The sequence below is a fragment of the Lycium barbarum genome, chromosome 10 (assembly GCF_019175385.1).
Source record: "Lycium barbarum isolate Lr01 chromosome 10, ASM1917538v2, whole genome shotgun sequence".
Classification (NCBI taxonomy): domain Eukaryota; kingdom Viridiplantae; phylum Streptophyta; class Magnoliopsida; order Solanales; family Solanaceae; genus Lycium; species Lycium barbarum.
In genome coordinates, this window is record NC_083346.1 from 87,315 (window position 1) to 159,099 (window position 71,785).

The window sequence follows — 71,785 nt, forward strand, 5'->3', positions numbered from 1 at the left end:
ATCAAGGAAGTCATAAGAGGTGGGAGCCGGAGTATGAATTTTGGAAAACGAAAATTGAGTCTCATCAAATAAAACGTGACGACAAATAATGATTTTATTTGAGGATAAATCAAAACATTTGTAGCCACGATGGTTTGGTGGATATCCCAAAAAGACACATGGAGTTGACCGAGGGTGCAACTTGTGAATAGTAGTAGACGGAAAAAGGGGATAACATAAACACCCAAAGACTTGGAGATGAGAATAAGATGGTTTCCGTTCGTAAAGGACCTCTAAAGGTGATTTGTGACCCAATAGCTTACTTGGTAAAATATTAATGAGATACGTCGCCATTTGCAATGCATGATGCCAAAAATACGGAGGAATGGAGGCATGGGCAAGAAGAGTCCGGATGACATTATTTAGTCAACGAATTTTTCTTTCTGCTTTCCCATTTTGAGAGGATGTATGAGGACACGAAAGACGGAAAGACATCCCATTGGATGCACAAAATTTTCCGAATTGACTATTAGTATATTCCCTCCCATTATCACATTGGACATTCTTGATAGGACGTTCAAATTGAGTAAGAATATGGGTCTTAAAATCCATGAATTTTGAGTAAACATCAGATTTTCTAGCCAAAGGGAAAGTCCACAAATAGTTGGTAAAATCATCCAAAAACATAACATAATAACGATGGCCCATAGAACTCAAAATTGGAGAAGTCCACAAATCACTATGAATAATGTCAAATGGAAACAAAGTTTCGGAAATAGAACTAGCAAATGGCAACTTAACATGTTTACCAAGAACGCAAGAATGACAAATACTAGATGAACTAGAACTATTACATTCAATGCTTTTATTACGCCTAAGAAAATCCAAAATAGAAGCTCCCGGGTGGCCCAAACGATCATGCCAACGGGTAGAAGACAAGGCAGCAAAAGTTGACGGTGAATTGGTGGAAAATTTGAAGGTGGACAATGGATAGAGAGCACCCCTACTATTACATCTCATGAGAGCCATCCCCGTCCGGAAATCCTTCACAGAAAACCCATAAGGATCAAATTCAACACTCACATAGTTATCAGTAGTAAATTTACGAACCGATATCAAATTCTTTATGAGTTTTGGCGCATGAAGGACATTGTTTAACAATAAAGGAGGGTTCGGGGGAGGCAATTTAGCATGACCACAACCTCGAATTGGAATTGAATTACCATTACCAACAACAATGCCAGTATTACGATTGCTCAAATTAAAATAAGACGAGAGAGTACCTTTTGTGGATGTCATATGGGACGTGGCGCCGGTATCCATGTACCAATTCGAATCGGTTTGGTTCAACGTCATCGTGTGCATGGCCGATTCAATATCCGTCGGAGTCCATTGCGTCGGGGGGCCCGCAGCTGCATATGCCTGCTGCTGTGGTCGCGAGCCCAAAATGCCAGGCTGGGCCAGCGACCTCGGGCCAGACTAAGAAGATGGCGGCTGTCACTGATGCTGTGGCCGAGCCCATTGCGTGGTAGGATACGGGCAAGGGGGAGCCCACTGAGGCATCCAACCCCACTGCCACGGTGAGGAGGGTTGTTGCCACTGCTGCTGGTCACCTGAGGGGCGTCCTCCACGGCGTCGGCTGCCACTGCCGCCGCCCGAACCACGGCCACAGCCGTTATTATTCCCGCCGCTAGAGCCGCGGTTTTTGTTGTTATTTTTGCCCCGATGATGGTGAGAACGACCAGAATTTTCTAGATGAGAAGAGTCATCAAAATCACGTTTGGAATTAGCCACCATAGCCGCTGGCGAGTCATCGTGCATTTCAGCCAACGCCTTTTCCTCAAGGCACAAACTTGACCGAGCTTCGGAGAATGGTGGAAGAGGCTTACTTTGGCGGATGTAGGTACCCAAATTCTTGTATGCCTCTGGGAGTCCAGCCACCAGTTGGAGAACGAGGCGGTTGTCGGTCACTGGAGCCCCCACACTCTTAAGTTGATCGGCTAAGGTCTTGAGACGTTGGCAATACGCCGAAGCATTTGGAAAATCCCGCATCTTGACATGAGAGAAATCATGTTCCAAAGCAACGGCACGAGAGTTTTTGTTGTCTTGAAAAAGATTACGGAGGCGATCCCAGGCCTCCTTTGCCGATAGGTCTTCTTCGATGATTGTATGCAATAAGTCCGTGGAGATGGGTGCATATACCCATTGAAGTACCGTGGCATCCAAAGTGGACCACAACTCCTTTTCGTCGTCGGTGGTAGGAGCCTTCTCCTTTCCGGTTGGCAGAATGTGGGAAAGGACACGGTGAGGCCGGGCATGAAGTTTGAATAATTCGGCCCAAGCCGAATAATGATCCGTTTCCATCTCAAGAATGATTGGGATGTGATTCTTGATGTTGGAGACATCCAAAGCAGGATGGAACTTGGTGTCTGCCATTGATGGAAGGCAAGAAAAAATGGACGGAAATCGAAGAAGAAGAAGAACAACAAGAACAAGAAGAAGAAGAAGAAGAAGAAGAAGAAGAAGACGTCGGGAAAGTGGGTAGAGGACGTCGGAGAATTAGGGCAGCGGAAGAGAAGGAAAAGAAACCCTAGTATTTGATACCATGAAAGAGATTAATTACGTGATCATTCTCATTGACTGAGTTGGTAAATATACCATAGTTACAATGTCCTATTAGGATACAAACTATACTAACCTAAAATAGAAGATTTACAAAATATTCTTTTACTACATATTTACACTATTTATCAGATACTATTGTTAGGCTCATTATCATATGCTTGTCTTAAGCCTTCAAATTAAATCCTCTTAAAATTTGCCGAAATTTGGGCAGCATCTCCCGTGTTTATATCCCTAGCCCGAAATCACAATACCAACAAAACAACAACTAAAACAACACCAACATCATTATCAATACCAAAATATTCCATAAAACATCCCACGCGATGTTTGTCCAATTTCTCAACCAACAACTTTATTCTACGACCATTTAATCACTCTATCTTCGTGAATGAACCAAAAGTAATATTAATAAAGAGAGATTCATACATTATTCTTGTTGAAATAGCAATATCTTCAATATCCACTTGGAATCCACATCAAAATCTACCGCACAACAATACTAGAATCACAACCACGCGCTATCCGGACCTAAACTAATATTAATTTTAAATGCATATGTTCCTTAGATTTAGTTCTTTATCGATATAGTACAACTAGTTATGAATTTATTAAGTAATTTATTTGTCTTTTCATTTTTAATTAATGAAATATGAAAATCAATTGAGATTTTGAAATTAACAAGTATTTTGTTTTCATTTATAATATAAAAATATAGAAAAATAATTGTTTGTGTACTTTTGTTTATAACAGCTAAATGAGATTCAAATATCAAATGTCAGTATACATACGAATACAAAATAACACCTCACTATAGCAGCCATGGAAGTTTCTGACAAACGCTGCTCTTATAAAGAGATTTGACTGTATATTCAAAACTGAGAACCCTAATATTTAAAGGATTTAACTACAAATTTGAAATGATAATAATCGTCTTTAAGGATGAGGACAAACAATTGTCTTTTCCACGGTTAGAAAGAGGTATTAATGTTGAGGAAGGAGGCATGAAATTTCTTCTCCTGGAGTCAATTAACTCGTGCATACCGTCACATTGGTTCATTTTACGGAAAAAAAAAATATTTACTTGCCCCCAAAATTGAAGTGTCGGTTGGGAGTGGGTATGTGTCGTTTAAAATAAAATGAATTTACTTTCTTGACTTGTATGGTCGTCCTGATTATTAATTAAAAAAAAAAAAAAAAAAGGCAACCCCTTCTATTCATAGAAAAGACTAGCAATATTACATCAACTTCATCTTTATATTCCATGATAAAAAGAGATTAAAAAAAAAAAAAAAGGAGCGAGAGAGCTTCATGGACGGAAAGTTGAAATAAAGAAAAGTAAAAGATATGTGGGGTGTAGCATACCTTTCTTGAATCTTGACCTTTACTTGTATATTTCTTTCTGCTTGTCTAGCCATTATTATTACTCAGTAAAATAGGAGTAATAAAGCATCGTGTAGGTTGTTGCAGTATTATCCTCAATTACTTGCAGCCATGTGTGTGATTTCTGAAGAAATGATTACTCAGTTTGAAGCTTTAATGGAGCAAAGTAATTTATACTTGATCTTTCCTTTAATACGCATAATTAACTTCAAGATTTTGCTGTTTACTGACTCCATTTTGATTTTTGACCAGTTGATGAAGCACTTAAAACTACTTTTAAGGTGTGAATTATTCCCTTTTTGTTCTATAGTATGAATGAATTTATTTGTCTCTGATCTGCCCCTTAACAAGTTTAATTTTCCTTTACTTTAACTTCTTTTTGGGGGGCATTTAGCCTGTTTATTCTCCTTAATTTTTTGTCCCTCCTACATTTTTATCTGAATTGTGTGACAATGAGAAGAAAGATACTAAGAGATGGTTCTGAAACTGTATTTCTTTTGACTAAAATCTGCATTCTTTTCCATTTGAGCTTCTGTAATCCTGTAAACAATTATTTATCCGTTCTATACTGTTAACTAGAATTGTAAAATTGGTTCTGGTATTTTACCTATTAAAAAGTTTAAGCAATTGAATAAACAAATGAATGAAGCATTCCATATGTTCTCATGGATTTTAAGCCAGTTAGTGCGAATTATCCCTTTACTTTGTGGCACGTAAATGCATACTTTCGCTGCTTCTTTGTGACATGTATGCAGATTTGCTTATATTTTTCTTTCATTTTGTTCATAGGGCCTAACAAGCCCAACTGATTTCCGCGTTTCCTGCTGTAACATTTACAATTCTTTTTGGAAAAGGATTAAAAGTGAAAGAAACTACAATAGACTTATCAAAAAAGAAGAGGTTAAAGAAACTAAGAAAGCTTTCTGAATGCTCACTCATTGGATAAGAGAAACTTGTTTTCTAAAATAAAGGAAAATTACTAGTTTTATAGTATCTTATTGGTGGAAGCAATGAATTATCTTTGAGAATTGATGTTCTGAGAGAGCATTTAGTGAAGTTTCTCGCATTTGAGACTAGACGATTCTGGAATATTGCATTGCCAGATTACTAAATTAGTCTCTAGAAAATATTTAATATCCAAATAAAACACTCAAAATGAATCCAATAGATGTTGTTGTAGCTGTCATTGCGTGTGACTATTCTTAGTTCAGCTAAAACTTTGAAGCGAATGATACAATCAGTTGAAATCAGATTGGTCATTCATTACAAGTTTGGATCAATGCCACCGTCTTATAATGATGAATGGCTCTTTACATGATCTTTTCCTCTACTTTGCAGAATGTTCATCAAGGCTGTCCAAGGGAAACATATCTGCGCTTCCTAACAGCAAGAGAGGGAAATGTTGAAAAGGCCCATACAATGGTCAAAAACCTGTTCTTTTGAACTTTTGAAATTTTGCCTTCCATTTATGGGATTAAATGATCAGGTGTATCTGATGCTTCTTTTTTCCAAATCTTTCAGTTGGTTGATTCTTTGTCGTGGAGGATCCAAAATGAGATCGATGATATTTTAGCGGTGAGTATTATGGAATCTTGTTATTGTTGTTATAGCAATTGGTTTTAGCGGTTTCTCTCTATATCAGGTCTAGTCTTTATTTTATATAGGAGCTTAGAGCCTAACACTGTGCTACTAGCTTTGTGTAATAAATGTTGTTAGACAAGATTTTTTACTTTAAAAAACTAAAAAAATTAGCAAAACTGAGAAGACTTAGATGTGTTTTTTATGGTGGTATAGACCTGTAATCTTTGCAAAAGATTGCTGCCTTTCTGGAAGGAAATTGTGCTTCCTGAATCCTCCTTAGGATTGTGCAAGCACATATGCTTTTTCACCAGAACCAATTGTATTTATACTATTGTACATTCTTATACACAGGAATTAGTTGTATTTTATCCTATTATATTTTAACTGAAGTTGAAACTTGAACATATGCTGGAAATTTTTGCTACTTTGCAAATTACTATCTAATTGAGTCTAATATTGTTTTGTTTGTAATGGTTATCTCAGAAACCTATTATTCCTACTGAACTTTACAGAGCAATTCGTGATTCTCAACTAATAGGACTGCCAGGTTACACAAGAGAGGTACCCATTCATGACACATTATCGCTATCTTTTGCTATTGATGTTCCTATGGACTTCATAACTATGAGAACTCCATTTCCCCCTTTTTCAGGGCCTTCCAGTATTCGCTTTTGGTGCAGGTCTCAGCACATTTGACAAAGCATCTGTAAGTCGTTAAGATTATTATCTGCCCTCAAGGCTATAAGATTTCGTGTGCATTTAGTTATTCAAGAGCTTGTTGTCGAGTAACGGATGTTTGATTTGTGGATAATGGAGGTTTACTGATTGGATTAGTTTCAGAGTCATTGGCTGCATTTTTCTCTCTTTTTTCTTTCTTTCTTTCTGGGGGGAGGTGGGCTGGGAAGGCGGGGAGGAAATTATTTTTTAAGATAATTTGGGGTGTTTCTCCTAAAAAATAATACCTTTCTCAGCCTTTTGGCTAACATCAAGTGATATTATTGCTATACCAGTAAGTTCGAAATGTGTACGGAAAAGCCATACTATATAGATATGAAACTGCTAAGCCTGTTATTATGTCATAATTGATTACTATTTGAACATTTCTTCTTTACTCTGGTTCTACTTATCAGAAATTAGAGATAAAGCATAGACGAGGGAAAGTAAAATTGCAAATAGAAGACCATTTATATACATCAATTGGTAGGTGAATGGACATAGCTGACTTATGGTTGTCAATTACATTTGGACTCTAATGGGGATACAGTAGGGCATGGACACACCCCCAATACCTTTACTCTTTTGTATATTTTCTTATGGACAAACTATAAGCTACTAATACTACTACTATATTTTCCTCCTCTTCTTCTACACTCTTCACTCTTTGCTGATGCTACACTTTTCTTCTTCCACACTGCAAACTGTTTCTCGTCTTCGCCGCTCTGCTATGCTTTGCTCTTTCCTTGTTTCTTCTTTGATTATAGCAATAAATCACTGTTGTGTTCAATTGTATTGATTATACTAGTTGATTTGCGAAATTCCAACAAAATTCAATGTGGAGGTTCATACACAAGGTGAGGGATTACTTGATATGTTTCTTTAGAGAATTATGAATACTTCTTGCAATTATTCTGGGTAGCTGCAGGCTATGCGTTACTAAGTTGAATTAAATATCATGTCCAATCTGTATTTCGTCCCCCAATCCCTGGCACTTTTAATGCTATTAAGTTTTCAATTGGTCCATCTCGTTCAATTGCATAAGATAGACTAATCAGAAAAATGGTATTTTGTTTAAACTGTTTGCAAAAATGCATTGCTATTGGACTTCTCAAAAAAATGCATCGGTCTTGATATGGATGGAATTTTATTTTCTGTCTGTTAAATCTATACCATCTGATAATCTTTTATATTGTTTATGTTGAATTAGGATCACACTTTCATGATAGTTATGTTCCATGAGGTAATTATGATCTTACACATTGTATTAGTGACATAGTTTGCTGAAAAACTTAGTTGAATTTGACCTATCAATCATGCCCTCGGTATGTCTGTAATTTAGGTGTAACTGACTTGTTATCTCATGGACATGCACTGGGAACTTCCGCTTAATTTGCCAACTCTTTGGTTTCCCATGTTTTAATTATGGCTTTCATATTTTTACTATAGTGCTGTTGATAAAAAAAAGTAACTAGAGTTCTTCTCAGGTCCATTATTATGTGCAATCACACATTCAGATCAATGAATATCGCGATCGGGTGGTTCTGGTAAAGGGATACATAAATCACTTTCCTTTGTGTATGTGTGTGTGTGTGTGATTTAATCCCTTAAATTTTACTAAGCTGTGTTCATCTGTCACAGCCTGCTGCAACTAAGGTGTACGGGAAACACATAAACAAATCTCTGAAGGTTTTAGATATGACCGGCTTGAAACTTTCAGCTCTAAACCAAATAAAGGTATATTTCATTAAGAGTTCTAATCTCATTTAGTTGGGCTCTTTCAAAGTATGAAGAAATAGACTTAACTCAGCCCCATAAGCTAAGCTTATAAGGGAGGATTACCCAAGATCATATAAGGAGACCAAAACCCATTCCCTCAATCAGTATGGGACTTAACACTCCTCCACATGCTTAGGACTGGACAACTGGAGCGTGGATAAGATAGTGTGAGGCCCAACATTGAGAAACACAACAACAGGGATCAATGAGTCTGACTTTGATACCGTGTCAAGAAATGGTCTTTGGCCCTAAATCCCAAAAGTTAGCTTGTGAGGGGTTGTAGGATTACCCCATACCATATAAGGAGACCACAACCCATTTCGTTAACCAATATGGGACTTAACACAGTATTTTTTGATGATCCATGAAATTGGGGGAAATTTTGACCGTTGCTGGTTGTTGATGTAGAAGGTTTCACTTTTACGGAGTAGTTTTTTTTCTTTCCACTCTTGACCTAGCGCAAAGAACAAAAATATTCCTTTTTGCAGAAGAATTCGTAATTGTAAGACTTCTGTCTATGTCTAACCATATAGACTGATGCATATCTTTATCTGAGAATTACCTTGGAACCATTCCTGTACATCTTTGGAGCAAAATATACTAACTTAATGTTATTTTTATCATTCAGCTATTGACTATAATTTCCTCCATCGATGACCTAAATTACCCAGAGAAGGTAGTTGCATACTACATTGTGAATGCTCCCTATATCTTTTCAGCTTGTTGGAAGGTTTGTCTCATTTATGCAAGTCTGTTTCCTTTTTTTTTTTGTTACTCTTTTATCAATTATTTCTGCAAATTAGTACAAATTACATGCTTTAAATGACTAAATTTTCTAATTTGTTGTAACATATGTATTCATTAGGTCGTCAAGCCTCTTCTGCAGGAGAGAACCAGAAAAAAGGTTCAGGTTTTATCAGGTTGTGGAAAGGATGATCTATTGAAGGTAGCAGTTCTTTTACAATTGTTTTGTTGTCATTTTGTTTTTCTTCTAGGAGGATGTAGTAACTTTCTGATTATAAAAACGGGTGGAGAACTAATAAAGAAAACAGCTATTTGGGTTTCTATATTACTAGAAAATGTTATGCCCATCCAAACTCTGGTTAGAGAAACAAGTGATGCTAATTAGCTGTAACTTACCTGATAGTCTGTGGCGTAACCTCATGACTGTGAGTGCTTGGATAACTTCTTCTGGTCTCACCAATCTGTTGAGAAAATTATCAATATCTTCTGTTATTCATTTGCAGAGTTGAGAGATCTAACCTTGTCTGTTCTGTTAACTCGTGCAGATCATGGACCATTCGTCGCTCCCCCATTTTTGCCGGAGAGAAGGTTCTGGATCTTCCAGATACTCAGGCAGCTCGAATGAAAATTGTTATTCCTTGGATCACCCGTTCCACCAGAAACTTTATGATTACATAAAGCAGCAGGCATTGCTTCGTAGACCTGTTCGACAGGGCTCTGTCCATGTGGACTTTCCTGATGCTGTCACCGAGGGGACTGAGTTTGTTCAAACGTTGGCATCAGAATTTCAAAAATTTGGGAAGCAAAATGGGCTTGCTCAATCACTAGATGACCTTAATATTGATGATCATCGAGCATAGAAAGTTCAGGTCCAATAACATTCTAAAATAAGAGTTTGGATCCTTATGCACTTTACTATCTAACAATTCTGGATCCTCATGCAAGTATAGTATTAATAGCTCATGCAGTATATCAGAGGGTTTCCTTTTAATTAGATAGGCGATACGTGGTTGACATTTATTGTTGTTATGTTAGATGTACATAGAGGTATATGTTGCTCGAGCTCTTGTAGGAGCTCTTATTAGTTATCACATGTATTAATAAACTATTTATCCATACCTGATGCTGACCCTTCTGTGTATTCCCGTATGATATAAATAATGTCCAGCTCAATCCTGAAAGCTGGTTGATGATCCGTATCATTGAGGAGACATGTTTTTTATCCATTTGATATGCAGTTTGTGCATTATGACAGGACCGGACTAATTATAAGCAGTCTTTGGTATCATACAGGGAACGATGAAGATTACAAAGTTAGTTTAACTAAAGACATCATACTAACTAAAGCAAAAAGAATAAACACTGCTTTTAAAGACATTTTTATACATAGTATCTGCACGTTTCAGTGCAAACAAATTGGTGAAAGTAGCAGAAATGCAGCATAAACAAAACAAATTTCCCATATGGGAGAGTAGTAGGAAGTTTGCTTTTTGTGTGCGTGGATGATCACAAAACTCTTTTTCTTCCTTGCTATTAGAATATTCTCCAGCTTCGTGTTCTTGCTGCTTTTGATGCTTTTTTCCGCAGTTGTCCCTCAATGACTTTTTTGGCTGCCTCAGCCATCTCTGCCGCCTTTAAAGCTTCCTTTATTGCAACTTCCATATCCCGCTTCTCTTTCAGACCTGCCTCCACTTTCATGAGAACTTCCTTCTCATTGGCAGCAATGGTTTCCACTTGAGCCATGGCAGTGGCAACTTTTGTGTCAGCCTCATTTCTGATTTCTTCGACTTTTTTGCTGAAAGCTTCATATTTCTCAACTGCCAATTTGATCTTTCCATTAGACTCTGAGTTTGTCACATCAGAAGCGGCCATCTTGTGAATCTGATCACTTGCGAGAGTCTCTGCAGCTTTCACCTCTTCAGCCTCTCTTAGTGCAAGTTTCAGTTTTTCCTCCGCTTCCGTAGCTGCAGCTCGAGCTGTGACAGCTTCTTGTCTGAGTATTTCGACGTTCTTCTTCATCTTCTCTGCCTCCTGTAGAAACTGAACAGCCTCAGAAGTAAACTGTTGGATTCGTGAATTAGCAGAATCATCTCCGTTTGACCTTTTTGCTTCGAGCTCTTTCTTGCTGTGATCAAGATGTAACCGCAAGTTCTCAGCAAAGGCTTCTGCTTCATCTGCCTTTTTCTTAAGTTGAGAGTTATGGCCCTTCAAGCTTTCTAATTCTGCTTGAAGGGAATCCACCAGGCTTCTTAACGACCTTTCTTCTGCGACTATATCTTGAAATGTGTTTTTAGTAAGATGAAGCTCCGAACTTGCTTTGGTAAAAGAATCCAAATCCGAGGCACGTACATTGTTGAGTTGTTCTTGTAAGACTTGAATCGCCTTATTAGTTTCCTCCAGCAAATGAGAGTCTTGTTTGAGATCCCTGAATTTCTTTGCTGCTTCTTTATCTGTAATATTAAGCAGCTTTTCATGCTCACTCAAATTAGGGAGCTCTAGTTGTATGGCTCGTGCATTTGCAGCTTGGGTTTCCTCAATGGCTGCTTGCTTTGATTTGCATAATTTTTCGAGCTGGCTTGTGAGTTCCTGCAAAGTAGTCTTGGCATTTTTGAGCTCACGGAGAACATGGCCTTTTGTAGTTTCAGTGCTTCTTATCTGTTGTTTGAAGCTGTCAAGTTCTCTGAGGGCCAAGTTAAGCTGACTCTCCTTCTCCTGCACCCTCTACGTACAAATTAAACCCCAACTATATTAATCAAGTCATATATGCATGCCTGTGTTTACATTTTATATATACAAGTGAATGGCTGAAAATTAAATAAATATGCATGCATACCTCTTCAGCAGTTTTAGATTTCTTAAAGGTGATAGGCTTAGACTTGGGGGAGGAAGAACCTGTACCAGTAGCAGGACCGGTACTTTCGCCGAACAAAGTAACAGCAGCTCTGACGGATTGAAAAGGTGATCTTGTGTCAATCTCTCCCACCTCACTTCTAGGGGAACCACCTATGCAGTTTCGAGTTACTATTATTCTTGGAGAACCTGTTGGACTACTAGTTGGAGAAGATGTGTATCTTGGAGATCCTCCTGACGACCCCCCATTTTGCCTACGGTTTCTCAACATTCTTGTAATTTCTCCTGCTGAATCCTACATACATATCCAAGAGAATTACATTTAAAAAACAAAAAAAATACATCCCAGTGCATAAAGTCGCATTTATGCAAGGTCCGGGGAAGGGCCGCACCCTCTCCCTTAAACTATGTCTGGTCCTGGTTTACTTGTCTTCTTTTCTTATTGTAATTATGACCCCCTCAAGCTGGTCCTAATTACCCCCTATATACTTTTCTATAATCCAAGTGATTTCAAATGACGATTTGGCGCGTGAAAGTATCAAATAACAGGCACATCATGCTAATCTGATGTGCAAAAAAAAAAATCTAAAATATCATTTCCTTTTATATTTAGACATCCCAACAACTATTTCCTTATCTCCTTCCATATATCTTCTTTATATCTCCATTTGAAAACAGCTACCAATTTTTCCTTCGTTTACAATCTTTCTTTTGAGGGGGTAACGGTTATAAACAAGTCATATTGGGGGTAATCAATTAGGACCACATATTGTTTGAGGGGGTGATGAAATTCAAATGGAAGAAAAAAAATTATTGATAAATGAATTCCAATTTGTTGACTATTACTTAGAAAATCTTGTTCTAAAATCTGGTTTGATCTTGTAAAGCTAAGTACTGAGGGTAATTACGGTCAAGTATAGTTTTAAGGCAAATCTAAATAAAACTAGCCAAGTTCAGGGAATCTTTAGGTATTCTGCCTTGTTCTAATGATCCATGATGAAATTAAAAACTCTTCTCATCACGAGGCACAAATGATATAATCTCCTATGACCACACTTTAAATAGAAAAAAGATTAAACATCCATCTCTTTTGTTTTATTCACAAATCTCATATTTATGTATTACAGATCTGAACTAGCCACCATATATATAATCTTTTATCAGACATGCATCGCATCTTGCATGGTCTATTTCTCTCCACAATTTATTGTTTTGGTGCAAACACATGGTACTGGCCTGGTAAGTATTCACTGTCAACCATGCATGGGAGAGAGAGAGGGCGGATTCGAGATTATGGAGTCCAAAATTAATTATGTGTTTCACATTGCATGATTTTTTTATAATCAAAAGATGATAGAAAAGGTAAAAATTAATAGAGGTACCTGACAAATTAGCGAGTCACTCACCTCTTCTCCTTCTTTGTTAAAAAAGGAGAAGTCAGGATCCAACAGATAGCCTTAGGGCTAATTAATGTTTTATCATAGGTGTCTCAATGATATCAAGACGCCTTTGTGTTTGTTACTTATATATGGAAAGGTAAGTATGTGGTAAAAACTCAAAGCTGCAACTTCAGGACCCTGTCTTTTCCCCCTGGAAGAAAATGATATATATATAAAATATGGTAGGGGTAAGAAAAAGAAGAATCACAAAAGACAGAGATGGCTAGAAGGAGGGAGCTATAGGTTCATATATCTAAAAGTTTTTTACTGCATCATGCAATGGCAGAATATACATACGAGATTTGTCTTTTTTGTTTACTTTTGTGTAGTTGTTCCTTTCCAAGAATCTTTAGAGGTATTTGCGGAATAAGTGCAAAAAGAAGGGCTCACCATACAAATGGTAGTTGAGGGAGAAATGGCCGCAAAAACAACAGATGTGAGGTCCAAGGGATACTCTTTTAACGTATTCTAAATAATAGATTGGATGGATTTGGGTCGTTGAGCCGGGATTTATCAGAAACAGCCTCTCTACCCCACAAAAGTAGGAGTAAAGTTTGCATACATCTTACCCTTCCCATACCCTGCTTTGTGAGATTACACTAGGTATATTGTTGTTGTTGTTGTTGTGGAATTGGACCATTGCATCGCAAGAGATTTGGGGTAAAATGCCAATATTTCGTCACTGTTTAAGGTCAAATATTATGAAAAAAAAATTACCTATAACTATTAGTGTTGGTAAATTTTGCATTACTAATATCAGCAAAACTTATGTAGAATAGAGGGAGACATGCATTATAATCACCCGCAACTAATTGGTGAACCAGGCCACACGTAATGGTTTCAAACTTCTACTCGAGTGTAATTTACGTAGTCTATACCTTGCATGCCCTTCTCTTTAATTTCAGGTTACTAGCTCATACTAAAGAAAGAAACTTATCGTCCTTGACTTTTAGGTAATAATACTTTTCTCAGCTTTAATGCAAAGAACTTAAATTATTTTAGATTTCTTAGAGATAGCAGTCAAAATGATGATGAGCTTAACCAACAATAGAGAATAACAAACCCATAGAAATGGCATTTTATCCATCTGGCCGCTGTTAACTATTGAAAAGGACTAGGAGAAGCAATGTTCTAACAAGGATTTAGCTGGAGCAAAATACCTATTGAGTACACACCATTATGAATATACATTTGAGAATAAACTAAAGCTACAGCGCCGGCTCTCCTACTGGACACACATCACACTAAACGCATGCTAAATCTTTGAGATCCTTTTCCACAACAAGAAAGTAAACAGTCCTAATATCAACAGATCAATCTCCGAGTCTTAATTAGAGGGAAGATTGATCAATTTGATCTTCAGTTCTATATCCCCAGAATCAACATCACAAAGCCTCAACCAGACGTCTTGCACAACCTCACCATTCACCCAAACAATACTGCTGTCCGCTGATAGACAGTTATCACTGTCTGGGATAACCTTCCTCAGTGTTGTCCCTTCAGTAGCAGTAACTCCAAGAATCTTTCTCAATCTAGCAGAAGCAACTAAAGGCTGAAGGCTGAGATGAGCATTTCCCATTTTGTCATCCGCCTTGAAACGGTCTTTATCAAACACTTGCTGTCACAATTGAAATTTCATAAGTTGAAAAGAACTTTACATATAATTTTTTTAAATAGCTGCTCAGGGCATTGAAATGATCCCATTTCAGGTAGTAAATATATATAACCCTGAAGACAAGGCGTTAGAAAAGCCATGTGAAAATGTTTTTCTAGCATAAAACAGTGCTTTTCTTACATCTAAGTTTTTCTTTAACATATATGTAAATCATCAATGAAGCATATAAATGAAGCTCAGTCATCGCTAGTTTCATAGAATGCTGTAAATATATAGCAGATAACCTAAAGACCTGTTTGGCCCACTTATTTGTTCAAACATTAGAATAACAAAATAAAATTTAACTATAGATATCATCTATTTTCTTTAATAAGAATGACAAGATCCTCTTATAACTATAGCTCCCAAATCACAAACTTTACCATGAAAGTAGGTAAAAAGTTATAACCAAATGGTATCGATGAGGAATACAAGAATACCTCTTTTGACAATAAGCTAAAAGGGACCGTCTGATATTTTCTTCCCTCATACCCTGTAAACTGTAAAGCCCCCTCCCCCTCCTTGATTGTTTTTCTATTTGTTTCATCAGCTTAGTTTCATCAACATCTGCACTATCACACCACTTGGAGGTGGGATAATTACATACAAAACAGGTAAAGTAATTTTACCTATTCCAAAGTGCATAATCACTTATTTTTCACCCATGCAGGAGTTTGCCTCAGATATTATCTCACACATAGTTCAATATGCTCATGGTGTAACACAGAGGTACTCCCAAACTAACTGATGGTGGCTCCCTCTCAAGAAAGGACCAAATAAACGTCCTAAAAAAGTCCTTTGTTGCTTTTGATATTTGTGCATTCAAATGCATGACTAACTCCTATTAAATTAATTCAAAGCATCATATTTTTCTTGTTCACTTGATATTGTGGTGTAATTCTTGAGCACGGAAAATCCCAAGACAAATTCCTATGAAGAATAATATATTGCATGGCTGCTTCAACCAGATATACACCTTGATACTTCAAAATGACATATGCCTTGGTACTACACACAGAAGTTCCTTAACTAGAAAAAAGAAGTTGCCAGGTTATGAAAGTTTATTAAACTCTCAAAAGGCGGCATGTACATTGGAGAATACTACACAGCACCAGGTTATTGTATCAAAATCTTGTCCAAACTCCAAAAGATGGACCTTTCAGTAGTGCTGTTTCCCTTGTGAGACCTTTCTCTTAGTCTATCCAATCACTCACTTCAATTTAGGTTTTCCTCTTTTGTTTATTTCATTTCATGTTGCCATTTTTCCTTAAATGTCCCTTCCCATTTATTCCACTGCTAGATTCCTATATTTCCGCTAACACCAGATATACAAACATCACAAGTACGTAGAATTTACGGACACCTTTATCCAACCGTGAAAGCTGTAACATTTACACATGATGCCTTACCATAAGATAAGTCAGCTTTTTTTTTTTTTTTTTTTTTTTTTTTTTTTTTTTTGGAGAAATTATCCAAGATTAGTCAAGTGATATATGCAAAGTTTGGAAAATATAAGCATGCAGTATGTCTAATTCAAACCCTACGAATAACAATATAAAGTAAATGAATTTCAGAGTTTTAAATACTAACCAAGTTGAGAACCTCCACTGGGTCTGAAATGGAAAAATCAAATTCTTCATTCCAAACAGGATTAAGGCAGCTATTTTTGACCTTGGTTCTTGAGGTCTGGTACAACAAATAGATTTAGTATCAAATAAGCACAAGATTTTAGATAACTTCAACGTGACAAGAACAGTAATGAGCATTACGGAACAACATACAAACTATCAAATATTTCCCTGCATACATACTAGATCTGGGTTCATTATGGAAAATACAAAAGAACATCCAAGATCCATATACGAAAGATAGATACCATATTTATAGCTAACTGTTTGTTTGATAAGGCGAACGCAATTCACTACTGAGTTACTAATATTTTCCTATTTTCTCATATTCGGTTGGTCAAAATTTTTGGAGAACATTTTCTTTAGGAGAAGTAGGGTTCCGCAAGTGGCCGTTCACATTGATTATGTCCTCCCACCCCCCCCAACACACCTCATCTCACCCCACCAACCCCCATAGCCCCCCACCACTCCACCCTCCACTCACCACTCCTACCTCCCATAGTATTTGCCTAGATTACATACAGATGCTTTTAGGATAGTATTTTTTGCTTGCGTACTGAACATAAGATTTTCCTGTTTTACCGAACACACCCTTTGTTCACAATGGATAAGTGGTGGAGCCAGTTTTACACAGCTTAAAAGGTCCACAAGAAGAAAGATGCGGCATAATTAGCATAGTCGGAACAACAAGTGTAATCCCACAAGTGGGGTGTGGGGAGGGTTTTAGGAGGTAGAGAGATATAGACTCTGGGCTCAGGTGGGAAGAAACAAAAGGGAAAAACAATAGACAACCTGATTGCCCAACTTGAGAACTACATAAGGATCACTACTCTTGAAGTCTCGGATCACCAACCGTCTCCCTTGAACAACTGTCACTTTAAGCAGTCCAGATTTGTCTCCCATAATCCACTAGCTGTCCAATACATAAACAAACCATACATCAAAATTTTCTGTTACTCATTGAAGAATACATAGAGATACAGTTAGATTTCTCATACGGTCACTCAACTAATAACTATTATATCAAAAAGCCACTTTCTTTGTTAAAGAAAATTGAAACTAAAAAAAATGTGACTTTTTTGGGAGAATAAGTGATAATCAAACCCAGAACTAATAACTATATCTCAGAAAGCCGTTTATTTGTTAATTGGAATTGAAAAAGAAATATTTGTTTGTTCAGTGATCATCCGAAAAATCAACCCAAGAATCTACTGAAACCCAAGATGAAAAGAAAGGGAAAAACATACAAACAAAATAAAATGAGAGAAACACAGACCACTTACTTCAAAATAAAAAAAAAAAAAAAAAAAACCCAGATTTGTCAATTTTCAAGAGAGTTTGTTGAAATGGTTGTAGCTGATCTCTCTTTAAATTATAAGTTTGAGAGTTAATTGATGTAATCATATCTATATCTACTACTACTACTACTAGTACACAACCATCTTAATTATGGATTACATCTGCCCCTCTTTACAAGCTTAATTATTCTATTCACGCGCTTTCCTCGTGTCTCTTATTTTCTTTAAGAGAAATTCTTTACTTTATTTGACCATTTTCTTTGCGGACTCGGTCACTCCTTATGTCCCTATTCATCTTGGATATAAAACTTTTGTGCTTTTAAAATAAATTTACATATTTAAAAATTACGTAACAAATACTTTCGATATAAAACTTTTGAGTTTTTAAAATAAAATTTACATATTTGAAAATTACGTAACAAGTACTATAAGTCGCAGTAATTTAAAAAGCATACGAAAAAATTACGGGCAAAGCAAAACTCATTTGGATCTCGAAATTCACATAAATTGAAACAGAGAGGCTATTATCCCAAGTTTTTTTCACTAAACTATAGTACGGGATCATTTCAAAGATTTTGATAAATGCAATTATGATTTCATTGAGAACCGTTGGGTATAATATAAACATGTGTCTAGATTGAATGAAGTCATTAACATTGAATCATCATAAGGAAGTCGAGTAGTTTGTGACGCTTCTGTCTTTCCACTTTTCACGAGTCAAAAGTATAACAACAACTAAGAGAACTAGAGAGCTAGAGTGAAATACTTGTAAAGCCCATTCCTTGAGCTCTAAAAGGGTATGAGTAGAGAATTGCCACCGAATTATACGTCAAACGTAAATACCTCCTTAAACCCTAGATAGAACACATGATAAACAGATTCAATCTTGAATGAAATATAAAATCTCCATAATAAAAAATGATAATAGTTATAATTCAATAAGAAGATCGAGAATCCATTCATGGGGAAACTATTTTTTCGCATCATTTGTTAATTTCTAAAAATATTTTTATCGTAGAGTATCATAAATGATTCTTAGTTACCAAAACGTTGAAATTCGTTTTGCAAGTCACTTTTTCATAGAATATCATGTAACAAAAAGAAATCAAAGAGTATCGCATATGAATAATCACTTTCTTTTGTTGAGATGATTGATCCAACCATAGTCCCCTTGCCAAGGTAGTCCAAGGGGGCATTGGTAACAGTAGGAAGAGAGAAATCGTCAATTAATTTTCCTTTCTCTTCCTACTATTACTAATTAAAAGCAGTTATTTATTTTCTTAAGAAATATCAAACTTGCTCTTAATATTGTACCAGTTAAATGGTTTAAATCATTTGATGGGATCTTAATTAAAACTCAATACTAATGGCTGCTGCAAAGGTAATTCATGTTTAGCAAGAGGTTGTGGAATATGAAAATTACAAGGGAGAGATTTCTTCTATTGGAATATGCTCTAACCATATGACTGAAGCCATAGCTATTATTTTTCTGTGTGAAACCATTTTGGATCAGACTCACAAATACTAATAGATGTTATGAATAAGTTTTATGTAGGTCGTCCTGTGACAAATAACTTAATACTAATGGACCAAACTAATGACATGAAAAAAGAAGGCCTATATATCATCCCACTTTCACTACTACCATATTCAATCAAGTTTATGTCCAAGCAAAATAAGTTCGAGTTTCCTTTAGTATTAAGAAGGAAAGAAAATCATCGTCAAGTTCACAATGTTTAAAAGTCTAGTTTAGAATACTTCCTCTATTTTAATTTATGTGAACTCATTTGACTGGACACGAATTTTAAGGAAAAAGAGAAGACTTTTGAAGCTGTGGTGTAAAATGAGGCAACATATTTTGTGTGTCTATAAATCATTGCATAAAGATAATTGTTTTCAAACATGGAAAGATATCATTCTTTTTTGCAGGGATAAAAATGAAATAGGTTCAGATAAATTGAAACGGAGGGAGTATTATTTTTTAAATTACTCAAATTTTAATGTTGATTTATCAGAACCATATAAAGCAACATCGAGTGTCTCGAGAAAAATAGAATCTCTGATCGTGTACAATTTCTTTTGTAGCTGAGTACAATAATTCTACTACCATAATGAATTGAAGATCTAATTCAGGAAGTCACATTTTAATTTCTTTCCTCTTTTATTCATGATTATTGAATGCTGCTAGTCCTCACTAGAGAAAATAAGATCTCTTGGTCTCTTACAATTTGAATAGAAGAAAAAAAAACTTTTTTAGATATCTTATGTGTGTATTTTTAGACCTCTTATTTGTAAAAAATAAAAATCTCTTATAAAAGGGTCATAAAACTAAAAAAAATTGTAAAGGGCCAAATAATCATTTCTCCCTTTAACCTCGTGTTATATATCGATGTGAAAGGATATATTTGCACTATCATTGTAGTTTAACTTCGTGAATCTTTGGACCTCCTTGAGTATACAATGGGATTGTCGTTTCAGACTTTAGGAAGCTGCAAAGGATGCACGCATAAACTACAATGAGTAGACAGGGGTAATTAATTTGATGGGTAGAAAAGTAAATGGATACAGAAGGGTAATTAGTTTGGCTTTTAGGAGTTTTTTTTTAGTTAATACTAATAAGACGCTTAAGGAATGATTTGAATTAAAAGCAACAAGAACTTAGGTCGTTAGGAATCAATTTCTCTTTTCTTTTAAGCTGGAATAGTCCCAATTAGTAATTAGTTTTGGATTTGACCAGATTAATGAAATATTTTCTCCCTCTATATTAGTTTGTTAGTTATCATCTTTGCAGTTCTTGTTTTCATGAAAGCTTATTCCTTCACTTTCATTAGTGAATTGTTTTGACCATTGTTATCCGTTATTATTGTTAGTTGAATTTAAGCTTAGAGTCTTACCAGATTTTGAGAAAAAAAAAAATTAGCCATGTTTTTTCTCGCAAGGAAAGACAACTAGAAGAATCTGAACCTAGTTTGATGATGTCTGGTTATGAGTTTAGGTTTGCTAATGATCTCAAAAGTAAAGGTGTCATGTTTCAATTAAATGGATTAAAGTCATGTTGAGCTGCCAAATCTAGATCGATCCAAGCTATTACCTTTGAATCCTACTCTTTGTTCTGATATATGTATCTTCCGTAGTTCATTATCCACAAAGATAGCAAGGTTTTTCTTTGAGAAAATGGCCAAATGAGCCCCAACATTTAATCAAAATTCCAACTACACACCTTATCTTTGTGGGGTGCCTATTACTCCCCTGGACATTTTATAAGTGGAATTATTTACTGCCTGAAACGCTATCCTAAACCTGGAGTATGCGGTGACATACACGCGCCAACCAACATTTAACACGTGTATTTTCCATTTAAATATGTTTTTTTTATTACTTTTTCCTTCCTTTTTCTTCTTTCCATCACCTTCCGCCATTTTGCCACCATTAAACAACTTGAAAGGTCCAAATGGAAGAAAAATAGAAACCCGTTGTTCAAAAGCTACCAAATCAACAGAAAGACGATACAAAATATTGTTTCATTTTAAATCAAAGATTAGTATGTAATTCTTACCAATCAGAAAAAGGTATTAAATTCTTAGCCAAAAATAAGAAAACTTTGCAATAGCTTAAATTCTATATTGCGATGTGGGTGTCAAGGATTAACAGTAAAAAAAAATAAAAAATAAAAAAAGGGGAAAGAAATGAGATTTTCAAGAAATGACATAGGAAAAAGAACGCGGTAATTGTTGTCTTATTATTGTCTCGCCGAAGTTGAAGAGGAAGATGGAGGAGGTCGCCGGATTTTCAATGATATAAAAATCCTTTTATATATATATATATATATATATATATATATGTATGATATCTGTAACTGTAATTTTGAAAAATATGCAATGACCCTCCCAGACTTCACAATCGCTGCCGCTGACTCTCTCGCCATCGGCCCCGCCACCACTAACCACAACCTCTCAAAATTCCACATAGCTCTTAAGAAATCCAAAATGTGAAATGTAGAGTTTGAAAAATGTGTTAAAGGGTCGTGGTTCCAAAGGGAAGATCTAGAGAAAGATCGGTGGTGATGGTCATGGAGCAGGTTTGGAGGACTGAGGTGGTGTCGCCAGTTATAATGGTGGCGGAGAGGTGCTGGCGAGGTGATAGAGAGAGAGAGAGAATTAAAAATAAACAAAAATATATTTGGTTAATAAAAAAATATTATAAAAATAATTTCTTAACATTTTTTTGGCTTCTCACTCTCTTTGGGAGAGTGAGGTATACTCTCTCTGCCATCACTTCTTCTCACTGCCACATCAGCACTCAGGGAACAATATATTCCACTTTAATGTATTCCAGGAGAGTAATAGAACCCCCACAAAGATAAAGTGTATAGTTGGGATTTCGGTCAAACGTTTGGGGCTCGTTTGGCCATTTTCTCTTTTTTCTTTTAAACTTAATTGTTTTTTAGCAACGTGCTCATATGTGTACCAAGTATGAGGTTACTGTCATACCCCATTTTAACCGGATTAAAGTAGAAATACGACATATTGGTGATTTCTATTTTTTGTTTATTTTAAGGAGTCGCCACCTAATTATTTATGGTGAATTAGGACACCCAAAGTTTATTAAAGTTATTTTCTAAAGTTAACTCTGTTTAAGGTTTGCGAAACTTAAGATTCTAGGTAAGGGTTTAATTAGTCTAAAGGAAAGGTATTAGGCATCCTTTAAGACCCATTAATAATAGTTAACCGACCGGACTTATATTAGTAGGCTAAGTGTAAATGTAGTGATATAGGAAAAATATAGCTTTGTAAATATGGCTGAAGTTATAGATAAACCTATGAGAATGCTATTTGAAAATAAGACTTGTAGGAAATAATAATTTATATAAAAGAGTACTCCCAATGCTATTTTAAAAATATGACTTATATTTAAGGCTTTAAATGAAAGTATAATAGCGCTGTTGTTTAAAGTAATACTTGTAGAGGAGATCCAACAAACGTGAACTTTAGATAAAAGGTTATATTGTATGAATATTGCTATGTAGAAAAAGCCTAGACTTATTTTTTTTTTTTTTAAATGATGAGAGGGACATGAATTTTCTTTCTCTTTTTTATCACTTTTATTTAGCATTATTTAGCTAAAAAAATACATACAATTGGATGAAACTTAAGAGAATGTTTATAGAATATACTTAAATTTATATTTGCGTATTGGTGATGTTTTCAAATTTCAAATACAATAAGAAGAAAACGTGATCTTAATTCAAAATATGTGTTTACGACTTCACATCCTTAAAAATCAATTACTTTAATATAGATAAATATTATAGGTACTATGAATAATGAAAGAAGAAAATGAAACTATGAAATTAATTATTGGTTCTTCCTACCCATTTTACTAAAATCAACCCCCTCAATTCCGCTAAGGTTCACTTAATCCAAGCAAATAAAACAAGTAAAATGTTAGTCATGTAATTACAAATTAAATGCACAAAGAAAAATATAAAAAAAAATGATTTGAATGAGCTCAGCCCATTCTAGGACTGCTACTGTTCATTGCTGTTGGGTTTCAGTCCAGTGATGCGGACAGGACTGATATGATGGAGGAGGTCATGTTGGGCTTTTGGCCCAACGCTAAAATGCAGGAGTGGGCTGACTCGAGAGGAGGATTTTGTTGGGCCCAACACCGAATGCGGCGGGTGATGAGTCCTGAATTAGGACTCCATTTTTTCTCCGATGTGTACATGTAAAGAAAGAAGAAATAGAGATTAGCACTCATATAGGCACAAGTTGATTGAGACTGTAAATTTTAAATAAACTGTCAGCCCAACATAAACTCAAACAAGATGCATGCTCGGCTACTTTAAGAGACAAAGGTAGAGGCAAATTTCAGTTTGAAAGATTTTGAACTGAAACAATATTACATATTTATACACTCAATTTCCTTGTTAGGAACTAAAGAACAAAAGATCAGAAGATAGGCGTATGAAGTTAAATCATGCATAACTTTGGTTCTATCACATAGGAATAATCATTATTTAGTGTCCATGATCAAATGTAAACACATAACTTCAAGAGGATTATGCACAAATAGAAGTAGAGGGTAACAAGGTAAAACGGGGTACAACTGCTGAGTGTTATAGAAACCTAACATTCTATCAGCCACAGATTCAGATTTAGATCATTCTATTTCAGAAAACTAACACAATTACTACCGGAATTGAATTTAAAAATAGAGAGGGAAGAGGCAGAAATAGAAGTACTGAGCACTTCTAAAACATATTATCAAACTCGACAGCATTGGATAATCATTCTTCCAGCAAGAACATTTTGAAACCATCTTGAAACCAAACAAAATGGGACTAACGCGGTTAAACCCGACAACAATATCATGCTTGGACAGGGAGCATTTCGAAATTTAGAGCATATGATTCACAACCATTTTGTATTAGCCAACTAACATAAACTATAGCTTCACTCTGCTAGTAATTATACCAAACAGTGTACCCTCTTAAAACACATACGTTAATCTCATCACAACTTAATCATCAGCCAATCCCACATTGAATAAACAGAAACTGAACTAGATTGTGACCCCAAATTTCAAGGAAAGAATTCGACCGTACAACTCAGGATCAACTTGAAGGTAAAGAAAGGTTCAAATTTTATAACTGGGAACAACAATTGTGCTAACCTCTCTTTTAACAGGAGGGAATTATGGGATCCGACAATTAACAAATCATACTGGACTCAGTTTCGACAAGGTGTAGATACTCGACAAACAGACACAATATCATTCGGTATAGATTTGCTTTAGTGCTGTTGAACAAATGCAAACAAACAAGTAGTCTGACCATCATCAAACATTTGGACATAGTCCACCGACTCCTTATTCTACCTAAAATGGTTCAGGCCGCAGAGATCCCATCGTGATTTACAACGTCATTTGGACTGGTTTTATAGGATTTAAAACATATAAATCTAGGAGTTTATAGCATGCTCTTATACCATAGTTAGCTTATTAGAATGTTCAAGCGAAAATAACTCATATGAACATCAAACAGAGATCTTAAGCCATATTTTCAAGTGAAACACTGAATATACTAAATGAGCAGCAACCATTATCAAAAGGGAAAAAAATGTAACTTCCTATTTTACGACATCAGACATAACTTCCTATTTTTTGTGACATCGGACATACAAAACTTTATCGCAGCACCCAACTTGAAACTAAAAGCACTTTAAACATGCAAACAAGAAATCATCAACACAAATCAGAAGTAGATCGAAACTAAAGGGAAAAGAGGAGGGTGGCACCGACCTTTTTTATGTGCAGTGAACAGGGGCTCGGGTCTCGGATCTACGTTCGAAGAGGACGAACAGAGGGTGCTCCGATTAAACCCAAAATTTCGATTGTATGAAAATATAGTGATTTAGAGTAATATCCGGCTAAAGTTCATCGGAAAAGTGAAAATCATGGTCGGAAGATGGCCTAAACACTGAATCAATTCCCAAAATATGAAAATCGATCCCCTTTCAACTAAATAATTCTTGTACCTTTATAGAGTGAGGAGGGAGTGGAGCGTATGAGAGAGAGGAGCGGGGGACAGAGATGAGTGGGTGACAGAGGCGTGGGGGACAGGGGTAAGTGGAAGGGAGCGTGAAAGAGAGAGGGAGATGAGTGGAGGGGAGCGTGGTGGGTGGAGAGGTGAAGGAGGAGAGAAGGGAGAAGAGAAAGAGAGGGAGGCGGGTGAGGGTAGAGAGAGGAGTAAGGGATTTTGTTTTTAGGGATAAATATTGGGTCGGGTAGTTTAGGATGTGTAATGGGCTGAATTGTTTTTGGGTTGGGGAATAATGTGGGCTGGTCTGTTGAAGACATGGACTGGTTGGATTAAAACGTGTGGGCTGATTATTTGGGCCATTTATTTGGCTGAAATTGTTGGTCTTTCCCCTCTATTTAATTATTCTTGGACTTCTAATTTAATAACTAGTACAACATATATTATGCGAAGACAATTAATATGTAGAAAAATAATGATTTAACAAAGCGTTGTCTTGTAATTAATTTAACGAGTCCAAACCCGAAAACGAAACGATGACTAACCGTTTAAAGTTTGTGATAAAGTAATGCTCATAATGTTGAAAATAAAAGTAGTGATATTAATAGTAGTAGCAATAAAATATTGTGAAAAATAAAGTATTTAGCTCGTCAGTAAATTTAGAAACCCGAGTAAATTAAATAAAAGAGGGACAAAATTGGGTGTCAACAGTTACCTCCTATGTGAACCTTGTGAAATCACTTCTAGTTGGTGTTGAAGATGCATAAGAGTTGAGAGATAAGAATATCCTCAAAAATTATCTTGGAATAGATGAGAATACAATAGAGTTGTTCAAAGAAATTTCTACCTTTAAAGTGATTCGTGAAAAAAATCTCGGATCGAACATATCAGCATCAAGCCTAGAATGTTATTAATAGAGATATTCTAAACTAAGTTCTTTGCAGTTTAACAATTTTACTTCTAAAATTGATTTTTAATATTGCTATAACTATCCTAACTGGTAATCATATGCATTATGCTATTCATCCTAGGAGGTAAATTTTGAGATATTATCTTTTAGATTTTGTTTGCTATGTTGTTAGGCAACATATCATTGAAGCTTTAAGACCTATCTTTTGCAAGTTGTTTTGAGAACCCACTGGATGCTTATTAATGATATTATATACTTTTGGTGAGTTTTCATTGTTTTATGGTATAGTATGAAGATCTTTTTGTTGTCATTTTTGTTCAATTAAGTTGCAGCACACTCGCTGTTAGTTTTTTTTTTAACTTAGCAAAAATATAAATTCAATTAGGGATTTCTCATGTTTTAGAATAAACTATAGGTATTAAATTACTTCTAAAAAATATACATTTTACCTTTATTTGAATTTTACTAATTTTGTACATGTGTATTGCACGCCATGTTAATCAGTATAAACTATCTCATGTCAATAAGTATAATTTTGATCCATACATACTATATTAAGGGCCAGCAATTGAGGGATTGTGAAATTTCCCAACAGGCTAGATGAATGATTAGGAAGATCTTGGCCTCTAGAAGCATTATGCTGCAATTATCCTCAACGCCTTCCCAGAACAACAACATGATCAAGACATTTTACTTACGACTCCTGGGAATTTACCAAGAATGCGGTGGAAATGTCTGATGTTTGGTAACAAAGCTAGACCAAAAGCATATGTTACTATGTGGTTGAGTCTGCAACAAAAATTATTAACTGCTGATAGGCTGATCAAATGACGTGTAAAGGCTTCTCCAACTTGTGTTTTGTGTCAACAGGCTCCTGAGCCACATGAACATATATTTGTCACATGTCCTATAGCCCAAACAATGCGGTCTAAAGTCCTGAAATAATGGAACTGCAGTGCTACAACATAGGAAGGATTTATTCAATGAGGGATCATACATGCTAAAGGAAAGCTCAGCCTGCCCAGATCTTCAAAATGTTATTTGTTGGATGCTCTTATGCTCTGTGTATTGAGAGAAACCAGATATTATTCGAAAACAAGAGTAAGAATGTGGATATGTTGACTAAGGACCTAGTAATCGTTAGAGCCCCTCCTGCACTTCAAGCTCCAATTCACAGTTTCCAGTTCTGATTTAGCTATTTACCAATATCTGCAATGGTTTTATAGTGTTCTGTTTTTGAGACCTTAGCAAGCTGTGTTACCTCTGCTAAATTTGTAATGACTGCACTTGGTGATTAATAAAGTTTATTAGTTACCAAAACATTAAGTATAATTTTTTAGAACGATATAAATACTTTTAAAGATATCTATACGTTTAGATATCATTTGACTTGCAACGTTTGTTCCATCCATGCTTTCACCTCCTGCTGTTATGAAGGATTGGCTTTACTCATATAATAAATTTATTTGCAAAGGAGGGGGACATAAAATCAAGACCTGCCGAAAGAAACATAACCAAAAGTTATTACTGTGTTATATATGGGATACTACATAGCTATGCTAAAATGCAAGCACATTTAAGAAATAAAGGGAAGATTGAAATACTATTTTTAGTTAAACAGGTACGACGCGGAATAAAATTTATTTTGATGCTATTAGGTATAAAAATATGAGATCTATTTTGATGTTATCAGGTACGAATTAAAGATGTGATTTGACAAGGGAAAGGCTATAGTATATGAAAAACAAACCTATGTCCCAAGTTGTGTGCGCATGTGTGTTAAATCACTCCATATCAAAATGCATTGCATGTTTCATTGGATAATATCTTACAAGTTTGTTAGGGACTACCTTGCATGTCACATTAGAGCAAGCAATGGCGTAAAAAAAGAGCAATGCAAGATTTTTTTTTTTTTGGTGACAACTCATGCTGAAAATGAAACGATTATGAAAATTTCATAGTCGGGGAATAATAACAAGACATTTAAGTGGAAATAAGATAAAATTATTGGTTCATGCATTAAAGGATCATCTCATCTTCTCAAATTGTCTAACGTATGTTCATATTAATTAATTAATATTGAGTAAGTCTTAACTCTAGATTTGTTTGTTCAACAACTCTTCCGAATTAAAATCATAATTATTAGACAGAATAAGTCTTAACATTTGAATGTGTATTCGAACACATAGGTACCTTCCTCGTGACAGATTTCTTGTGACTTTTGTAACATATTTTGGTATGATTTTGTTTTGAATAGCTATTTTCCAAAGGAATAGAAGTTTTAAATATAAAAATATAAATCATGTTCATGTAGTTATGTTCATATTTCATGAGTAGTAGTATTCATTAGAATTATAATGTACATCTTTATACGTAAGTATTATAAGATAGTATATAATTCTAAAGCAGTTTTTTTTTTCTTTTCAGGACAAGATCAATTTGTTTAGAATGTGACAGAATTTGTTTTTCAGTTGTAAATATCTTTATTTATTTATTTCTGAAATTGTTGAATTTAACACGTTAAAGTCTTTGTTGTTTTTTCTTAGTTCACATTCAGAGTTAATAATAAATGCAGTGTTTGGAAAATGTATTGATAAGTTATTATAGTAAATAATAAGGTTAAATTAGGAACTAAGTATTAAATTCTGTCTTGATTTTCTAAATTGGACAAATAAAAGCGGACATCTATTTTTAGTATAGAGGACAAATAAAATTGGACGGAGGGAGTACATGTATTTAGCTCGTATGTTCGAAGGGGTAATATTATTTTGTCTTTTTATACTCACATGTATAGTGTTCAAAGGGATAATTACTATTGTGTCTTTTTATACTCACGTGTCTAGTGTTCAAAGAGTTAATTTTGTCTTTTTATATACTCACATGTATAGCAATTGTTGTAAGAATTAATTTGAATTTAGAGTAAAAGGGTCCTTCAATTTTTGACAGGTTATTTAATTTTGGGAAAAGGTGCAAATATACCCCTTAATTTTGCAATTTAGAGCAGATATACCCCTCGTTGAAAAAGTGGTGTATATATACCCCTGCCGTTATAAAATGATGCAAATATACCCTTTTTGCTGACGGAATTGTTTGGAAAAATCATTTAGCTTATAAATTAAATTAAAAAAAATACCACACGGCTTTTGAAACAAGTCTATCCACTTTTTTGAGTACACATATTTTTCTAAAGTCACATGGTAATATTTTTTTCCTGGTGATTCGGGTGTGGTTCATTTAAAAATGGGTAGACTTAATCTTTTAATATCACGGGAATATATTTTTAAACGAACCAGAACCGACACACCAGTAAAAAAAATTATCGTGTGGCTTTAGAAAATTATCTCTACTCAAGAAAAATGGGTAGACTTTTTTTAAAGCCACGTGGCATGTTTTTTAATTAAAAGATAAGTGTCACACCCCAACCTTGGGGGTGTGGCCGGCACCCGAAGGGCCGAGCGAACCAACTGTGATATCTAAACTCTGTAACGTGAATCATAGGCCGACGAGGCCGCTAAATAAAAACTGTAAGAAGTATATCATGATAACCTGCAAGCAGAAAAGGCCCAACAACACATATATGCATAACTAGGGCCGACAAGGCCACAGCCAAGAAAGACAACTAGTCACAAGGCCAAACACAATACTTGTACACTGACTGATAGTCTGTAAGCCTCTAAGAGCGTTAATATGCATCAACTGGTCGGGACAGTGGCCCCGACGTAGCCATAGACATACTCGTAATATATATATATACATGCATGCATCCTATTTGATGACTCTGACCAGCAACTCCGTAGAATGGAGTGCGAACATCCCTGCTGAACTCTGGTATCCTACTAAGAAAGGTACACCAATCTGTCTACCGTACCTGTGGGCATGATCACAGCGCACAAAATGCGTCAGTACGAAATATGTACCGAGTATGCAAGGCGATAAGTGTAAACATAACATAGCACAAGAGATACGGGTAATCATGGGAAGAGATCTGGAGACAACCTGAAACTCTGAACGAGACCACTGAGGGCGAACATAACCATGACATAAATGTAAATGCATGCTCAAAAAATCATTCCTCACTGTGGCGGCATATATCATATCATATAACAATAATAAATCCCTCTGTGGGGTGAGCTCATCATCATAACATCATCTCTACCCAACTGATCAGTGGCAATGCACAGCTACATGCCTACCCGGCCACCTACAACACGACTCAGTAAAGAAAGAAATACATCTAGGTGCACAGCTACGTGCCTACCCGGCCGCCTACAACACGGCTCGGTAAAGAAAGAAACATGTCTAGGTGCACATATAAGTGCCTACCCGGCCAACTATAGCGTGGCTCAGTAATGAAAATAAATACATATATATAGGTGCAATGAAAGACTAACCTCAGAAGAAATATCATGGAAAGAGTCGGGGTGACCTATCGTCGTTATCCTCCGACTATCATTATTATCGCTACGTTTATCATTATTTGATCATTAGGCCAAAAAAGTAAAAGTACAAGGAAACATCTTGTTATGAATTATTCACGAAGCCAAAGTTAGCCAAACTCTTATGAAATATGATCGACATAACTTTTATCGGAAAGAGTGTGCTAACGAGAGGTTCGTCACCTTGAAGCAATAGACAAGAAGATAAGGATTAACTCAATTAAAGAAAGTACAATCAACTCAACTTTGATGTGAAGAATACCATAACTAATATCATTCTCCATTCGATAAACAAGAGGGATACGAAATGTGAAAGGTACTTCAATACAAGTTATTCATGAGAAAAGGGTAAGCTTAACCATTTTGGGACATAATCGACACAAGTTGAACGGAAAGTCTTTTAATCGATAGCCAAAAGGAGATGTGGGCCATAATTTTGGTACAAGTCATAAATGAGTATGACTCAACTCAATTATCATGGAACGCGATTGATCCAATTTAGTGGAACAACTTTTCAACGAAAGGTCATTTGAAATCTAGTCATGCCACAAAGAGAATAGAAAGCCCTACATACCTCGTCGATGGAGTTATATATGTTTCCCGAGTCCTTGAACGCCTTACGAACGATTTTATACATAATACGGACTATTCAAGATCAAAACCAAGGTCATAGCTTATAGAAATCTTCATTTAGACATTTAATCGAGCAACTCATGGGCATGAATTTATAGGCCCTTTTTGTAGCGAAATTTTCCCGTAAAAAGCTATCAAATTTTACCTTTCTACTTCTCTTCAATATGATCCCATCCATATCACCATAACTCTAAACAACACAACAAAACCATATAAAACAGCCCAACAAATAAGCTAAGTTCATGAAAGTTTCATAAGAATATAGAAGAGCTTGTTCTATGGGGGTTTTCACCAATTTCTATGATCAATTACTTGTAGAAGTTCAAAGAGATCAAAAGAAAGTTAAAATATACCTTAGGTCATGAAAATCACTTAAAACTCCAAGTTACTTCAAAGCAAGGTTTTCCTCCGAAAGGTGAAATAGTGAAGAAATCACAATTTCGAAGTTGCCATGTTGTTCTTCATGTTAAAGTTGATATATTTGCTCTTGGTTTGGATTGAGATTGATGGAGGATTAATTGGAGAGGGTTTGAGGGTTTTCTAGATTGGGGATGGTGAGAAAATGGAAGAAAAATCGTGCAAGGGGCCTATATATACTTGGGCAATTTAAAGCAGCACACTGTTCCCGCGGCAGTTTACATCCGTGGACGGAAATGTGAATTTCTCTCTACTTCGATGTCGTATCGATGAATGGTAAAATGCACTGGAAACTAGACTCGTAGGCCTTCGATTTGATAGGTGGATCACCACATAATTCCAAGTAAATTGAGAGAAAAGCTCTGTGACATCTGACCCAAATTTCAGTGAAATTTACAAACTTAACTTGCGACGCCCTTTGTCGACTTTTGTATTACAACTCGTTTGACTTCCAAACTTAACAAACGACCATTATACGATTAAAAACTTCATATTATTATTTTCTTAGCATGTGAAGAACTCCTAATCTCACCCAAAAGTACATGTTATCATATTCTCAACTTGCCGACTTTTGACGAAACTCATGCTTCTTTGATTCATTCACCCTCCAAATCTTCCGCCACTTACTAATATTATTTATAGACTCTTGTAACCATTTATATTAATAAGCTCAATCCCTTTTAACTTCAACATAATTTCTTTTTGAACTTGCGTCGACTAACTCATGATGCGACTTTAACGTGCGAAAATCTGAGGTGTAACAATAAGGTAAATGATTTTTTTTTTTAAATCCATCAGCGAAAGGTTATATTCGCACCATTTGTGTAACGACAGAGGTATATTTACACCATTTTGTAACGACGGAGGTATATATATATACCACTTTTTTAACGAAGGGCATATCTGCTCTAAATCGCAAAGCTGAGAGGTATATTTACACCTTTACCATTTAATTTTTAATTTTGGAGATTCCTACCTTTAGAATGGTATAAAGAGGTACATAGAGAGGTTCAATTGTAGTTCCTAACACTAACCTTAAACCATTTTAAAAGCTACACATTACTCTTCGGCTACAATTTGTGGATCCATTTAAACAAAAGTTGGTTTTCGAGTTGGTACCTGCTTTAGCTTGATTTTTGAGTTTTCAGAAAGTAGCAAAAGCTTTTTACAAAATATATAGAAATTCAATAAAACGTATAATTCACATACAGCTTTTTGTTGTAGAGAATCCGAACAAAACATACAATTTGCATACAAAAAAATTCTGTATACAAATTCGGTCAAAACATACAAGTCACATGTACATTTTCCATACAACTTGCATAAAACTTGCATTGAATTATTTACGTCTTTCTCTTCGAGTTTCAATCTGAAATTTCAACCAAAACCAACTCTAATCTTCACCGACTCCCTTAAAATTAAATTCTAAATTCCAAAACCTGATTTCCTAAGTTTCGAAACTTTTAAATTGGCTGAAGCTCTTAGTGGAGTTTACAACTTTGTAATCATGTCTTTAACAGAATTGCATTTCATTCACAATCAAGCACTGTAGTGGGATAAATTGTACCACAATTCACAATTAAACAATACATCTTCACGTATTTGTCAATTAAATCAAAAACACGCTGAGCTTCTTTTATTATTATTATCAATCTAGTTGTTGAGGAAATGAGGAAGATTAGAGCATAAAACTGAGAAGGATAGAGCCTTTAGAGCATAAAACTGAGAAGGATAGAGCCTAATCTTACTTCTATACAATTGGTAACTATAACAATTATGTTAAGTAATTAAACGAGAATCTCCCTGACAGTGGTAGTAGGTTAATAATCTTGCATATATAGGTAAAAATTCCTGAGAAAACAGAAAAATTCCTGAGAAAACCGACTTTGAGTGGCGCCTCTAATTCTCAAAGCTTACCATCTTGCACTCACAAATGTTTAGATTCAGAAGCAAATAAAAGCGAAAAGCGTGCTAATGTTACTGATTCCATACACCACAAATGCTTACAAATCCAGTGTTCACACGAATCCACGGATCCTATAAAGGAGGAGGAACTACGAACAGATGCAATTCTGTTACTACTCTAAACAACATAATATACAAAATGATGACACAAAACTACAACAAAAACCGAGCTGCAACACAGGATCGGTTATTTGGGTAAGTTAATGCTAACTTACTAAATTAGAGCTGTACAATGCCTAAGACAACTGCTATCGACTCATATCAGTTACCTCTAGACCGCAGCTACACAAACTGTGGGAATGCACATTCTTGTCCCTTACTCCCTAACATTTAATAAACCTGTGACCTACCATTTTTTATGTGGTAAACTGTACTTCATAAACTTATTAATGTCACTGTTAATGGTATCATCGTCTTGCAGCAAGCTTCTTTTGGCTTGATGCCACGTGCTCTCTAGGATGCTGCATCTCTAAAAATCATCAGCCAGGATCACATGATGGCCTTTTTCTGCTGGTTTACTTCCCTCCAGCTGATTTCCCTACTCGTCGTTTCCACACGCTCTGCGTAAGACAATAATGTATTACTAAATTATCATTCATCAAGTTTTAAGTTTCAATAAATATCGAATAAGAATAGGCATTACAAGTAGCTCATCGTCTGATGATTCTTCATCAGATTTAGCAGCCGAACTACTTTCAGAGTCATCTCGATCAGTTGAATGACTGTCTGCATCATCTCCTACACTCCCATGAGAATCTGATCTTTCAGCATCATCATTCGACTTCTCTGTAGATACATCTGCCTGTGGTTTCTCATGTGAAGAAGAGATCTCCTCGTCCGATCCACGAGAATCCTGAGAGGTGCCAGGTTCATCCTCAAATTCTTTATTCTCTTCTTCTTCAGACTCTTCCATGCCACTCGACCTATCAGCTTCAGCCACTGGTTTCCCATCAGAGTATGATATATCATCCTTATCAGACAGTTCGTGTTCAGATGAACTCCCATGCATACTCTCTTTCTGTTCACTTTCTGAATTACCTAGTAGAGCCAAATGTCAGATTAGAAATCTAGGAGAGACCATGAATAACATAACAGAGGGGCTGTCGAAATTAATCGACCTCATGTGATAATGGAAATTTTGATATTACTTGAGAATATTATAATACTTGATTTAGTAATAATAGCTAACATCGCTGAAAATGGATCATTTGGCAAGAATACCATAGGGTAAGGGATCCAGTGGAACGGGACAACAAAGTTTAAGGACGTCAACTAAATGAACACAGGAGCTCTCCTAGTGACAACCTCATAAGAGCAGAAACAGATACCAGTGTAGATTTAACTGTGGTAAATGCAACACGAGGACCGTGGTTATCCTTAACCCATTCAAACTCGTTGATTACAAATTTGCAGCAATAAGACTATCTCTGGAAACTAAAAGAGAGTGATTAGAAGAACATATCTTTTCATACTCTAGTTTGAAAATAAAAGATAAAAAGTTTTTTTCCCTCCTACTTTTGAATAGTAGTGGCACGAGAACAAATTATTGCCCGACTTCTGCAAATGTCCCCCTTTTAGGCCACCATTTATTTTTTCTCCCTATTTTAAAAAGTTGTGCAAATATAGCCCTTGGAAATTTCACTTTTGGAGAAGGTTAGAGTCGTATCTAATATTTATCCACTCATATATTGCTCAACCTTACCAACAAAACATTACATTGTCGTCTAACCTTTGCAATAATTTACAAAATTTTAAACCGTCGTCTAACATTTTCTCATAAGATTTTCAGTTTAATTTGCAAGAGAAATAAAAATAAGATATTTACTGAACAGCTGTCCCAGAAAGGGAAACAAGCGAAAAGTTCTGACTTTATAGATGCTAGTAATATCTGTCCAGTACATATCTCCCATTTCCATGATTCTTTCAAATGATGGGATTTGTTCTAAAGCACTTCAAGGAGGTTTCTGGATTCCTTGATCTTCCAGTCCTGAAGGTTTCTTCTGGAACTGGAGGAGGCAAAAGGATGTTCCCCTCTTGTAATATCCAACTATGTTGGAACCTCTGTAGATGTTTGGGAATGTGGATCTGTCTCCACACCACTTGTGCCCCTCAAAACTAACCCTAGTCCCATCCCCTATCTTGAAAGATATATTGCCAGCAAAAGTATCCCACTCGTTCAAAATGTTTCTCCAAAGGCCACAACTGAAAGAAATTTTCCACTTTCTTCAGTCAATTCCCAAGAGACTAAGGAAAAGGTGGTAACTTACTTTGGGTTAAAAATTAACTTAGAGAAGTACCTCTGAATTTCGAGGAACTTTCAAATCCGACCAAATGAGGTTTTTGTTATTTCCTTAAACAAAGAGATGGCATTGCTGCAATCTAAATCATCAAACACCACTCATCTCCCATTCAACATTCCATCACTCTGATAGTTCCTCATTTTTATACTTTTCACCTCAGGATACATCCAATTATCCACTCTCCATCAGAAAATAACTTTGCAACCCGAACTATTGCCTCCTTTCCGCACCCTCATCAGCCACCTGATAGACTTCGCCCTCTTAAAAAACTAAGCATAATCTCCCCCTCCATGTGTGTAAATGGCTTCCAGACTCTCTCTCTCTCTCTCTATCCTTTCATTTGTTGACCTTTGCATTACAGAATATAACAAGCAGCAAATGACATGATTAACTAAAATGAGAACAAGAATAATAAATCAGGAAACTGAAAGCAAAGTAGAATCACAAGAGCCTTACCTGAGCTTAAATTGTCCACCTTGGATTTTGAGGTTGCCAACGGCTTGCCTAAAACCAGGCTTCTTCTGCTCAAAGAAGATTTTGATGGGCCTTTTTGTCCATACTTCAAATTCTTCCTCGGAGTTCTCTTTCCTCGTACTTGCGATAATGGAGACCTGTCAACAAAACAGAATGTTTAACGCAAATAGGAAATACACAAACAAATTATGTGTAATCAAGTTACAGAATCAAGCTCACGTCTTATCTGTCTCTTTCTTTTGCCTGGAGGCAGCAAGAGCCTTAGTTTTCCTCTCTCCAGATCTGCAGTCATTAAATGAAGACGAGCAGGTTAAAGATACTTATAATTCCTCTATTATGCAAATACACAAGGCGTCCGAAGACATAAGACAAAACTAAAAGGGACATATAAATGAAGATATCCACTTATCCCTACAGGCTACAGCTTATTTGCATAATGCATAAAACTTAAAAAGAGTCCCATTATGCAAAGTTAACAGTTCTTTCGTGAAAGGCATTAAAAGTTCAAGATTAGAAAAGAATTAAGCTAGTTGTCAACGCATAATTATAACAACAAAGGCAGAAATACTCATTATACCAACTCATCTACTTCAATGGGGAGAAGAACTATGCAACCTGAGGTATGATATCCACAGCATTCAACAAGAGAAGTACCATCAACACAATTCAAACACTCAACAGTGCAATTCCTCTTTTTCAAGTACCATATAAAACAGAATCCCCAGAACTTATCAGAAGAAGAAAAGGGATTGCGATTCACAAAAAGAATTTAAAAAAAAAAAAAAAAACCATTACTACCAAATCAAATGGATCACTTACGCTTTCTCGTAGCCTGAAACCTTTTTGGAATTTGAACCCTGTAAATGGTGTACAAATGCGATCAGAAAAGCCCTAATGCATGGCTTCACTGCAAGAATAAAAATAAAAAGTTTGCAAGGATGAAGTAACACTAAAAGGAAAAGCATACCTTCACAGGCTTCTTCACGCCACCAAGAAGCTCCCAACATTCCTTGTCCAATCGGAGGACTTCTACTTCACCATCATCATATAGCACCTTTTCGTATAATTGATAACAAATCATAGCAAAGAATCAATAGAAGTTGACATATCAAAATGAATTTCAGAAGTTCGTTAACTATAGAAATACAAATCTGATGTATTGGAAATGCAGCTTACAACGTGCTTGCTTTTTTGAGTGTCAAAAGACTTAACAACACCTTCGTAGAACCTGTCAAATACTTTGAGTCAGAACACTAAGCTAATAATCTTGAAGGCCACATTAGCCAAAATATTAGACCACAATCAGAGTAAAGAGTAAAGAAGAAATCTCAGACAACTACCCCATGACCTATGAGCGCAATAGTGTATGGAAGACAACCAACAGAAGTTGAGCAAAAGAATAAAGACGTTATGAGAAAGAAGCAACAATGAGGACCATGATGTGTTAAGACTTAAGAGTACAAATAAACATCTATACGAGTATTGCTCCAAGTCAATCAGCGAGCCTGATGAAAAATAAGCATAAAAGGAAGTTTAAACACAAGGAAAGACCAAAAAGGAACAAACTCCATGATAGCTGTGGCAGAATGTAGCATGAAAGAATTAGAAAGAACACTTACTCCTCTCGAGTTAAGAGCTACTTACTTCTTATCCATGGGCCACCAAACTTTTATTCTGCAACCAATCAAGTCCACAGTGGGAGTTGTATCACCCTTTGATGTGCACTAGAAAATCCAGGTAAAAGCATTAACAAATAATACGTTCAGAAAATCTTTGGATTAGAAAAAAGATAAAAGGGTATAAAACGGAACAAAAGTTGCAAAACTATACCTAAGCCAACTTCCTTATAGTGTTAAAAAATACAACAACAACAACATACCCAGTGAAATCCCACAATGTGAGATCTGGGGAGGGTAAAGTGTACGCAGACCATACCCCTATCTCGGAAGACAGGGAGGCTGTTTCCGAAAGACCCTCGGCTCAAGAGATAGTGTTAAAAAATCAAAACAAAAAAATTGGTTATATAGATAACCTAGAATATACACCATTGGGCAGAATCATAGATAATCCACACAATAAGCCATTTGGTGAAGTGAATCAACACGACTATAACAGATGTTAAAGGAATATTTGTATGTAGAAGGAATGCAAGCATGCAGACTCAGTCTAAACATTGTGTGCTCTCCTTCTAAGTTCTAAGGGCATTTTTAGAACCGCGCTTGAGAAAGTTAATTATTCACAAGGAATGGCGATCCTTCTACAATTATGTGCAACAACTGGCTTTACTAGTTAGTCTAAACATTTTGTGATCTACTCCTAAGGGTTTTACAATCGCGCCTGAGAAAGTTAATTACTAGGCCCAAAATAGCATTAGATAAAAATGGGAAGTTTCAAAACAGAGATGAAGGTCCAACTCTTAGTTAGTATACAAATGAAACTGAAAAAGACACTTGGCTCAAAAACTATGTCATCACCATGCTGGTTCTTTAGACTTTCTGTATTCTACAGATTCTTCACAACCAATTTGTTAATACAATATGATTATCCACAGACTGGCCATCAATAAAGCTGATTGTTAAGGAAAATCCAATTTTTTTAGACAACATTTCATATGTTTAGCTTGATAATCATCTGTGATGCTTAACTTCGAGTCTAGCTTGATTATTTGGTGATTCAGGAACCAAGGGGCCGGAACCAAAAAAGGACAGCTCACTTGGTCTTGCTCATGCTGTGTCATCTGCACACTTAGAACCTCCTAATAAAAGGAACGGACTGCATATGCCACACCAATTGATGGAATATTTCTGGTAGGGGCACCATAAAAGTTTTGTGCAGAGGAAAAACTTAAAATAGCAAGTGATATAGACGCTCCAAGTACCAATGTGCTAGAACGCAACCATGTAGAACTGGTTTAACACTCATTTTCCTTAAACCTTAATATAAAGCATTCTCATTAAAAATGGATAAATCCATAATCATATATGAGTATCCATGACATAACTAAGATTCTTCAAATTAAGGCAATTTCTTCATCAACTATCCGATGGCTATATTTATTTAGCTTTCTTCTAAGACAAAGGGACAAGCCACTGCTCATCTATGCAGTAAACCTCCTTGTTTACCAGAAGTTAGCTGTCAAATTTGCAAGAGATAAAAGAACAAAAGTCCCCAGACAGTCTACGAAAGATGCATTAAGAGCCCGTTTGGATTGGCTTATAAGTTGCTTATAAGCTGTTTTCAGCTTTTTTGAGTGTTTGGCTGGCCAGCTTAAAGTCATTTTGTGCTTAAAATAAGCTCAAAAAAATAATTGGGCCCATTTGACTTAACTTATCTAAAGCAGCTTATAAGCTGAAAACAACTTATAAGCAAAAAAAAATAAGTTAGACTACCCCAACTTATTTTTTTTTAGCTTATAAGCTGCAAACAGCTTATAGGCATAAGCCCATCCAAACAGGCTCTAACACTGTTATCTTGAGTTACAAAGGGATCAAAGGTACTAAAGAAATTGAAACCACATTCATCAAAGGGAATGTAACAGAACTGCAAACAATGTTTTGTCTAAGGTATTTGCAGATCAATCAGATTGAGTTACAAAAGATAGAATATATCCCCTTTAACAGTTGGTCATAGAAGTTGGACCATAGAGCTTAGCAAGGAACCAGCGCGCTCACCAAACGATACACCAAATTATCTATATTCCAAAAGTTAAATCTTATCACTACCATGCAAGTAAATACACACCAACAATGTTATACTTTTCATTTCAGAGGGACAAGTATCAGATACACTCAGAAACATGTCTAAGAGTGGGTGGGACAACAAAGCAGCAATTATACAGATGGGAAGACTAACCTTGGCCAGCCCAGCTACACTTTTCTTCTTCTGTTTCTTGAGAGATCCTGACTTGTTATTACTTTCAATATGTGTATTAACTGCTGCTGTGTTTCCTTTAGTTTTCTGCAGGAGCAAACAAACAAGAAAAACTCAAAGAGATGAAATTATATATCTAGTTTGTAACCAATTCTACTATTAAAATATCTTACTTTCACTTCACGGCTATCCAGAACTTCATGAGTGTAACTATAATTCTTATCAGTAGCTTTACGCTTTTGCTTAGATGGGAGGCTCGTTTTCTTCCTGATAGATGATGTTAATAGGTCTGACTCTTCAGGTTCAAAAACATTTTCTTCTGAGGACTTATCTTCTGACATGGATTGAAGATCATCCTCCTTTTCAATAGAATCCTTGAGTTTCGGAGAAAGTTTATGGACCGAAGTAGAAGATGACCTTTGTCGCTTTGCACCTTTTGGTACAGAAAAATCAGTTCCTGTTTTTCTTTTCTGACGTGTATTGCTGGCTTCAGTTTTGACCGCAGATTCATGGCCATTGCTTGCATCCAACTTATTATCATCGCCAACACTACCTGAATCTATCTCCCTCAACACTTTCAAGATGTCAACATCATTTTCAGTTCTCACCTCAGCAGGTGAAGAATCATCCTTCACCTCTTTCCGCATCTTAGATCTAGCTTTAAGCCGTTCCATTATTTTTCCCAAAGGCACCTCATTTCCTTCTGTTTCACTGTCTTTCATGGCCTCGTCTTCAGTAATTTCTGACTTCAGCTGGTGAAAAGAAAGTGGAAGAAGAATAATCAGTCAACAGGTGATCATTTATCACTAGCAAAAAGATTGTTAGTACCAAGCTTACAGTTCCGTTAGTTTCAAACTTGATTGATTCAAAGTGAACCATGACGCTCTCATCAGCCAACCATGTCTTACCTTCAACCTGTCAAATTACAGAAGGTGAACATCACATATTTTATGTTGTAAGGAAGAAAAGTATGCAATATACTTTCATCTCCACCCTGAAAAGTTACACAGAAATTTTACTATGGTGTAATTTGAAAGTTGCTCATGCTGTAAATATTTTTGTGGACCTCTTGAGCTCTCTGCAGAATTGGGAGAATCAGAGTCCATTTTTCCTGTACACATTAGCACCTTTCTTGGTGCATATCAATGAAAATTTACCTTCCTATCAAAAACTTTCATCTGTTGAAGAAAGAAACTTTTCGCTAAAAGAACATTTAAGGAGATGTTATCATCTATAATAATATTTTGAGGAATGGATGCTTAAAACATAAGTAAAACTCATTGAAACTTGATAAATATTCTTCAGAAAAGACGTGTCATGCTGAAATGAAATTAGTAAGTATAATGATCCTTATAATTCCATTTTTTCTTCCTACATAAAGTTTAACTCTATTGATAATAAGTTCTATTATCCAATCTTTCCATTTTTCCCCCCTACCTAAATGCCAATTATATGGACATTTTATCAACTCTTTTCATTTCTAACCCATTTAGGTCAAACATTTGGATATTTTCCAACGAGTAATTTGATATAATCCTTTTACGCCTTGAATAATATACTTGTTTGACCCCAAGAAGCAAAAATTGCTTTGTACAACCAGTAACCACCTGGGACAGTGCTTATCTCTTTTTTGTATATACGGTATCAAAAAGGAAGTATCATTGAAAGGTCGCTGCCAACACAATTTTCTGAAGAAGAAAGACAGTAAATTTAGAAACAGGAAAGATTACAGAAAGTCATGGTAATAGAAGGCAGCAAGGAGTCCTACCAACAGGATACAGGTTGAAATTTTATGTAGAAAGCAAGAGTCTGGAAAAGATAAGAGTAAGTAAGAGAGAATTCATTCGGGGCTAGTAAATCCAACATTTTTTCTATATCCTGTTTCATAGAAAAATATAGAAACACACACCATTGCCAAACAAAGCCTAAATACTGATGAATCCCACTTTTCCAGCCATTTACCCTGTGAAATATAGTTATATTGAAATATAGAGGTCTATGAAATCTAACATGGCATACCAGAGACTGGTCCTTCTCTTCATCCTTCTCATGTTGTTTATAAAGCGATGGAGGTAGTGATACTAATGCTTTCAACTCCTTAAGATCATCCTGGTTAGGAACTAGCCGATTTGTAATCGCCAGGCCAAGGTCTGAGACAGCATATGAGTTCTGCAAAAGTATTCAATACAATCAAACAGCAGGATAATCTCAGCAATCCACACATATCGTTGTTTCGCTTGTGCATATATTCAGCCGGCACTAAGTGATAGAAGGTTGAAAAGTAGAATGACAGGCACTGATACATTTAAACAAGTATCAGCTTTCCTTCCTTACTTTTGATTTTGTGGGATCTACTGCATCTTCTGAATGTTTTATACTGTGAAGGATAGAATTAATCGTTAAAATGCTTTCCTTCTCTCTACTAATACCACCTTCAGATTTCCCATCTTCATCTCCATGTACCAACATTGAGAGGAAAATGTGCAATTGCCTGAAACAAAACATTCAGATATATTTCAACAAAACTTAGAGCTTTGAGAACCAGGATTTTTCCAGATGCAGCTTCTGAATCTACATAGAGCCTGTTTGGATGGGCTTATGCCTATAAGCTGAAAACAGCTTATAAGCTAAAAAAAAATAAGTTGGAGTAGTCTAACTTATTTTTTTTGGCTTATAAGCTTTTTTCAGCTTATAAGCTGCTTTAGATAAGCTAAGTCAAATGGGCCCAATTATTTTTTTGAGCTTATTTTAAGCACAAAATGACTTTAAGCTGGCCAGCCAAACACTCAAAAAAGCTGAAAACAGCTTATAAGCAACTTATAAGCCAATCCAAACGGGCTCATAAAATGCTATCACAATGTACTTCCATTAGCCAAACTTGCTCACAGATGACAAACAATGCCAAACAACTTATTACAGTACAACTGACTTCATACATAAGGGTTTGGGTACATCTTTAAAAGGTCCATCATGCCACTAATGGATCCAATGTTGGAGACTCCACATGTGCCCATCCCCAAACAAAGGGTTGGCTTGAAGTCAAATAGTGAGATGACTATGCCTAGAGTTGCAAGCAAATGCTTATTTATAGGTACTATTTATAGGCACTATAAATAAGCTTATTAAAAATGTAAATATGCAATGACATGTTTTGGATTCTTTCAAAAGGTCATCTTACTTTTTCATACAATGAAATGCTTAGTTCAAATTCAAGATAAGCTTAAAATGATTTAAAACCATTCCACTTCCAACATGAAAACATCAGCAAAGACTGAATAATATACATGAAATTACGCATAACAATACATGTTTTTTTGTGAAAATATAAATGATTTGCTAGAGTACCAAGAAGGTACCAAAAAGGAGACATCAAAAACAATGCCATTAGAAAAAATGACGAACATTCTATTTATCTATGTTCAACCCCAATGCTACAGTTGCTGAATGTAATAGTCCAATCAGGGGCAACATACTATTTAGAAGGAATTGCAATGACTAGGAACTTGGAAGAGTCTTCCAACTACTCCAACAACTTGGAATCCAACAGGGAAGATAAAATGCTTTGGAGGGGAGAAGGGAAGGTAGATTTACTGTAAAATCATGCTACTCCTTGTTGAATAGACCCCTACCAGTTCCCTTATTCCCTGTTGGACCTGGAGACAAATATGGAAGAGTTGTGCACCTAACAAGATCAACTGTTTCACATGGCTCATGGCTAAGGAAGCCTGCCTAACACCACATAATCTACAAAGAAGATGCATGATATTTGCAACGGATGCCTGCTGCGTGAAGAACAACACAAAGACACAAACCGCCTTTTCTACACTGTAAAGGCGCCTCGCAGATTCGGAATATGCTACTCTGTGTACTTATCTATATATATGCTACTCTGTGTGATGGATCTCCAATGGACAATGCCGAAGACTACCTCGCAGTTTTTGCAAAGCTGGAGAAGTGCTGGGATCAGCAAAACGCCCCTCAAAATATGGAATTCCATACCAAGAGCAGGCTAGTCTGGCAGATCATTTAGAGAGAAAGGAACTCCGGAATTTTTTTAGACAACAAGGTTTCTACACTTGGTCTTTAAGTTAAAATGTACTTTTTTACTTTACTTTTTGGAACAGCGTGGCTGTTGTAAATGTTCCTGAAGCCATGTTAGATTTCATCAACTCATAATTTCACTTGTAAAGTAATACTGTTTACTTTAATGTTATCATTGTCAAAAATAAAAAATAATAATAATAATAATACTGTTTACATTGATACTTTTGGATGTAACTACACTCCCTGGTTTTTACTCAATAAAATTATCTTATCAAAAACAATGCGTCCTCATTAAGACAGAAGGAGAGAATTAAAAGGTAGAATATATTAAAGGAAGGAAAAAAAAAAACAAGTCAAACCGTAGACATAAGTTCAACAGTCAAGGAGCTTACATCCAGAGTAGATGATAAGCACCCTTCTTTACCTCCAGGAGAAGTAGTTTAGACATTCAGCCATGACGATTAACGAAATGAGAAAGTGACACCAACGTTTAGAATATAGACCATTGAGTGTTGTCAATAGTCGCAAAGGCAGATTTGATTTCCCATTATTTCATTCTCTTTTTCCTTCTTTGTTAGACAAGTACAGGCTGTACAGATTTGTTATAACAAATCAGCATAATTTCAGAATTTATTCAGAAGTAATTGGTGACATCATGCACCTTCTTTCCAATTTATAACAGTTAAGGATAGTGCTGGTTGGTCCAACCTATTCTTCAAATAAACAACTGCTACACACTCCCTCCCCACCCGCAAAAGAAAAGGCAATTCTCCAAGCACCGCCTTTTTTTGTGGGATAAGCTACAACAAGAACTACATTTGGATGAGTCCATCATGTATTATTTCAGTAAACAAAGTACCAAGAGTCCGGCTTTTTTGTGGGATAAGATACAACAAGAACTACATTTGGATGAGTCCAGAACGTATTATTTCAGTAAATGAAGTACCAAGAGTTTACTGCAAAGCATAATCCTAGTAAGACTTCTATAGACAGACTGATGAAGAGAGAACAAAATCCTATGGTAGACTATGTTATGCACGTAAACAACTTGTACGCACTCCCCTCCCTCCCAAAAAAATACAAAAATCCAATACACTAAGCACCGCCTTTTTTCTTTTTGGGCGGGGAATACTACGGTTGCCTATGTTATACAAGTAACCCTGCTTATGTAGTGAAATCATATACAACTAAGGTCCATCTAAAAATATGTAGGCTGATAACAGGTTCCATATAACCGTGAGAATAATTGGAAAAAACAATCACGGAAATGCATTTTGAGGCAGCCTCGAGCTATTTAAACTTCTATATATGCAACCATCAATAAGACTAGGAAACACTTGTACCTATAAGTAGGTTCAAATACTTTAACATCCTTGCATTCGTCAATGTTAGGAAATGAAGAATGATGAGCAAGAGCATGGACCAAGTATGGTAGAATGTTTTCTGGATAAGGAACCGGGGTAATAGCTTCAGACTGCGCAGAATGTTGACGTGCCTTCCCCTGCTGATAGATCTGGATAACATCACTTAAGTTGCTCTTGATCTGTCAATAATTGGGAGATAATAAAGTCATTAACAAATAAATATAAACATATAACCAAGAGATCCCTCCCAGTACAGAAATCGCAAGTCATACCTCTTCATAATCTGGCTGCTGAACCCGCAAGTCAAGTAAGAAGGCACAAGTATACTTTGGGTCCAAATAGCGATCCTTTAGGTATTGGTAGACTTTGTTGAGGAATAACTTCTTTACTTGAGGGAAACTGGCCTAGTAGCATTAACAGTTCAAACAAATTATTATTTGTACAATTTGTCTCTAGAAAGCTATTGCTGAAAATTGTTGTGCAGGTGGGACATCTGCGGGGGCTATGTCACCTATTTAACATATTGTAGGTGGTAGAAACTTCACCTCTGATGTGCCAAGAGTAAGGTAAAAGACATCCACAGGAATCTTGTGGTCCCAGTGCTTCGACAGACGAAGCATAGCTTTTGCTGCAGCAAGTCTTAAATGGGCCTTATCAACAGAACTGCAAAATGCCAAAGATAAGAGAAATGAAGCCAAATTTCCTATGGAAGAAAGCCTTGAAACAAACTAAGCAAAGCACATCCATCTATTGCCAAAACCACCAAAAGAGGATGATTCCTTCACGGTAGCAGTACCTTGACTTAATTTGCATTGAGGTTTCCCCAAAAGAGAGTATGTTTTTCAGGATTCCCAACAAGTCATCAATTCCCAACCGAAGGTTGGCATCCTTCACTGGTAAATAACTTTTGACCAGTGTCTTAATTCCAAATATCTGCATATCAATATTGAATGAATATAGCAATTTATCCTTTAGAATATAGTCATAATTGAGAAAATCGTAATGGAGATAATCAAACCAGTAAAATCAGACCTTCATTGAACAGATTTCACTTCGGTCCTCCCAACGTTCTTTGGCTTTACCTTCTGATGTCTGAAAAGAATAGTTTACCTTTAGATGAATGCTAAAAGAGGAGGGTAAACAATGTCGCAAAATTTGGCATTAGTTCAAGAAGGCATACATGACTAAGCTCCAATATGTTTTTCTTTATGAACTGCTCAATCTCTTTCTCCCTTGTCTCAAAGACTGGCATAGCAGTCTGTGCAATACATCCAAGGGATTGTAGTACAGCAGGTAAATGTGACTTCTCATCTAGCATATCAACAAGTCTCTGCACATTACACAAGTAATATAGTACCCAAATATTTCACCAGTATATGATGAAGATAAACTCGAGAGAGGATAAATCAATAGGCAGTGATTTATATGGGTATAGTGAGATTATGACCTACCTTATATAGAACAGAAAGTGACTTGAGTCCGTCATCCTTCATTATTGATGCAAGAGCATGTATAGCATATTTGGCCTGCCTCCGGCTTCCCTCCAAGCAAATCCTCTCAAGCATAAGGTCTAACGACCTGTAAGTTACAAGCATAACATGTCAGTATATCGCAGAAAGGAACTAGCACCCGAGTGTAAAAGCTTCAAATGTGAACCTTGAAGAATCTCCCAATTTTTCTCGGATGGCTCCACCAGCCTTTGCCAAAACATGCAAGACACCTTCTTTAATTATCTCATTATCATCTTCAAGAAGATGTATCAAATCTTCCTCAATTCCACTAAGCAGCAATGGACTGAAACGTGCAAGAATCTGCAATATTCATCAAAGGAAGACATGAATTGAACGAAGACGCAGAAAAGCAAATTATGTACTTCCTAAAACATGGATAATTGATTTAATCAGAGATGACTTTTGTTGTGACATCTGATGGGAGTAATGCATCGAGTTGCTCACAATTTATAGGGTACTATAACGTTAGGCCGACTCTTGAGGATGTGATAGTTCTGCAAGCAAGACAATTCTAGATGCCTGAGAGGCACCACTATTACCAGCTTCAATGTTACCAGAATATAGCCTATAGGCATGCCTATCAATATAACCCATTTTGAACATCCAATGCTTCAAACCATAAGGGCCTTTCCTTTCAATTCTCTCCTTTACAGGTTATATTAAAGTCTAGCAAGCAAACATGAGGTCAAGAAAATGCATTTATATAGAAGAAGCAAGTTAGTACTAAATTACCACAAGAAGATGTGTACAAGACAGAATCAAATCGGTGCTTCCAGCAGTTTTCTGCATGTTAGTCTCCTGAAGGACTTCTTTTACATGCTCCTTGTTGAAAAGTATATATGAGCACTTTAATGAAAGTGTGCCCAGAAATTCATAGAGCCGATGCTTCTCACCGAGGATCTTGAGCAATTCATCCTGACCGAGAAAAAGATCATAAGAAAAGTGTCATGTACTCATACATGCCTAGGTATTTCAGTGGCTTTAATATATCAGTAGACAAAACAAGAAGTGAGAACCCTACATTATATTCAAAACTAGGTATTCTCCTTACCCGAGAACTATAAGCTCGAATAGAATTACTGTGTGGATCAAGGAGAGCTGTTAATATCCTCCAGACATTAGCATCTTTTAACTGATCAAGAATCTGAAAGCTCTCTTCTGCCTTTCCAGGATCAGTAAAACAACGAGACATGATGCGGAAGCAAAATAAAACTTTTTTTTGGATCTCAGTGGCATCGCCCTCCTGCAATTATTTTTCATTAAACTTCTGTTAGCCTTTTATTGTTCACTTTTAGCCTTTTATTGTTCAGGAACAAAGAGTTAAAAGTGTTGAAAACCTGTTGCATCTGCCTTAAAGAAAGATACCTCCTCATCTCTTGCTGCAACCTGCAGTGCCGTCGAAAAACTCAATGAAATGTAGTTCAGGTTGTACTACAAAAGTGAGGGGGGAAAAAGACAGAAACAACATCCAGGAACACCTGACATCAAGATCAAGCATTCATGACAAACCTTTGTTTCTGCTCCAACAGCTTCTCAAGTGCTCTAACCTCAACTTTGTCAAAACTTGAGAAAACCTTAACCCAGTTTTTAACTTTATCCGTGACTGAGAATTCATTAGGGAACAAGGATGAGCAGAGAATGTGCTCAACGATGTCTGATCTGTAGGAAAAAAAGTAGTCAATAATGCATTTACTGAGTGCTTGTCAGATGGAACCTGGTTTAAAAAAAGTATAATTTCTGAATTGAACAAATTAGCTTCCTTAGAATGATACTGGTGATATTTGAAGCCACATCAGGATTGAAGGTAAATTGGAGAAAAAGCAATATTTTTCGGGTCAAGGAGGTATTGCAGATACAGGTCTTGGCAAATATTCTGGGTTATAGAGTGGAAAATTTACCTACTGTCTATCATGGTATGCCATTGGGGTCAAAACACAAAAGCTTTGGAAATATAGGATGGAATCATTGAAAAAACAGAAAAGAAGTTAGCTTTTTGGAAGTCTCAGTATCTTGATCTGGGAGGGGGACTCATTTTGATAAATTCCGTGTTGGATGCTCTACCAACATATGTAATGTCTTTGTTTCCTATACCAAGCAAGGTAAATGACATCTTAGATAGATTGAGGAGAAATTTCTTATGGAATGGTAATAAGGAAGGCAAGAGTTTTCATTTGGTGAAGTGGGAGACAGTTCAGAAGAGTAGAGACCAAGGAGGTATGGCGGTCAAGAATTTGAAGCTGCAAAACAATAGCCTACTTATGAAATGGCTATGGAGGTACAATGAGGAGCAACAAGCTCTCTGGAAGGAAGTTGTCCAGCAAAAATTTGGCCAAGAAGGACACTGGAGTGCACATCCTGTCACAAACACTTATTGAGTGGGGGTGTGGCGATCTATTAGATCTTTATGGCCTGATCTCAAGAGAAACTCTTGTTACAAGGTGGGAAATGGCAGCAGGATTTTTTTTCTGGAAAGACAATTGACTTAGCAATGGAACACTAAAGGAGTTGTTCTCTATTTGCGTTAATCCCGAGTGCTCAATTGAAGAAGCTTGGTCGCCTCAGGGCTGGGATCTAACATTCAGGAGGCTGCTAAATGATTGGGAAGTCACCAGTGTGGCTGAACTTTTGACTCAGGTGGGGAATTTTTTGGGCACAAATACTGAAGCAGATACAATCAGATGGAAGCATCATAATGATGGAGTTTATTCAGTGAGCAGGGCTTACAAAAGCGGAGTGTTGCAACTGGCAGAAGTTTCAACTGGCCCATGGAAGCTTGTGTGGAGAACATGGCACCAACCAAAGTGAAATGTTTTTCTTGGTTGGTGGCAAGGAGAGCTTGCCTCACACATGAAATTTTACAGAAAAGAAGAACTCAAATAGCATCTAGATGCTCTATGTGTCAAGAGGCAGCAGAAACAAACAACCATTTGTTCCTTCACTGTAAAGTTACAACTCAAGTTTGGGCCCTTTTTATCAGTTTATCCAAGAAAAAAGTTGGACCACGCTAGAACACACAGCAGATCTTTTAAGCTGCTGGATCAGAAAGGGGGGGTAGCAAAAGTCAGAAGATACGGTGGAGAACAATTCCAGCTTGTATATGGTGGAACATATGGAAGGAGAGAAATGACAGAATTTTTTAAGGCAGATCCAATTCCATTCAGAAGATAAATGGAATTGTATTAGTTCTTTATGTTTTTGTGTAAAGAAAATAGCATAGATGATGCATTACAAGTAGTGGATTTCATAGGGCTTCTGTAATTATTACCACCATGTAGCTCTGTTTTTGGAGGCGGCCAGCATATCCCTTAATGCTGAGGAATACAAAGTTACCAGTTCCAAAAAAAAAAAAAAATCTAAATTGCAGTTTCAGATTCCAAAAACCAATTTAAGGTGCACCCAGAGCAACAAGTTGCAAATGTGGAGTCCCAACTTCAGGAACTACAGTATAACTTGGTTTTTTTGTTTCCAGTAGAAGCTTCACTTTCCAAATGCTTAAGATTCCAAAGAAAATAACTTAAATACTTTAATTCTTAATCTCTCATCATTTAGCTAAGGAAATAATAGATCCAACTTTCACTTATCAAATTCATAATTTATCCTTCCGCAAACAACATTTTTTTTATTTGAGAATGGTAATGTTCCTTCCGCAAACAACAATTCAAGGCAGGTTACCTAAAATCTTTGTCATAAAAGCATCGTAAAATCCTCCCAGGGATCCAATCATAGTCGACACCTTTAACTGAGCCACTGGAAGAGTGTAAGCAATAGATCCTGTATATATCAGCCAGCCTCTCCAGTGTGTATCTTTTAACAAGAAGCTGAATACATAAGACCAGACAGCAATCAGAAGATGGAGTAAGAATGCATTAATTGTCGATGTCAAAGTCAACTAGACTCTTAAACTAGACATGTTACATACTGATTTATCTCGAATGCGCTCTGCGACCAGCTTAATTGTATCAACCTTCATGGACGTAAGGGCATTACATGCCGCATCACAAAGCACCGCAACAACTTGTTTGCGCACATTTTCATCATAATCCAACAGCCGGTCCCGGAGGGCAGCTGAAACATGTTTCAATTACATTACCAACTGAATACATAAATATAAAGGAAGTAAGGATTTTCAATATTCTTACAGATGATCTGAGGCGCTTCTTGTCTAAATGGATCTGACAGCAGACATCCCTTGACATGTTCAAGAACAGACATTCTGACCTCAACTATTCTATCAGTAAGTCTCTTCAAATATTCCAAGAAAATTGGTTGAAAGGCTTCAGAGATAGCAGATCCCGACAGAGCAAAAAGATCCCCAACTAAGTGCACGGCTTTTAATCGTACATCCAACTGATCTGTCTGTCACGTTCAAGCTTGTACGTTAGATCGTCAGAAGTAGAAAGGGAAGAAAAGATCTCCTATATCTTCTTCTTTTTTTAATAGGTAATGATTTTATCAACAATTGGGGGAAAAAGACCCCGTATACAAGCCGTATACCAAAAAGAGAGAACCTACATCAAATGAAGATAAATGACTCTAGGTACATATCTTGAGGTGGTCAACTACTTCAAGATTGATACCTGCAGATATTCTAAAGATCTACAACATTGCTACTCTACCAGATGCAAACCTTGGATCAGAAAGGTGCACAGGTGGAATAAAAGGTGTAAAGGTGGAATATCACTATTAGAAGATTATTACATGATAGGGAATTGGAGAGAGCGGTGGATATTTTCAAGACCTCGGAATCATTCCAAGGTTTCAGGGAATCTGAGGATACTTTGTGTTGGAAACTTGGCAGTGATGGAGTCTACACTGTCACATCTGCCTACAGCTACCCGATTAGGCAAATCTCACAATCTGACCAGTGGCCATGGAAGTTCATCGGGAAGACTAAGGCTCCTTATAAGGTTTTATGTTTTTCTTGGCTTGTAGCAAGAGTAGCATGCCTCTGGAGAACTTAAGAAGAAAGGGAATGCATCTATGCTCTAGATGTGGTCCGTGTGGTGCAGCCAGAGGAAATACTAGCCACCTGTTTCTACACTGTCCTGTAACTGGACAACCGTGGCAACTTTTTTTGAACATGGAAGGACTAAGATGGTCAATGCCAGCTACCAGCTGTGATTTATTGAAGTGTTGGAAGTATGTTGCTCGGACTCTTCATAAATATCGACGGGTGGTGCGGCAACGAAAGTGAAGAGTCCACGCAACTTAGGTTGGAACTATAATGGTGGTGCAATGAGGCAAAAGAAGCAGTGCCAACTTGTCCCAGCTTGTATATGGTGGACAATATGGAAGGAGAGGAATTATAGAGTTTTTGACGACAAATGCAATTCTGTGCAGAAAGTCGAGATGAATTGTATTCTTTTGTTTCACTTTTGGTGTAAAGAAAAATATGTAGAGGAGATTGACTACTAGTTGATATGATAGGTTCCATGAAGCAGTAGTCCTAAACATGGTTGGGTTTTGTAATTATAGGTAGCATTGTTATGGTGCAGATTTAATATATGTATGTGTATGTGTGTGTGTATATATAATGTTACCAGTTTCAGGGGAAAAAAAAAAATTAACGGCTAAATTCCATTAAACTACAGCAGCTACCTTAAAAGGCCAACCAGGCAAGAAGAGAGCACACAAGGCTAGTAAATTTCGACAATCAATAATAAGTTGTCAAGACATGTTTGAAAACTAAAGCACGGATTAACATAATTTCCATTACTTCATTCCTTATCAAAAAAAAAAAAAAAATCATTACTTCACAGAAAATAGGATATCCAAATAACAGAGATGGGAAGAAGAAATTAATGCACCAGTAGCTCTCCTGTGATGTAGGGAACAACTCCTGATAAGATTTGAGGAGCACAACGGTAAATATCATAAATGACTTCATGGTAGTCAATATCAAGTGCTGTTGGTCTGCTGTCTCCGGACATTGAAGATACAAGAAATTGCTTTATGCTGGGCTCCAATTTTCCTGAACACTGCTCTATCACCTTCATAGCAAGCCCCCTTCCGGCTATTGTAACATCCTGACAGAAAGTGTTAAAACCCAGTTCTTCAGGATAAATCATCCAAAGAAAAGAAAAACTTATGCTGACATTTCATCATACAGCATGAACACTTACTTTCTTATGGCGACCTAGAACCGACAAAATGACATGTAAAAGATCCTCCCGAACATCTTCACTCTCTTCTATGAGAACCACCATAATAGTTTGCATTGATGTCAGAATACTATCTTGATGCTCGTCCCTGCATATACAAGACAGGAAATTATTGAATTAGGGAGGAAGGCGAAGCAACACTAATCCAGATACAACAGTAGCTATAATATTTAAATTTTGACATAGATTTTCATCTCACTACATATATTTTCATACCTTCATCACGATGTGTGTTTTTATCATATTCCTAAATTAAGTAGCCACATTTAGATATACAGTGAAACTTTACCCTGTTTTACCTTCAGTTTTTTCACATTATTCACAGTCAAACTAGATTATTTTTGTTGATGTAACAGCCTGAGACACGCTTAGGGAATGGGGATAAAGAAAAAAAGAAAGCTTTACCTATTGCTCATTACCCAAAAAAAACTGATAAATATGGCTTTCACAAAGCAAAGTGACTGGAAGAAGTTGATCAAACCATTGTGACATAACAGGAATGCGAAAATGGCTACGCTGACCAAAAATAAATATTGGACCTTACTAGATTTATGATACGTGGTTGACAAAACTCCTTGCAGTGCAGCTAATTTTGGGAAATAAATTCATCTTCAAAGTGTAATACTTTCTCCTACCTATTTTGACTCCGCTCCCCACCTTTTTTCTCACTTACCATCATGTTTCCTTATCTACTCTTGAAAAGCAGGGTTTGATCTTTCTCCTTCTCTTAAATTTCACTGGTCGGTACGTTCAAAAGCAAAAGGAGGCAAATAATATTTGGCCCTACTAAGACCTTTCAGCACAAGTGAGTATAAGAACTCAAATGTAACCTAAAACGAAAATGGGACCCCTAGGAGGGGCAACTTCCACTCTTTTTGTCACTTTTTCCATTCTCGTTTACTTTACAAAGCGAGGGAAATCAAAAGGTATGTCAATTTTCTCGAGGAGACGAATTACTAGCTCGCAGGCTTCAAAATGATAACCTCCTTCCTTCCCCTCGAACCTACTATCCAACGACATGGAAGACTTAGCATTGGCCGATGCCTATTACTAGAAAATCCATTTTCTAGCACGCCAACAGGAGGGGGCTTCAAACAAAAGCACTCCAAGAACTCGCGAGTTTCCATGTCAAAAATACACAAAGACGACTGCTAGAATTCAAGCCATCCAATTGAATGGAAATGTAAACGAAATTTTGGCCAAGTATGCATAAGGTAGTGCCAATGGAAGAGAAAAAGGAACACATGAGAGGATACTCTGATGTCAAGTTGATATGCTTAGGAAGAAAACCGACGAATCATTACTAAAATGTCCCATTTCCCAAACATTATTCACCTGATCAAAAAGTTATTAGATGTCATCTGCACTGTAAGGTGGCGTCAGGCCTGTGGAGGGTGGTTTTGAACTGTTATAGATCACAGTTGGTGATGCCTGGTACAACAAGAGAGGAGTTGCATTGATGGGCATTTAAAGCAGGAAAAGAAGACCAAGGGCATGGGAGGTTGCCCCCAATGTGGGTAGTATGAGAGGAGATAAGGGAACATTTAAATGGATTGAAAATGACTTTGAACATCTAAAGAATGGCTTCTTGTGTTTTTTTTCTTTTTGATGGACCAATGAGATCCCTATTTGTATAGAAGAATAGGTGTCTTTCGTAGAGACACATTTTAATGTATGTTCCCTGCTTATTAGAATACTGCTTGAATATAGGAGCTTTTCCTAGGATTAATAAAATTACTAATCTTTCTAGGAAAGATATAAATGTCATTGAAGACTAGAAATTACTAACATTTTGCTTTAAACAGAATAAAGCATTAAAACTTCTTAGCAGCTGAGCCAAATTCTTCAGACAGGCAAGAGAATGCAACAGCACTACTAGTGACATGTCTGCCAAACAAGACTTTAAATACAAGATAAAGCTCACCTGACAACATTGAGAAAAGTCCGGAACATTTCATTGATAAGATCATCACACTCGAGATCCAGCATTACAACACATGATCTATACCTTGCTAGAGTTTCTACGATGACAACTCTTCTTCCAAAGGATGGACTATTTATATCACCCAATCCGCTGAAAGTGCTGACAATCAAATGGAAGATGTCCTGACTCGAATCAAAGCACAAATCAGGTTTTTAGTAGCTCCATGGGAAAATCAAGGCACATAAATGTGACACCGAGTCTCTTTACCATTATATTGTTATTACCTTTAGAACATCATCACTGTAAGGAGCTTCAGGTGCAGTAATTCTTGTTATCTCACAGATACAGGTGGCAACAAGAAGCTTAACCTCCCTATCCTGATGCTTTAGGAGTTCTGGTTTAACTATAGCAGCTTGTAAGGGCTGCATGGCCTCCAACATAGCTTTCGGCGGTGACTGCTCCAACTCAGAAAGAAATGCTGAACCTTGCTGCTTGTGAAAAATCCGATCATACAATAAAAGTTTGTAATAGATTAAAATCAGACATAGTTTCAAGAAAAATAGATTCAATCAAACATTACTGCAACGGAAAGGTCAAGCACATTTCAAGTGTGCAAAACACAAACCTCAAAGCGACAAGGACTCAGGAGGTTACAAAAGCAGTTTGAGAATAGAAAACTACCTCTTTAAAACCCATATGCAGTAGACAATCATGCAATATCTCCTTTTAGAAGTACAAGTAAAACACTCATAGCCAATCGTACAAAAAGCAAACAAGTTAACCAAGTAACATCATATTAAAAACTGTACTGGATAGTGGATACGTCCCTTCGGGGACATCCCAAAAAACTGAAGAAGAAATGTGCTGGATACATAGAGCTCAGGACTTTTAAAATTGGATAGGAATATGTATAGTTTTACGAGGAATAGCACTAGAGAGAAGTGCCCAACACAAGATTCCAGAAAAAAATACAGAGACTCAAAAGACAACAAATCCATTACAAGCACACACCAATTTGCAAACTGACCCGAAGAAGCAAACGCCAAAAAGACCCAAAAGCAGACGAAACCTCAAAAAGTTTATCTGCTCATTGACTCTTTCTCAAGAGATTGAATATCAAACAAGAACAGTCAAACTACAGTTAGCTCAAAATTGGGACAAGATCATCATCAGAGTACCACTTTGATGCAGTATAACCATTAGTAAGGTGTTAAAAAGACCTATAACTAGAAAAGTAGCAGCAAGCAAAGTGTGCAAACTGTTTGTTAAAACTGAGAAGGTTTCAAAGCGCATAAAAATGGTGGCTCCCAATTATCAGAAAATGACACTCATAGCAGGCAATTAACTAGTTGATCAACTGAGCAAGATCGTGGTTGAAATTTAACCTCAATGTGTCATTACAACTGGCTGTGCTTCCTGGCACTATGTTTGAGTGCCAAATACCAGCTTCATATCTCCTAGATTTTTTATAACTATTTTAAAGACATAACCTAAAAATTCAATTAATGATGAATGTAAAAAGGTTTAAGAAATCCATCAGAAAAGGTTTTAAAGAAGTCTCAATCTTTTACGCAAGCAGGGGATGTTCATATTTTCTAACTTAATTAATCACTCAAGGCATAGAATATCTGAAATGCGAGGAAATGAATGATCCATATAATGGGATTAGAAATGAAGCATGAGATTTCTTTGCTTTTTCAGGTTTTCCATTTGCAAGAATCAGAGTGTCACCTTATTTAAGGATCACGAAAGAGTGACACATTATCGTGCTTGTTGTACTTGGTCAAGTCAGTCATGCATCAATAAGCATGCATTAATCAAGAAACATAACTTTACCAGTCAACTTCTATAAATGTGAAAATAAAGACATCCCAAACAGAATTACTATCTCCAATGTAGCCCCTCCATCCTTAGAGGTCTCGGTTCTAGCGCTAAAAATGGAGCCACCTTTGGTAGGGAGTGCTTTACTCCCAAAGTGGAACTTCCCGGTACGAATCGGGATTAATCGCACTCCAAAAGTGGATAACGGACGCCGGGTGGAAAATTAAAAAAAAGGTCCATACCAAGCAGAAAACTAAAGGGCCCGATCTACAGTAAAAGCAATCCAAGCAAACATATTGACCAAATTGGCCGTAAACATGCCCAATGTACAACTTTCCTTTGCTATTTTGCTTTAGAAGATCCCAAATAGTACAAAGAAGACACTGAAACTTGCAGGACAGATACAGAACCAGCTTTGATAATTATCAGCTTTATATACCATTAACTAAACGAGCACACACCCCTGCACTGATAGGTAGATATACACCACTACAACCCACTCTCAATCAAGTAAATTTTAAAATTATTGCTTATAGATAACTGCATGGTTAATCACTCCCAATTTTTATTTTAAAAACAGATTAATTGACAACTATAGCAGAAGGTGCTCTGGATTCTGTTCAAAATGCCAAACGCAAAGTTTCCCTCCAAAACTAGTCATAGGTTCTGCCCTTGTAGAGGATCTGACCATTTTCTCATCAGCAAGCTAGTCAAATGATGCAGTGCTTAACATGAAGGAAGATGCCTAACTCAAACTACGTCGGAATATGTCTATCCAAGTGGCACTATAGCAGGATGACAATATAATTCCAGCATTCCGGAATACAAGTTTCCTAGAGCCATATGAAACATGCAGTTTCTCAAAAGAGATACATTGTTTACTAATTGTATTGAACAAACTGAGACATAATATATAGCTATCCATACAGCACAGTGTATACACATGCTTGTACATTCCTAAGAAAGGGAGAGAAGCCAAAGGAACCAATTAAAGCATTAATTCTGCGAAGGAAGCTCAGCTGCAACCTAAAGTCTAAAGTTTAGAGTTGGATTCTTCACACTCTGCACTTTCTTAATTCACTTAAGAGCCTGGATGGCCTTATAACTTATGGCTTATAAGCATCTTAACATATGGCTTTTGGCCTTTCTTTTTGGCTTAAAAGCACTTTTTTGTATTATCCAAAACTCTAGAAAAGTGCTTAAAAGCTATTTTGGGGTTTTGACTTAAAAGCAGCTAAAATAAGTCAATCCTCAAAACAGAATTAAAAAAAGAGTAACAAGTTAATGAAATTTTTCCCTAAATTGAGAAAGTGGAAAAGACACCCTAAAGTCGAACCCTAATTCAACTGCATGAACTTCAACTAAGTAAATATCATGTCAAGAAAGAAACTGAAATCACTGCATTCAATGTAAATAATTGAGAAATAAAAGAAAACAAGTCCCTTTCACAAAATTAAGAAGAGAACTATTAAGAACCTTTAAGAGCTTGATAATAGAGTCTTTAGTAGTTGGAGGGTTATTATCAAGCTTGGATCCAACCTCCTTCAGCTGGAGTTGAAGCTTTGAAGACATTGTTTGTTGTCTTCAAAGAGAGTTTTAGGACATTTATTTAGGCTCCAAAGGTATCGGGAAAGGAAACAGTACTAAGTTGTAAGAAAAAGAAAGTTCGACACATCCACGAAGTTCTTCACTTCACTACATATTTATCTTTGCCCCAACTGCTGTTCAGGTTTTCTTTTGCTTTTCATGTCCCTCTATTTTCTCATATTTCTATATCTTACACTAAAGTCTCAACTTAATACCGTAAAGATCAATCGCCTGAACCTGCCTTTCTTTCTTTGCCAGGAGGGGCATTCTTGAAGGAAGTCTATCCGAACCGAATTAGCACTTCTCAGATCAGGCTAGGCCTCTCCAGTTGAGATCCACTTTTACTCAAATTCTTGTCTTTTGTACTAATATTAATTTGATCACTATACTCACTTTCTTATTATTTCTAAAAGTTATCTAACTTTGTATAATTAATCTTCATGGTTATTTTAGTTGACAATATAATTTTAATAACGTGGCAGTTGTTAAGTTTTTAGAAAAAAATATTAAAAATTTAAAATCAATCCCACCCCACCCACTAAAAAAGTTTAGGTTCCCATTTAGAGTTTGTGCAAGTCAAATAAGTAGTATGGATTTTATAATTCAAATCAACCCTTCGAATCTAAAGCATAAAGGTCCAAATATATTCAACAATTTCCATTTGACGCCTCAATGGATTGCAAGCAAGTATTTTACTCCCTCTGCTCACTTTTACTTATTTACTATAAAAAAAAACAGTTTTATCCTTAGCATTAGATACTTATTCCCCAAATACTAGTGTTATTTGGCCGTGCTAAGCCCGGCCCCAAAACTAATATTAAAATTAAATTTACAATTACTTTTTTTTCTCTCTCTTTGTGATATTAAGTTACAGAAAGATTAGTTCGATCTTTTCTGCAAATTTCAAAAATACTAAAGGCTCTCCAAAAATTAAAATTGCACCCAAAGTATTTAAAAATTGAATAAAGACTTTTTTGTCCTTATTTTAGACTTCTTTCTAGCATTATTTATTTATTGAATTTTATTTAGATTTAGACTTTGGAAATTTCTTGAAATCCAACTTAGTTGTAACATCTGTGTGAATAAAATTATCCATTATGAACTATAACACTTTCTTTCAAAAAGAAGAAAAATAATTTGGTTCAAAAGACATCAATTATATATGATGTATTTATTCTTTCGATTAGATGTTAGTAGATGCTATTTTCATTTAAGATATACAAAATACCATGAAAATATGAAAAGAATTAATGACTTCTCTTAATATAATTAAATCCTTTTGCTTTCCAAAAACTTATGTGATGAGGAAATGACATTTCTTCCTTTTGTTAGTTTATAAGTGGCACATTACTTTATAAAATGTACATTCTGATCATTTTTTAAACAAAAGTAAAGCTTCAAAACTTCATGCTTAATTTAATCATGTGTTTCTATGCTAAACAGACAGCCTCATCCTTTTTACCCCTAACCCCAAAGGAAAAAAGGGTACTCAAAAACCTTAAATATGATTGCTGTTATAAAATAATAACTATAAAGTAAATATACGGAAGAAATATGTAGAGAGAATATGTAGAGAGATATCAGTTTATATTACTTCTGCTCTTTCAACATTGCATCTGTGCATCCTATTTATAGAGAAACAGGACATGAGATATTTTGAGATATTTTGGGATATTTTGGGATATTTTGGATATCCACTATTTGGGATATTTTTGACACTCCCCTTTGGATATCCATTAATAGATGATGTGTCTCGTTAAAACCTTATTAGGAAAAACCCTGTGGGAAAAAGTCCTAATGAAGGAAAAAGAGTGTGCATATCTAATAATACGCTTTGAGAGTTGCCTCATTAAAAACCTTACCAAGAAAACCCAATGGGACAAAACTTGGTTAAGGGAAAAAGAGTACAACACGTATTTCACTCCCCCTGACGAAGACCAAGATTCAGATGTCGGAGTCTTCGCATTCCAATCTTGAATATCATCTTCTCAAGAGTTGAAGTTGGCAAATATTTAGTGAACAAATCTGCAGGATTGTCACTTGAACGGATTTGTTGCACATCAATATCACCATTCTTCTGGAGATCATGTGTGAAAAATAACTTTGGTGAAATGTGCTTTGTTCTATCTCCTTTTATGAAACCTCCTTTTAATTGAGCTATGCATGCAGCATTATCTTCATATAATACTGTTGGTATTTTTGTATCACACTTCAAGCCACATCTTTCTCTGATGAAATGTATCACTGATCTCAACCACACACATTCTCTACTTGCTTCATGAATAGCGATTATCTCAGCATGATTTGAAGAAGTAGCAACAATGGACTGCTTGGTCGATCGCCATGATATAGCAGTACCTCCGCATGTAAACAGATAGTCCGTTTGAGATCGAGCTTCATGTGGATCAGATAAATAACCTGCATCTGCATAACCAACAAGATCTGTACTACCTTTGTTAGTATAAAACAGACCCATATCGCTAGTTCCCTTCAGATATCGCAATATATGCTTAATCCCGTTCCAATGCCTCCGTGTAGGAGAAGAGCTATATCTTGCTAGCAAATTAACAGAAAATGCTATGTCAGGTCTTGTAGCATTAGCAAGATACATAAGTGCACCTATTGCGCTAAGATATGGTACTTCAGGACCAAGTAGCTCTTCGTTTTCTTCCTGAGGTCGGAACGGATCTTTGCTCACTTCAAGTGAGCAAACAATCATAGGAGTATTTAAAGGATGCGAATTGTCCATGTAAAACCGATTTAAAACTTTCTCAGTATAGGCAGATTGATGGATAAAGATCCCTTTTGCGAAATGTTCAATTTGCAGACTAAGACAGAGTTTTGTCTTTCCGAGATCTTTCATCTCAAATTCTTTCTTCAAATATTCAATCGCCTTTTGGAGCTCTTCTGGAGTTCCAATGAGGTTTATGTCATCAACATAAACAGCAAGTATTATGAACCCTGATTTTGTTTTCTTAATAAAAACACATGGACAAATGGCATCATTTATATATCCTTCATTTATCAAGTACTCACTTAAGCGATTATACCACATACGCCCTGATTGTTTTAAACCATATAATGATCTTTGTAATCTGATTGAATACATTTCCCGAGACTTTAAACCAAATGCTTCAGGCATTTTATATCCTTCAGGAATTTTCATATAAATTTCATCAAGTAAGCCACATAGGCCGTGACAGCATCCATCAGTATAAATAATGTGACATCTTCTGTTGTTTGGACTGCTGGCCCAATAAACATTACGTCTACCAAGATGCATCATTTTACTTGGTAATTATTCTACGTCAACATGCTTTAAGAGACGTAGAAATCAAATCCTCACAACCTTATACAATATTGCGCGCTATATTGTATATTGTCGAGAAGATATCATGTTGTATCGGTTCGCAATTCGACATAACTTACTGAGATCTCATCACTTCATTATTTTCAGGTACCTGAACCTCCCATAAGGTTTATGAAGTGTTATGTCGTAGCTCTTCAAGAGCACATTGCCTCCTTATTATGATCATTTGTTCCTCCCTTTTTCAAGGATTATTATATTTGGAACCGATTGGTCTACCATGCTCCATGCACGTTGTAGACTTTGTCCTTCAGGGACATTAAGAGCATATTTTGCAGATGAAATATGAAATAGTTGGGTCAGGAGGCATCCAATGCCAAACCAACTTAGATATAAACCAACATTATCAAGATGATTGTCTTGATTACATATTCTGAAAATTGTGCTTCCAACTCAATTATTTTGAGCAAGCAACTTTGTAAATGTCAAACTGCCAGTTGACAATAAACATACATGTGACCGTCTCATAGATGCATCTATTTAAGACATCACATTGCAGGTGAAGGGGCCCACACTCACCTTTTATATTTTTCAGAATTTTGGGGATTCAGTCCCAACATTAGCTGGTGTAATCAACTTATCATGAGAACAAGCAACACAAACAAATTCTTGAAGAATCTTCTAGTTCTTCAATATGTTTTTAATACTCAATTAGCACATCAGATTTAAATCAGGACGATCAAAATGGTCTTGTCAACTGATAAAATTATCTGTACCTGTAAACTTCAAGTTTACTATGACGAGTGCTATTTCTTTTAATAAACTTCTGGTTTGCTGTTGCATGAAATTTTATGTCAAAACTTCTGGTTTATTGTGACATGCGATCTCATCATGCTCGGGTAACGCTTTTACACACGCGACCCTACCCGTAATAAGTTGGAGATATTCAATCTTCCAATCATCTGTAGTCTCAATATGATGACCATTTTTCTCGCTAGTAAACTTCAGGTTTACTATAATTTATTTTCCGATCGAAATAATTATGATCTGAGATGAATGGTACTATCATATATAAGCTCTTCGAGAGACATTAATTTGTTCACCAAAATCATATATTATTTGGACACTGCTAGTGTCATGATACTTGTAAATAAATAATTAGCTCTTCTGGAGCCTTTGATCATTAATTTCTATTACCAAAAATTATATTAATATTTCACCTTTTTCTACGCAAGTAAGAAAAATATTTCTCATCTTTGAATATAGCATGCGTTGTTCCACTATCAATTACACAAATATCTTCATGATTGGTCATTGATCCAAATAATATTTGAGGATTTTCCATATATTCTTCAAAACGAAAGAATAGGCAAAGTAAACACCGAAGTAGATATTTTGATTAGACAAAGTATTACACACACTTTATTACATATATATGGAAACATAACCACAATAGCTAATACAAATGACATGTATGAAATATCTAAGTTAATACAGATCCATCACTGATCAAATGGTCTATTTTTCCTTCAGGGAATTCAAAGAAATCTGCCACATCTAGATGCATAGGCTCAACATTATCTTCAGAAATAAAATTTGCTTCGGCATCCTTTTCTGCCCTTTTGAGGGAGGCTTGATATAGCTCAACAAGGTGCTTTGGCGTACGACAGGTACGTGACCAGTGCCCTTTTCCTCCACATCGGAAGCAATTATTTTCTGAATTTTTCTTTTGCACAACTTCATGCTTTTCATCCTTCCTTTTACACTGCTGGTGGTCAAGGGTATTATATGGTGCAAAACGAGAATCATGATTAAAATCCCTTCCTCGACCACGACCATGACCACGACTGGGGCCACGACCTCTTCCACGCCTAGAATGGCGAAAATTTGCCTCATTCACTTCAGGGAATGGGGCAGTACCAGTGGGTCGGCTTTCATGATTTTTCATCAATAATTCATTATGTTGTTCAGCCACTAGAAGATGTGAGATTAAATCAGAATATATTTTGAACTTCATCTCTCGGTATTGCTGCTGCAGGAGCATACTCGAGGCAGGAAAAGTGGAGAATGTTTTCTCCAGCATATCAAGATCAGTAATATTTTCACCACATAATTTCAATTGAGAAATAATTTTAAACATAGTAGAATTGTATGCCTTAACAGATTTAAAATCTTGGAACCTTAAATGGAGCCAATCAAAACGTGCTTGTGGAAGTATGACCATCTTCAGGTGATCATATCTATCTTTCAGATCATTCCACAGCGTAAGAGGATCTTTAACCGTGAGATATTCCATTTTTAAATTCTCATCAAGATGATGGCGGAGGAATATCATTGCCTTAGCACGGTTTTGATTTGATGCCTCGTTTTTATCTTTGATGGTGTCTTCCAGACCCATCGCATTAAGGTGAATCTCGGCATCAAGAATCCAAGACATATAGCTATTGCCGGATATATCTAAGGCTACAAATTCACGTCTAGAAAGATTTGCCATTAGTAATGGAAAACAAAGAAATCAATACCTTCGAGGCTTGTAAAGTATTTGCTCGAGATGACAGAGTCTCGTGCTGATAACGTGTTATGAAATAAAACTATAAAGTAAATACACAGAAGAAATATGTAGAGAGAATATGTAGAGAGATATCAGTTTATATTACTTCTGCTCTTTCAACATTGCATCTGTGCATCCTATTTATAGAGAAACAGGACATGAGATATTTTGAGATATTTTGGGATATTTTGGGATATTTTGGATATCCACTATTTGGGATATTTTTGACAATTGCTTCCTTTTGTTACAATTGTTTGACACTCCCTCCGTCCCAATTTAAGTGTCTACTTTCTTTTTTTATTTGTCCCAAAAAAAGTGTCTCTTTCTATATTTAATAAGTTTTGGCAAGTTTTAGATCACAAGATTTAAAAGACTACGCACATCTTTAATTCAAGACCACATGATTTAAAAGTCTCCATTTATTTCTTAAACTTCATACCCAGTCAAACGAAGACACTTAAATTGGGACGGAGGGAGTATTACTATTTCTTGGAAAACTAAAAATTATGTAATATTTAGGTACATAAGCATAAAATATGTCATTTTCTTTAACTATACACATCAGTTATAGTTGGAACGATTCTAAGGATTTAAAGGTTGTTGAGGCTAATGCGTATATTAAAGGATGTGACATATTTTAAGTAATTAACTTGTCTATGTAATAGACATTTGAAAATAGACGCAAAAGTATTTTTAAAATTTAAATAGAAAATGAGAAACATATTATCATGTGTTCGGGTGCTTAATTGAAATAAACCGTAATTTATGTGTTCATTTAAAATTTACTGACAAATTTTTAAAAATTATTAAGCCACTAAAGCAATATATAGTAGGAAAAAAATGAGGCCAAAGAAGCTATATAAGCTAAAAGATTGAATTTGGAAGAGAAGCCTTTTGGTTAGTAACCACTAGTGTACTTTCCGCGGTTATTGAAATCATTAGTAAATTTACAAAATAATAGTTATCAATTTATTATTATTTGAGAAGTTAACTGGACTCCTTTACATATGTAAACCATATATCTGCTAATTATATTTACTCTCAATCCCAATTCCTTTACGGATGGAGGAAGTAATAGAAAGGAATTCTCAAAAGATGTGGTCATAAATATGGGATTTGATTTTAAATAAACCGGTATATATATTCTGCACTTTAGATAACCTTCTTCCTTAATTCTATTTCAATGTTCACGTGTGATGCAATAACGAATACGTGGAAACGAGAAATTAAGAAGATAAACAAAAGGAAAAGAAAAGATAGATAGATTGACACAAAAATATGCACAATTAGGCAACCAATGTTCTTCAATAACCAAGACCTCCTAATTACACTCTAGATAGCACCAACCTCTTAGGATGACCTCAAAGGAATTAAATTCCCAAGCAACCAATCCTCTCAACAAACAATAATCAACAAGAGCCTACCAAAGGCCTATCAAAAGTTTCTTTCTCTAGAGACAACTCTCAAAATCACTCATAAATTTATCAATTTATCAAAATCTAAGTATTGAAATGTTTAGTCTACTATTTATATTAAGAAAATAAGGAAGACAACTAGCTCTATTACAATTATACCCTTAGTGAAGCAAGGGCTTTGTTTGGATGTCTTCCATGGAAGTGAAACTTGAAAAGACTTGCATTACGTACTAGCCCCTTTTGCATGCATAGCCTCTTTCTCCAAACAGTCTCCCAAGCTATCTTCCATATCTTGAATGTCATCATCTTGAAGCCTTCCATCAAAGCTATCTCCCATATCTTGAAGGCCGTCCTATATTGACCTCCCATGATCTTCAAAGGTTCCATCTTCATGAAGCTCGATGGAGTTGGGCTTGCATCAACGTGTTTTCTTTCAGACACTATAATTTCCATGCAAATAATCTTTGAAACACAAATGAACAAAAATAATTTATAAACGTTTAAAACTTATAAGCCAACCACCTTTGAATCTCGAGTAGAGCTTTCAAATATAAGATTCTCAATAGAAACTTTATCACTCGGTTGTTCCGCATAATTGGAAGTATTACTCGAAATCGTGTGCTCCATCTCTTTTTCGCTTTTTCAGGAGCATCTCTGCAAGTATTCAAGAAAAAAATTAGATAATGTTCAAAATGTGAAGTTTTGACTGTACTGTGGACATGAACATGCAAGAAAATTAATGGATAAATAACAAAATCGAAGAATCATTATGTTGGACATCAAAAAAATTAAGAACCTCTAAAATTCCACAAATTTGAAGAAGACTGAAAATCAAATTCAAAACCAACTAAGTTTGTTTTGAAACAAAAACATCCAAAACGGTTTTCAATTAACATATATTAAAACAACATCTTTAGTTGAAAGGAAAATTTACTGTACAAAAGAAGAGAAAAGAGTAGAAAATTTGCGGTGTTTCGTTTCGTTTCTCCGACATATAATCAATAGCTAAATATCATTTTATTTTGTGTTGTTGAAAATATACATAGCACTTGCAAAATGCAAATTTAAGTAGTGCATCAACACCTTACATAATGCATGAATAGGAATTTAATTATAATTAACGTCATAAACTGCTACGTGGGTTGATTAAGGCAAAACAGTAAATTAGACATTATTGCACAGAATGAAGGTCATGTACTGCTACGTGGGTTGATTTAGCCAAAACGGCAAATTAGCCTTTATTGCAAAGGTTAAGTCATAAAGGTCAGCCTTGGTTACTGCTAGTACATAGGTTTGTTTTTTGCAATTATTTTATGAGGCTTTTATTAATTCATTTAGTTAGTATATTTTCTACAAAATGAACAAAAAAAAGGAGAAAAAGATAAATAGAAATGGTGGTCATAGAAAAGTGTCACATCACCTTATCTATACCTAGTTTTATATTATATATAGATTAGTTAGAATCTAACTAAGTAGTCAGTAACCATTAGTTAGAATCTAACTAAGTGACTATAGAATCTTTAGATTCCCTCTTATTATAAGTAGTAATTTTCCAAAACATAAAACTAAACATCATTTAATATGGATGTTGTGGTAAAATACTCATATTAATTATTATTTCTTAAAGGATGTGCATAATCTAAACTGGACAAGTAAAAATGAACGGATGTGGTAACTAATTTTAGAGTTGATCCAACGAACAAGAGCTTGACGTGGTCGGGTCTTAAATAAATATGTACCAGAAGATTTATTTTCGGCTAAAATGACCATGAAGACTAATTAGACAAAATTAAATATTTTTAAAAGGCAAAAGAAAGATAAGTGACTTTGATGGTCAATTACTATATGTTGTGTGACCATTCAAGCAACCAGGTCTCGTTATTAAGAAATCTTAACCACATATGGTTATCTATTGTAATAGATCTTGTTACCGTACTACAAATGGTTTGTTCATAACATAACATTCAACGAGAATAACAATGTTCTTAATTAATGAATGAGATATACTATAAAATAAAATTTTAATTTACATACAAAATTTAGATAAAAAACTTTGTTGTAATGTGAGAGATATAGAATAAAATATTTAATATTTTATTTTTCTATTTTTATATAAAGATATTGAGTAGGCACAAAATTTAAGAAGTTATAAAAAAATTTGACATGCTAGTCAAGATATATACTAGATAATAAAAAAAAAAAATCCTTGATAAATAATGACTACTGCGTGATTTATACGTGTCTTTTCATTTTCTCTCTCCTTATAGCAACAACTCACGTAACTTTTATATGTAGTGAGTCGAAACTAGCCATATTATTAAAATGACAATATTTGTAATAGTAAACGGGCAATTCCCACGAGTGCCCTTCGTCAGGGGTGGTCTTTAGTTTTTGGCCCTCAAATTGCCGGTCTTTAATTTTTAACTTTTGCCTAAAATATCTTGAGGTTCTGGGTTCGAACCCCAGCTTAGTCATAAAAAAAAAATCGCAAGACAAAGCTTTGCAAATAGTTCTGCCTTATGCAACAGACTTTGCTTGAAGGCATAACTACAAGTTTGCCGGAGAAGGTAGAACTTTTACTTAAGGCATAATTAAAAGTTTGTATTATAGGCAAAGTCTATGCCTAATGAAAAGTTCTGTATTACGGGGCTGACTTTTAGTTCTGCCTTAAGGCAAAGTCTGCCGCAACCTTACGATTTTTTTTTACTGAACGGGGGTTCAAACCCAGAAGCTCAACATGTTTTCGGCCACCTTTTCAAGCAAAGGACAAAACTTAAAAGACCATCAATTTGGGACACAAATTTAAAGACCACCCTAAAAGAAGGCCAATCCGCGCAAAAAAAAAGGGGCAATTCGCAGAATTTCCCTTCTTTTGGGGTGGTCTTTAAATTTTGCCCCTCATATTTGAAATCTTTAAATTTTGCCCTTCGGCTAAACCCCATGAGTTCCAGGTTCGAACCCCACACAGTCAAAATTTTAAAAAAAATTCACAAGGCAGAGTTTAAATTTCGCTATGCCCCCACCGGCATACACTTGTGAAGGAATTACCAAAGTTATGCCGAACCCGACATACTTATGCCTTATGGGCAGACTTGGCATAAGTATGCCGGGTCCGGCATAACTTTGGTAATTCATTCACAAGTTTATGCCGGATCCTGCATAAAAGTTTGCCCATTAAAAGTATGCCCCCGCCGGCATAAACTTGTTAAGGAATTACCAAACTTATGACGAACCCGACATATTTATGCCTTATGGGCAGACTTGGCATAAGTATGCCGGATCCGGCATAACTTTGGTAATTCCTTCACAAGTTTATGCCGGTGGGGGCATACTTTTAATGGGCAAACTTTTATAGTATGCCACATAAGGCGAATTTTTTCCTTAAGGCATAACTAAAAGTTTGCCTTATAAGGCAAAGTCTATACCTTAAGAAAAAGTTTTTCCTTATGGGGCATACTTTTGGTTATGCCTTAATTAAAAGTCTGCTCCATAAGGCATAATTCCTTAAAGAAAAATTTTGCTCCATAAGGCATAACTAAACTATGACTTGAGGAAAAGTTATGCCCCTTCCGACATAACTTTAGTTTTTCCTTAAGGACTTTATGCCGGATCCGACATACACTCCTCCCAGTCTTGCCTTGTGAAATTATTTTTTTGTTTTATGCTTGAGCAGGAGTTCGAACCTAAAATCTCAGGTATCCAAGCGAAGGGCAAAATTTAAAGACCACAAATACGAGGGGCAAAATTTAAAGACCACCCAAAAGAAGGGCAATCCGTGCAAAAAAATGAAAAAAAAAAAAACGTAGTGAAACTGTTGGTGGGCCGGGGCAGGAATAGGTCTGTTGGTAAAGCCCCAAATGCTAAGCCTATGGAACAAGGCAAAACAACAATGGAGGAGTCCAAGGCAGCAGAAGTGCAGCAGCCGCAGCCATGTCCACCACAACTATCAAAGAACGCACAGAAGAAACTCTTAAAGCAGCAACGCTACGAAGCCAAAAAGGCTGAGAAAAAAGCATTGTTGAAAGAAGAGAAGAAAAGACAAGGAGAGCGCAAACGTAAAGAATGGGAGGAAAAGCTTGCCGGGGCTGCCACCGAAGAGGAGAAGCAACAGTTGATAGAATCCAGGAAGTCTTTGAGGAAAGAAAGAATGGATCAACGCTCTCTCGAAAAAGGAAGGAAGATGGAGAGGCTACATAATGCTAAACAAAATGGACAAAATGTTGTTATTGATCTCGAGTTTGACCACCTCATGAACACTAGTGAGCTACATAGTCTCGTTCAACAGGTTCTTCCTTTGCAATTTTTTGCTGATATGACTGTGTTCCGTTAAGGGGTCGTTTGGTTACTGTGTTATTTTATGCAGGGTACAAGATGGAATAACTAAACTCTAACTAGCTCCCAATTACACTATGTACATTCTTGTTAGATTCTATTCCTTCCGTTTGAAAAAAGAACGACAGGTTAGAAGTAGGAAGGTTAAAATATCTAATTTCTCCGTGGATACATATATTTTGTTTGTATGTAAATTTTCATGGTTAAAAAATATCCAAAATGCTATTGGACTCGTTATTCTTTTTTTGGGATTGGATAGAATCTAGAACAGATGCGAGTTTGTAATAAATAAAAATCTAATCTTGAGATGCTTTGATTTTTCTGACTAGGAGACACCACTTATATTTGGTGAAATGGTGCTTTTTCACAGAAAATACTTCTGATGCTAGAAGCCTAAAGTCACTGTATTCATCCAACATCCTTAGCTGGTTTCATGAAATAGGGTTTCTGTGAAAGTTGCAGAATACTTGAATACTCATGGCATGAAGCTGAATCTTGAATGAATTCTTCCTGTTTCTTGTTGCTTTACAATGCACTGTTACCTTACATGATGAAGTGAACAAGCTAAAGCTGTTGGTCTTATGGCAGATCATGTACTGTTATGCGGTGAATGGAAGATGCAGTTCTCCTGCTCACCTTTGGTTGACTGGCTGTCAAGGAGAAATGCAAGATCAGTTGCAGAGACTACCAGGATTTGACAAGTGGATAATTGAGAAGGAGAACCGGCCATATATTGAGGCATTCCAAGATCAGAAGGAGCGCCTTGTATATCTCACTGCAGACGCAGAAACAACGCTAGACGTCCTTGATCCAAAGCATATATATATCATTGGTGGGTTGGTGGATAGGAATCGGTGGAAAGGGCTAACCATGAAAAAAGCAGAAGACCAAGGGATTCAAACAGCAAAACTCCCAATAGGAACTTACCTGAAGATGTCTAGTTCCCAGGTAATTTTAGTGTTGTGAATCATTGAGTTACTTCTCTCTGTTACCTTGAGACCCTGCATTGTAAACTATGTTAATATCTGAGTGCTTGCGACCTTCTATATGTTTGACAATTGTTTTTGCTGGTTAAGATGATTTGAGGTGTGCTGGTACGCTATGTGCCTCAATTAGTTCACCTGAAAAACAGCAATGTCTAATGAGCTTCTACATATGTCTTGAAGCTGAACTCTAAAGAGCCTTCTCCCTGTATCTATGCTGAAAGAAAATCTAACGACTGTTCTGTGATTTGCTATATAAACTTTTAGATTCAATTTTTTGCTGGTACTTCATAGTGGTTGAAACTTCCTAGATCGGAGAGTTCAAGATGGAATTATTCAAGAGGCATTGAGTGAGCATAGGACATGCATACTAGTCCGAGAGACTATGGCTATTGAGGTTTATCTTGAAGCTAAAAGAATCTTGTTTTTGTTTCCTTCAGTATATGTCATACCACTTTAAGCTATCCACTTCATGGTAATAATTCAATATCACCTCGATAAATATCTCAAAGATGTTGGACCACTAAATATCTTATATGTATTTAGTGGCACCATTTTCCTTTATAGTA

At 36.0% G+C, this 71,785-nt stretch overlaps 5 protein-coding genes across 8 annotated transcripts in view; 2 read left to right on the plus strand and 3 right to left on the minus strand.

Moving 5' to 3' along the window:
- The first annotated feature begins 3,848 nt into the window (after positions 1-3,848).
- Positions 3,849-10,001, plus strand: LOC132615996 (phosphatidylinositol/phosphatidylcholine transfer protein SFH9). Of its 2 annotated transcripts, XM_060330594.1 has the most exons (11): positions 3,849-4,150; positions 4,237-4,265; positions 5,323-5,406; positions 5,506-5,559; positions 6,049-6,126; positions 6,218-6,271; positions 7,767-7,826; positions 7,921-8,016; positions 8,687-8,788; positions 8,924-9,004; positions 9,348-10,001. In XM_060330594.1, the coding sequence occupies exons 1-11, from the start codon at positions 4,096-4,098 to the stop codon at positions 9,660-9,662; spliced, it is 1,008 nt and encodes a 335-aa protein (XP_060186577.1). In that variant the 5' UTR covers positions 3,849-4,095; the 3' UTR covers positions 9,663-10,001. The 2 variants fall into 2 exon arrangements, with proteins under 2 accessions (XP_060186577.1, XP_060186578.1); XM_060330595.1 differs by lacking the exon at positions 4,237-4,265.
- Positions 10,002-10,140: 139 nt separating this feature from the next.
- Positions 10,141-13,237, minus strand: LOC132615995 (WEB family protein At5g55860-like). The gene is made up of 3 exons (XM_060330593.1): positions 13,035-13,237; positions 11,636-11,947; positions 10,141-11,523 (listed from the first exon to the last, which is right to left on the minus strand). Exons 2-3 carry the CDS (start codon positions 11,921-11,923, stop codon positions 10,336-10,338), a joined length of 1,476 nt encoding a protein of 491 aa, XP_060186576.1. The 5' UTR covers positions 11,924-11,947; positions 13,035-13,237; the 3' UTR covers positions 10,141-10,335.
- A 909-nt stretch (positions 13,238-14,146) lies between these two features.
- LOC132615997 (protein C2-DOMAIN ABA-RELATED 11-like) lies at positions 14,147-17,926 on the minus strand. Of its 2 annotated transcripts, XM_060330596.1 has the most exons (4): positions 17,657-17,926; positions 17,166-17,286; positions 16,336-16,431; positions 14,147-14,709 (listed from the first exon to the last, which is right to left on the minus strand). In XM_060330596.1, exons 2-4 carry the CDS (start codon positions 17,274-17,276, stop codon positions 14,419-14,421), a joined length of 498 nt encoding a protein of 165 aa, XP_060186579.1. In that variant the 5' UTR covers positions 17,277-17,286; positions 17,657-17,926; the 3' UTR covers positions 14,147-14,418. The 2 variants fall into 2 exon arrangements, with proteins under 2 accessions (XP_060186579.1, XP_060186581.1); XM_060330598.1 differs by lacking the exon at positions 17,657-17,926 and having other exon boundaries at positions 17,166-17,633.
- Positions 17,927-33,561: 15,635 nt separating this feature from the next.
- Positions 33,562-58,877, minus strand: LOC132615092 (sister chromatid cohesion protein PDS5 homolog A). 2 transcript variants are annotated; one of them, XM_060329648.1, is made up of 33 exons: positions 58,518-58,877; positions 55,505-55,708; positions 55,221-55,402; positions 53,258-53,384; positions 52,943-53,161; positions 51,275-51,491; positions 51,055-51,200; positions 50,808-50,953; positions 48,645-48,794; positions 48,473-48,521; positions 48,187-48,378; positions 47,868-48,050; positions 47,281-47,435; positions 47,076-47,202; positions 46,805-46,954; positions 46,657-46,716; positions 46,421-46,557; positions 46,170-46,287; positions 45,897-46,028; positions 45,604-45,803; positions 42,551-42,707; positions 42,236-42,385; positions 41,054-41,131; positions 40,390-40,968; positions 40,199-40,303; positions 37,991-38,070; positions 37,523-37,574; positions 37,314-37,400; positions 37,166-37,203; positions 36,566-36,628; positions 36,329-36,483; positions 34,216-34,601; positions 33,562-34,132 (listed from the first exon to the last, which is right to left on the minus strand). In XM_060329648.1, exons 1-33 carry the CDS (start codon positions 58,611-58,613, stop codon positions 34,088-34,090), a joined length of 4,965 nt encoding a protein of 1,654 aa, XP_060185631.1. In that variant the 5' UTR covers positions 58,614-58,877; the 3' UTR covers positions 33,562-34,087. The 2 variants fall into 2 exon arrangements, with proteins under 2 accessions (XP_060185631.1, XP_060185630.1); XM_060329647.1 differs by having other exon boundaries at positions 34,216-34,610; positions 58,518-58,869.
- A 10,882-nt stretch (positions 58,878-69,759) lies between these two features.
- Positions 69,760-71,785, plus strand: part of LOC132614255 (tRNA (guanine(9)-N1)-methyltransferase) — a 3,142-nt gene continuing 1,116 nt past the window's right edge. The window contains exons 1-2 of the mRNA XM_060328669.1: positions 69,760-70,186; positions 70,822-71,181. Coding sequence (XP_060184652.1) covers positions 69,770-70,186; positions 70,822-71,181 — 777 coding nt within the window. The 5' untranslated portion in view covers positions 69,760-69,769. The remainder of the gene's footprint in view (positions 70,187-70,821; positions 71,182-71,785) is intronic.

Bases quoted from the DNA above. Each gene is read 5' to 3' on its own strand.
- LOC132615995 (XM_060330593.1), bottom strand. From the start codon at position 11,923: ATGTTGAGAAACCGTAGGCAAAATGGGGGGTCGTCAGGAGGATCTCCA. The intron at 11,524-11,635 runs GTATGCATGCAT...ATTTGTACGTAG, and splicing joins AATCTAAAACTGCTGAAGAG to AGGGTGCAGGAGAAGGAGAG.
- LOC132615997 (XM_060330596.1), bottom strand. From the start codon at position 17,276: ATGGGAGACAAATCTGGACTGCTTAAAGTGACAGTTGTTCAAGGGAGA. The intron at 16,432-17,165 runs GTTGTCTATTGT...TTGTTGTACCAG, and splicing joins TTCTCAAGTTGGGCAATCAG to ACCTCAAGAACCAAGGTCAA. The intron at 14,710-16,335 runs GTTAGTATTTAA...CAATTGTGACAG, and splicing joins CAGTGGAGGTTCTCAACTTG to CAAGTGTTTGATAAAGACCG.
- LOC132615092 (XM_060329647.1), bottom strand. From the start codon at position 58,613: ATGTCTTCAAAGCTTCAACTCCAGCTGAAGGAGGTTGGATCCAAGCTT. The intron at 50,954-51,054 runs GTATGTAACATG...TTATGTATTCAG, and splicing joins AGCGCATTCGAGATAAATCA to CTTCTTGTTAAAAGATACAC. The intron at 46,029-46,169 runs GTGAAGTTTCTA...TAATGCTACTAG, and splicing joins TTACTCTTGGCACATCAGAG to GCCAGTTTCCCTCAAGTAAA.
- LOC132615996 (XM_060330594.1), top strand. From the start codon at position 4,096: ATGTGTGTGATTTCTGAAGAAATGATTACTCAGTTTGAAGCTTTAATG. The intron at 6,127-6,217 runs GTACCCATTCAT...CCCCTTTTTCAG, and splicing joins TGCCAGGTTACACAAGAGAG to GGCCTTCCAGTATTCGCTTT. The intron at 9,005-9,347 runs GTAGCAGTTCTT...TAACTCGTGCAG, and splicing joins GAAAGGATGATCTATTGAAG to ATCATGGACCATTCGTCGCT.